This window comes from Notolepis coatsorum, assembly GCF_963971535.1.
Source record: "Notolepis coatsorum genome assembly, chromosome: 17".
Classification (NCBI taxonomy): domain Eukaryota; kingdom Metazoa; phylum Chordata; class Actinopteri; order Aulopiformes; family Paralepididae; genus Notolepis; species Notolepis coatsorum.
Genome location: NC_140181.1, coordinates 12429585 through 12494067, shown reverse-complemented (window position 1 = coordinate 12494067; position 64483 = coordinate 12429585). Strand labels below are relative to the sequence as shown.

General features: G+C 42.9%; 1 long non-coding RNA gene across 1 annotated transcript; it reads left to right on the top strand.

Moving 5' to 3' along the window:
- The first annotated feature begins 3947 nt into the window (after window positions 1-3947).
- On the top strand, window positions 3948-8520 carry LOC311243792. Its single transcript, XR_014620677.1, has 3 exons — window positions 3948-4077; window positions 6102-6269; window positions 7555-8520. It is a non-coding gene; the product is annotated as an uncharacterized lncRNA (long non-coding RNA).
- The last annotated feature ends 55963 nt before the right edge of the window (window positions 8521-64483 follow it).

Below are 64483 nucleotides of genomic sequence, written 5' to 3'. Positions count from 1 at the left end.
TTCAAATGACCTGAGCTGGCACTCCAATACCAGAACCATTGTTAAAAAGTCCCAGCAACGTATTTTCTTTCTCAGGAAACTGAAAGAGTTAACAAATAACAGGGTGATTCTACACAACTTCTATCGCTGTGTGATCGAGAGCGTTCTTACTTCCTCCTGTACTATATGGTTTGGTAACATCACAGACCAGGAGAAGAAATCTCTGAATAGAATTGTGCGTCTTGCACGCAAGACAATCGGGTCTAGCCTGCCAGCTCTAGAAGAGATCTATGGTGCCAGGCTGCTTTCTCGTGCCTCTGGCATTATCAACGACCCCTCTGGTCACCCAGCCGCAGGCCACTTTGTCCCCCTCCCCTCGGGCAGACGTTACCGCTCTATCACATGCTCTACCTCTCGGTTTACTAAGAGCTTTTTCCCCAGTGCTGTGCGGAGCCTGAATGACTCCAAAGGCTAGTTTTGTATTTTATCCTATTTTGTTTCAGTGTTTTTATTAGTGTTATTAGTCAGGTTTGTGGAAGTGCTGTTTTTGTGTGTCTGTGCATCATGCACTTTGATTATATGCACTTTTACTGTAATTTGTGCCACTATGCACTTAACTATGATATCGCTGCTAGGAAAATGTTAGTGATTTTTTGTGAATCACAAACAAACTAATAAGCCAACAACTGCTTAGTACAATCTACTGTTATAATAAACCTCAAATAAAACCAAAAGGAGGGACTAACATTGAACCAATATTTATTGAATAATAAATTAAAAAAATAACTACCTACATAAAAAATATAAAATGAGGTGTGGACTTCAGTTCATCAGTGGTGGTACAGGGTGTTGAATGAAGTGTACAGGTGTCAAAGTACAGTAAGTGTGTGAGATGCAAATAAACAAAAACAAATGAACATAACAGCTTAGCTGTAGGTACTGTTGCGTTTAGTTTAGTTCAATAGGATCCCCAATTAGATACAGCATTGCAGTAGCTATTCTTCCTTACATTGTGACTGTGCAACATAATACTTAGGCCTACATCATAACATGACATTACAAGTAAACAGGACAAAGGACTAGTATACACACACACAACTGGTAAATGGTGCATTTATATAGCAGCTTTTATCCAAAGCACTTTACAATTTGTTCCTCACATTTGACCCATTCATTCACACACTGACGGCGGAGACAATGCAAGGTGCCGACCTGCTCATCGGGAGCAATAGGAGTTAAGTGTCTTGCTCAAGGACACTTCGACATGCTGCCCGGGAGGGGCAGGAATGGAACCGGGAACCTCCGGATTACCAGACGACAGCTCTACCTCCCGAGCCACTGTCGCCCATAATATATATATGTTTTATAACGTTTACTTACAAGTAATCCGGACAAGGACTAGAGAAGACTTGGACTAGTACACACACACACACACACACACACACACACACACACACACACACACACACACACACACACACACACACACACACACACACACACACACACACACACACACACACACACACACACACACACACACACACACAATACAAACTCCAATATACAATAATCCAATATACAATAATCAACTATTTGAGATAGCTAAGAATACTTAACTGTACACACTATATGCCCACGCATATTTCCCTCTTTGCTCCAGGTCCCTGTCACTAGTAACTTGTCACGTGAGCTAGAGCAGTGGTTCTCAACTGGTCTAGCCTCGGGACCCAACATTTTCCTTAGTCATTAAGTCGCGACCCAACATTTTTAACCACTATGATTTATGTAAAAAAGTGCAACAAAAGTGCAACTATTGCTAAAACCCCAATGAAATAAAATAATAATAAATAATTATGCTTCTTAGCAGATTTCTTAACATAACAGACCTAAATTTGGGGGAACTAATGGGATAACTGGGGTTGCAACAAAAGTGCAACTATAGGGCTAAAAACCCAATGAAATCAAATAATAATAAATAATATGCTTAGCAGATTTCTTAGCTTAACATAACAGACCTAAGTTTGGGGGAACTAATGGGATAACTGGGGTTGCAACAAAAGTGCAACTAGGGCTAAAAACCCAATGAAATCAAATAATAATAATTATTACATGGCGTTTTAACATTCGCCGAAATGCTTGATTGTGATTGGTCAATAGCGCTCTGCAGAGGTCCGTTATTACTCGATAACGGACCTCTGCCGAGCAATAATGACCGCTGTGCGCAGCTGGAGCAATCAAGCCCACTGACACACTGCATCAGTGCAGCCAATCAGACACACCTGCCGGCTGCCGGCGAAGCTGCCGGCGATGACAGCGCGGAGCGAGAGAACAGAACTGCGTCTGCATTTGATCTCGTCTTGTCGATGGTGTAAAATGAATTAGGTATATTGTTAGTAAGTTAGCCATGTACTAAGCGGGATAATGTATAGCTATACTCGGTCATTGTCGCAAAATAATTGACGTTTAGAACACCTCTGCGAGGCCTCTGTGTTCTAAACTCCGTGTCGGTCAATTATTTTGCGACAATGACCTCATAGCTATACATTATCCCTTACATTATGCTTAGCACTGCTTAGCAGATTTCTTAGCTTAACATAACAGACCTAAGTTTGGGGGAACTAATGGGATAACTGGGGTTGCAACAAAAGTGCAACTAAGGGCTAAAAACACAATGAAATTAAATAATAATAATAATAAATAATTATGCTTCTTAGCAGACTTCTTAGCTTAACAACAGACCTACAGTATGTTTGGGGGAACTAATGGGATAACTGGGGTTGCAACAAAAGTGCAACTAAGGGCTAAAAACACAATGAAATAAAATAATAATAATAATAATAATAATAATAATAATAATAATAATAATAATAATAATAATAATAATAATAATAATAATAATAATAATAATAATAATAATAATAAATAATATATCCTTCTTAGCAGACTTCTTATGGAACTAATGTGATAACTGGGGATGTTGTCTGCTCCTGACAAGAGTCTCAAAGTCTGGGGTGATGAAGCAACTCTGACAAGAGTCTCAAAGTCTGGGGTGACAAAGCAACTCTGAGGTCATGCTCAATGTCCAATCTTGTTGTGAAGACGTGTTACATTCCATTCGTAGAGGCAATTAGGCACTGTCTTTAGTCTGTGCCCAAGCGAGGGGACATTAAATGCGCATTCGCGGGAGCGCGCGTGCACGTGGTGCGTGTCACCCCAGATGATTATTTCAATAACGCACAACTTATACATGTGTACATTACACAACACTTTACTGCCTCTTTGCACTCTGGTTAGATGCTAAACTGCATTTTGTTACACATTACATTAAAAGTACGTACTATAACATAACAAAAAATATTATACAACTACAATACGGCAACAGTTATTGAGTATATACAAGGGCAGGACATAAGAACAGGTAAAGACTGCATTCAGTCTCATTCAGGAGATAGTAGGCTATAGATGTATGTAATGTAAATGTCATGTATGTTGTGTTTGTCATAAATGTCTATATGAATTGAAAATGGGGGACCCTGATGGAAACAAGACAAACGTCTTTCTCAGGTCTGCATCCCCTTAACAATTGTATGTATTGAGCCGTACTGTATTGTACCCATTCTGCAATCTGTTAAATAAAGTTTTCATTCATTCATTCATAGAAAGACTGTTGGATCATTACATCCTCCAATGGCATATTTACATTGTTCAAGGCTCAAGAAAAACATCACATCGTAAAACATCACATCTTTAACCAGACAGACAGAGGGGGTACTAAGAGAGAAGTAAAGAAAATAATATAATTTTCTTTAGTGCCACAATCTTTAGTGGAGTTCAGCTGCGACTCGACCATGACAAATGTACTCCAAAGATCGCCAGAAGGGGGCATTGTTGTAACTCTGTGTAGATCATTCATTCCCTTCAAGATTTTAAGTTTCATTTCAACACTGAGCTGGAATGAAACGAAACTGAAATGAGCTCACGTTACAGAAGGGTAGCCTGGCTGCCCTATAAAAGCGTTTGGTTTGAATGGCAGTTTTTCAATGACAACCTGCAGACTGTAAACCATCGTCTCTCGATTCCTACATCATGAATAAGGTATTATTCTTTATGTTTGCTATTTCGTTTACTCAAGTCGGAGGCTATATTGTTCAAATAATATTCATATTATTTGATGAATAGTATTTTCTGTTGTATATAGACCAATTAATTTAAAATGCTGACATAAAATGTACACCTAGTTAACATATTTATTATATGACATTTGTTTGCATGATCTGGCTGGATTACATTTTTCAAAGTTGACTGGCTAGAAAGAGGGAGACTCACGTTAACTAACCTTACTGTCATGCACTTGTCCTAATAAACTAACCTACACTGTAGCACTCAACACTTTGATGAACATTGTTACTCAGCTGATAGAGTTGTATCCTTCCTGGTGATGACTTGTCGTACAGAACTTGTAAGTCGCTTTGGATCAAAGCGTTAGCTAAATTACTGAATGTAAATGTAAAATGAGCGGCGACCTGCACGCACTGTCAAGCTTTCTTGCCTGAATCTGTATATTTTAATTGTAATAAATAGAAACACTGCTGGCAGGAGAATCCTATCAGGGGCGCTGCTTTCATCATTCTAAAATGCATTCTAAAGTCTCTAATTATAATGAGATAATAATAACGGGTTGATTGATTGATTGATTGATTGATTGAAAACTTTATTAACAGATTGCAGAATCGGTACAGTACAGTACAGCTCAATACAATTGTTAAGGGGATGCAGACCAGATTTACATTCATTCATACATTGTTCAAGGCTCAAGAAAAACATCACATCGTAAAACATCACATCTTTAACCAGACAGACAGAGGGGGTACTAAGAGAGAAGTAAAGAAAATAATATAATTTTCTTTAGTGCCACAATCTTTAGTGGAGTTCAGCTGCGACTCCATGACAAATGTACTCCAAAGATCGCCAGAAGGGGGCATTGTTGTAACTCTGTGTAGATCATTCATTCCCTTCAAGATTTTAAGTTTGTACAATGATGAATTGAAAATGGGGGACCCTGGTGGAAACAAGACGAAAGTCTTTCTCTGGTCTGCATCCCCTTAACAATTGTGTGTATTGAGCTGTACTGTATTGTACCCATTCTGCAATCTGTTAATAAAGTTTTCAATCAATCAATCAAGAGAAAGACTTTCGTCTTGTTTACATCAGGGTCCTTATAATATTTTATTATTATTATTATTATTATTATCATTATTATTATTATTATTATTATAAAAAACAGCTGTGATGCGGTATTCAGCTTAACTCTGCGGTGGGCGTGATGTAACAGCGATACCGCGGTAATGCGGTAACCGCGGCAGCAGGCTGCGCACGCCCTTGGTGTGTTTGTTGATGGTGGCAAGCGCGAACTGCGGTCAAGTGAGCACTGGGGGTGCTGGAGACATGATCCAATATACTTTTATACGACTGAGTCTCCTGAACACGGAGAGACCAATCCCAAGTCGATCTGCACTTTCTCGGCCGCGCTATAGTAACTTTTTCGCACCTACTCCCCATCTCTGCATGCGCAGATTGATAAACCTAGATCTCTCTGGACAATCCAGAGGCTCTGACCGTGGGCAATCTGCACATATGCAGAGTTGGGGAGTAGGTGCGAAAAAGTGACTATAGCTCAGCCGAGAAAGTGCCAATGGACTTGGGATTGGTCTCTCCGTGCCAAAGTAACCAAATGTCAGCCCCTGTCCAAGAGAAAGGTTATGAGAAGCTAAAGCCCTTGCGTTTTACACACCGAGAATTGCCTCGTATATCACGGCTGACTGATATAGGCAAAGTTTGTAGCAGGCACGAAATAGATGCGATTACATTTACATTTAGTGTTTAGTGTAAAAGAAACATTTAGCGACTTGCAAGTTCTGTATAACAGGTCAGACGGGAAGGGTTCAACTCTGGCAGCTAAGTAACAATGTTCATCAAACCGTTGAACTTGGGTGCTACAGTCTTGTGTGCATAGTAGTAAAGATATTACTTAGCATAGTCATTTAGGCAAGGTAGTAATTTCAGATATTGATTGAAGATTAAGGTGCATGTGGTCAAGTCTAATGACTGTTGTTGTACAGACTCGGCCCAGCAGCGGTAAAGGTCTAACCCCGTACCAAGGGGAGGGGAGGTGTTTTGGTGAATACGAGTGTTCTCAGTGCCACCGGACATGGATGAGTGGGAACTCTTGGGCTGACATGGGACAAGAGTGTCAAGACTGCTGCATCAATATTTACCCTCACAAGCAGGTAATGACTTGGCATGCAGGGTCAGTGTTCACCCTATATGCCCTGCCTGCTTTTGTTGTTGGCTTTCGACTTCTGGAATAGATTTAATTTTGTGGCAAAGGTAGTGGTACTAAGAGACTTCTTTGAAAGTAGGAATATTCCCAAACCAAATAAATAATGCATCTGCTGTGTAATGTGTTTGCACAAAACTGCTTTACTCATTGGACCTCATTCTCGAATATTTTCTTAAGTGTCTTCTTAAATATCTTTCTTACGAACTAAGAAAGATCCCTGCCGGATTCATGAATGTGTGGAAATGTGTTCTTAAAACAGCCAAAGTGTTCTCAGCTGCGCTCCCCGAATGAGGAATGTGACTAAATTGAACGTGCGTTCTCGCACACCTGAATTTGCAAACATAAACACCCCGCCAGCTAAGGGCTTGCAACTGCAGGACTGTGTGCACACAGAATCCACAGGCAACGCGAAAGCAATTTGAGATGGATACAAATTTGATTAAAATCAAATGTATTGATATACAGCATTAGTAAAGTACAAGGAAAATAAGTTTGTCATCCGACCAGAGTGCAAATCTAACAGTACTCTTGAGTGATTGATTGATTGATTGATTGAAAACTTTATTAACAGATTGCAGAATGGGTACAATACAGTACGGCTCAATACACACAATTGTTAAGGGGATGCAGACCAGAGAAAGACTTTCGTCTTGTTTACATCAGGGTCCCCCATTTTCAATTCATCAGGACATATATGACATACATGACATACAGATAGACAGTACTGCTACATCTATACATTTATGACATATCAGATTTGCAAATACAGTACTGTTTGTGATACAAAAAGGGTCAAGAAAAGGGAGTATATACATTTGACGTAGAAACTGTACATTGGAGGAGGTTGGGTGGGGTTGTGTGGGGGGGGGTTGGGTACATTGGGATATTGACAACCATACTGGGTAATTTACATTAGAGGTGGTTGGGGGGGGGGGCACACTGTATAAACAAGCAAAACTGTACATTGGGGGGGGGGGGGGGGACACTGTACAAACAAGCAAAATTGTACATTGGAATATTGACAAAACCATACTAGGTAAATTACTGTACATTGGAGGGGGTTGGGTTAGGACATTTACAGGGGCCAGTTTTCGAATTGCAGTCTCCCGTAGGTGTCCCTTGAGAGAGGAATCCTTTACCCTGTACTTCTCCTGGAGCTTCATGTTTCCTGTATGCGGTGTGTGTGATAATTATAATAACAATAACTACAAACAATGTGTGTCCTCATTTAGAGCCCTCTGGAGAAACCTGACGGACTGGACCAGTCAGACCCGGAGAAAGAACATCTCCGGCACTTGTGTGAAAAATGCAAAACCCTTGGTGGCAACTGCCGTCGGGGTCAGGGGCGAGGGCGAGGGCGACGATACTAACTCTCGATCTTAACTCTCTTACTTGTGTGATTCGTATTGGTGCCCCCCCCCCCCACCTTCCTAGAAGTTATTCATGAGTTAAGAGTTTTGGACACTGAACATAATTATTATATTTGTATAGCTTCTTTCTAGGTTTCTTTCTTTCCTATTTATTGTTTTAGATAACGTTCAGCCACTAGATGTTGAGCACCAGCATGTAATTTATCCAATCGGGTGCATTCCACATGGGGGAAATGGGAAGTAGGGAGGGGATACATGCAACAACATGTAAACAACATTTTCGATCCACAAACATTTCTTAGATGATAAATTAATCAATTACATACCATTTGTATCTATAGCACCTTTCATTTGTTTTGTTTGATGGCTGTTTTATGTTTGTTAGGAAAAGGAAAAAGACCAATAGTAATATGTTTAAAAAACGTTGAGGTTCTTTGGGGTATTTCGTGATACTTTGTGGTATTTTAGGGTATACTTTGGGGTATTTTGGGGTATTTTCTGGTACTTTGGGGTGATTAGTAGAACCCGGAAGAAACTGTACATAGGAACAGCAGCATGTTAACCAATGTGTAAATATTACCACTACCTGTAAACCAAGTGTAAACAGTACACACACCAATCATTCGCTTATATGCAAAGAGGCCAACTAATAAACAGTAATCCCATACAGAAAATTATTATAAGAAGGATTTGCCTTGAGATGGAAATCTGGATAAATAAACTACATTTGTGAAGAAGTAATGAGACGGGACAATACTATTAATTATTACTGTTGGGAGTCAAGAGGGCAGCCTGTCCAATAAAACAATAAAAAAAAGTTTGTTTTGAGATGCAGTTTTTCAATGACTCAGGTGGACCTTGATTGATTGATTGAATTGATTGAAAACTTTATGAACAGATTGCAGAATGGGTACAATACAGTACAGCTCAATACACACAACTGTTAAGGGGATGCAGACCAGAAAAAGATTTTCGTCTTGTTTACATCAGGGTCCCCCATTTTCAATTCATCATAACATTTATGAATGAATGAAAACTTTATTTAACAGATTGCAGAATGGGTACAATACAGTATGGCTCAATACACACAATTGTTAAGGGGATGCAGACCAGAGAAAGACGTTTGTCTGGTTTACATCAGGGTCCCCCATTTTCAATTCATAGTGACATTTATGACATCACAACATTCATTACATTTATGGCATAGGGACATACATGACATACAGGTATATATAGTACTGTTACATTTATGACATACACACGACATACAGATAAACAGTACTGTTACATCCAGACATTTATGACATACAAATATACAGTACTGTTCAAGAGACAGAGTTTCTAAAAGAGAGTATATACATTTGAGGGGGAAGAAACTACATGGGGGGGAGGGGTTGGACATTTACAGGGGCCAGTTTCGAATTGCAGCCTCCCGTAGGTGCTCTTTGAGAGCGGTTTTGAATGTGGGTAGGGATTCACATTATTTTACAGCTGAGGGTAGTGCGTTCCACATTGATGTGGCATAATTGCGAAACGTGTTTAGTCCCTTGTTTCAGCCGAATCTGGGTTGAACAACATGATTTGTGGAACTCCCTCTGGTGTTGTGGTCATGGTATTCACTAACCTTTGGGAAGTATTTCGACATGGGTACCTTAGTGGTGTAGTGTATCTTGTAGACCAGGCCCATTGCAAGTTGCTGTACTCTGTCGTCTACTCTAAGCCATCCTAGGTTGTCAAAGTGGGCAGGGGTGAGGTGGGTTTTAGGAGTGAGGTTAAGCAGTAGTCTGACCAGTTTGTTTTGTGATGTTTGTAATCTTGTTTTTAGTGCCTTTGAGGTGCTTTGGTACCATGAGGTGCAAGCATAGTCGTAGTACCCTTGAATGAGTGCTCCTGCCAGAGTCTTCAGGGTATTCTTGTTTACCAGAGAGGAGATCCGGTACAAGAATCTTGTTCGTTGGTTGACTTTTTTGATTACATTGGTTGCCATTTTGTCACAGGAAAGATTTGCCTCCAGGATGGAACCCACCCAGGTATGTAACTTCATCTTTCCTTGTGACAATATTGTCACCCACTGTAACAGCCGTTGGTTTTGATTGAATGATTGATTGAAAACTTTATTAACAGATTGCAGAATGGGTACAATACAGTACGGCTCAATACACACATAATTGTTAAGAGGATGCAGACCACATCAGGGTCCCCCATTTTCAATTCATATATACAGATATCATGACATACAGGTACATACAGTACTGTTACATTTGTGACATACAAGATATGCAAATATACAGTACTGTTAAACAGAGATCCTAACAGAAAATATATACATACAGGGCGACTGAGTGGGCAAAGTGATCGCCACTAACGCAGGAGATGCTGGTATCGAGCCCAGCTCTCTGCATTGCTACCGGCTTGGCCAGTCGTCATACTAACACAATTGGCAGTGTTAGAGGGTGGGAAAGCCGGTGGGTGGGGATTGGACGTTGTGGACAGCGACTCCTACAGGTCGGTTGGTGCGCCTGTACAGCAGAATCAGGAAGCAACGGGGGCAGCGTGAGCCTCCCACGCGTTACTCCTCGCCACTGAGAGATCGCGCTGTTCAGGTGAAAAGATGCAACAGGCTGCCTCCTCGTGTACCGGAGGGGACACGTGATGCAAGGCTTGGTCCTCACTGCAGCCGACCAGTGGGAGGCATAGTCTAGCAACGTTCGAGACAGGGGAGGGAAGAATTGAAGGGAGAATTGGCGAGGCAAAATTGGGATGGGAGAAAAATAGAAAATAAGGAGGAAAAGTGGATACATATTTTTTTATATATATATACATACGAGGGGGAGGAAACTACATTTGGAGGGGGGGGGGGGGGGGCGGTACATGACATACATGACTTACAGGTATACAGTACTGTTACATTTGTGACATACAAGATATGCAAATATACAGTACAGTTAAACAGAGATCCTAACAGAAAATATATACATCAGAGGGGGAGGAAACTGTACATTGGGGGGGGGGGGGGGGTTGGACATTTACGGGGGCCAGTTTCGAGTTGAAGCCTGTTACCCGTAGGTGCTCTATCACATCAATGCACTAACTACTACCGCCGTGCATCGCTATACTGCTACCATATCAATCGACATCACATCAATATAAATAACGTATTGTTTTCATCTCTATATATCGTAACGCGCTATTCATATCAATCGACATCACATCAATAGTTAGTATATTGATGCACGGCGGTAGTAGTTAGTGCATTGATGTGCTAGTTAGTTAGTATATTGATGCACGGCGGTAGCGAGTTAGTTGATAGTTAGTAGTATATTGATGCAGGTAGGTAGCTGATGTGATGGACTTGTGGAACTGAGAGAAGTTCTGAAAGTTAGGAGCGAGCGTTAGGAGTAACGCGATTGGGCGTTGAGAGAAGCGTCAGTGGCCAATCAGGCCGCGTAAACCGAACGCGGAAGGACAACTGCCTTGGGGAAAGTATTCACGCAACCAGGCCACAGAGGTCATGACATTACTTTTTTCTTCTGTCTTTTTTTTTTTTTTTTTCTTAAATAAATTAAATATATATATTTCTTATTTGTTTTACATTATAGATAATGGGTCTGTGTGTGGTCTATAGCTGGGCTGTGTATGTCATTTTGGCAATATTGCTCAAAAGTACAGACACACACATTACACACAGAAAAATCCTAGTATATTGGTCTTGGTGCAAAACATAGTCGGTATGATTGGTAGGAATCTTGATCGTCCCAAAAAATAAATACGCCACACTCAATGAAGAGAAAAAAAGCTGTCACTCATTTTTAAACCCTGGTTATGGCTATGGCACTATGTGTGTGATATATGTAAGATGTTCTCAGACATGTATATATGTTATGTGTGTATAGACTATACACCCTAGAAAAAACGATGTAGGTATGCAAAGTATGTGTATGTGTGGGTGTAATCTGCCCAGCAGGGATGGGGAGTGTAATATTCTTGGTAAAGAATAGACGGACACCGGACTTAACGTAATAACACTTTACTGCTTGTTGACATGGTAACAGACCCCCGTCCAGGGACCCCAGTGCGCATGACACAGAATAGGCAATCTACTACACTCCTTCCCTTTTAGCAATAACCCTACCACAATAAAAAAATGCAGCAACAAATAAATATACTAAAATTAACCAATGACATAAAACATGTCAACTCTACTGGCAACAATAATAAAATGCAAACCGTTGGCATAAGAACATGTCAACTCTATTGGGTTGAGGTAGACTGCTCAACCCAGTAGCCTACAAATCCAGGGAGTTATACTGGATTATAAATGTTCGCTATATTTCTGCCAGGACAGCCCAATCTCTGTTACATCACTAAAAGTAAAGCCTTTCAGGTGGTCTTCGTTGGCGTACAGGATTGTGTCTCTCAACCTGGACCTCGGGTGGAGGGCCCGGTTGTACCGGTACGTCAGGCGCTTCCTCTTGACCACATCTCCAGTCTGGAGCGAAGTCCTCCGGGTTGATACTGCTCTCCTTGTCTGTTTCCGCAGCACTGTTAGACCGCAACAGATGATCGACGTGAACACTGACCTGGCGATGACCCACCTGTACTGTATAGGTTAAAGGGCCTTTGCGATGTAGGATAACCCCTGAGTTCCACAGGCGCTTAGGATGGCGGAAATCGCGCACTGTCACCTTCTCCCCCTCACCGAAGTGTCTGACAGGCTTTGAGTGCTTGGTCATAGGCCTTCTTCTGCTGCAGTTGATGCTTAATCACAGTGTTCGAGAGGTCTGGCAGCTCCGTTTGAGGCTGGATGATGTGGTGGTGACAGTGTGTGTCTCACCCATTGTTTCTCAGGAATGTCTCAAACAGTGCTGAAGTGAATGGAGGGCCATTATCTGAGACCAGTTCCTTGGGAAGGCCATAAGCTGCAAACAGGTGTCTCAGTAGGTCGATGGTCTTTTCAGCTGTCATCAGTTGAGTAGGAAACACCTCCATCCACTGAGTGACAGTCTGTGATCACTAGGAAATGCTGTCTGTTTATCTCAGCGTAATCTACATGAATACGCTCCCATGGTGCAGTAGCCCAGGACCACGGATGGAGGGGTGCAGCCACAGGCTTGTTGCGGACTGCTTCACAGGCCGAGCACTGACTTACATACTGTTGTATATCCTGGTCGAGCCCAGGCCACCACAGGTAACTCCTAGCAAGAGCTTTCATACGAGTGATTCCTGGATGACCCTCGTGTAGATCTGAGATCAATCTCTTTCTGAACTTGGGAGGCAGATCTAGATCCTGTTATGGAAAATATTAAAGGACAAAAGATGAGCCGTTGTATAAATCATTCTGACTGAGTCAAGTTATTAAAAAATAGAAAGCATACGTTTAATTATTTCCTCTGTGGCCACAGCAGAAAGGACAGTTTACAATCAGAGACATCAATGTTCACACACACAAGCGTCTGACCATAAAGTGACCCAGAGGTCTGGTCAGACCGTACATTATACACAGAAATAGACGTAACATTATACATCAGATATGATGATGAAAGTATAAACAAACGGGGTTCTCAGTAGGGGAAATAATAACACCAGCTTGCTTTGGCTGGCTAGGAAGGTAACGTTGGTACTTTGGGACCTTTTTAAAGAGACACACACACATTATACTAGCTGGCTATATTGAACCAGTCAAGCTGTACAAAGATAAAATGATATCTCAACACAGATCTATAATGACATGATAATATTTCCACGACAATCCCCAGAGTAAACATCCTTGATCAGTAGAGAGTTGATCTTTCTTATCTGTGTAGGGACGAAGGTTAGTGTCACTGACAGTGACATATGCTGGCCAGTCGGCCAGTGTCAGGTCCATCACTTTGGACACTAGTACCGGGTCCCGCCTGGTTTCCTCTGCTATAGGGCTGCACGATTAATCGTTTTTTAATCGAAATCGCGATTTGGAATGATGCAATTATCAAATCGCCAAGCCTGCAATAAAAAAAAAATATATATATATATATTTATTTTTTTTAACCAGGAAGTCCCATTGAGATACAAGATCTGAGACCTGGCCAAGATGACAGCAATAACATTTGCAATACATCACACAGCAATAAAATGTGCGATACATCACACAAGAACATAATAAATGTGCATGTATACAATATACAATACATCACATGTAAACACAAAAACACAAAGCAGAATAGTCTACATGATAGTAAAAGTGTATAATACAGGGTAATACAGTAATTTTTCAGTTGGGACCCGACTACAGAAAGCAGCAACATTCTTCTTGTAGGAAGTTATGTAATACAGATTTAAATTCACCAAGAGAGACCAGGGTGTCTATAAGTGGATAATGGTCCTGTAGCCCATTCCATGCCCAAGGTGCGAAGCTTGAGAAAGCTGTTCCTAGCTAACCCTGCTCAAGACAGAGAAAACAGCTGAGCTGAGTAAGGAAAGGGTGGGGGGGGGGGGGGGGGCATCTCTCTCTCTCTCTACTGGTTCAATTAATGTAGAAAAGTAGAAAAACGTTGCACTATAAAAACGAACTGGATAGACTTCCGGTTTGACAGCAATATGTAGCAGGCGCGTTTGGTTACAGCTCCGCTCCCGTCAACGTTAATTTCGTTTAAAAACCTTATTTTAACAACACTAATGAGATTAAACCACATCGTATATATTAAATAAGACCTTCTACTAACTATATCAAAAGACATAAAGATTCAACATGGAACCTACGGACAAGAAAAAGAGTGGAAAGAAACTCGGAGCCGACATTTCAACGGCGCAGGTTTTGACACGTTCGAAGAATACAGCTGGCGCCAGTACAACAGTACCGTTGTTGACTGGCCCCGTCGGGGAGACAATAGTGGAGAATATACCGGGACCAACGACGACTGGCTTCCTAGAATACGGTGCTAGGAATTACACTGGTAGTCCAAGAGAACGAGAAGACCGTTAACGATGGATTTACAGAGTTAACGAAGGAGATAAAACAGGTGGAAAAAGCGTTTCGGAAGAAAATACAAGACATCGAAGAGGAAGCAATGGAGAGGCGGCTCGAGATCCAACGTTACTACCGGAGAAATATTATCCGTATTGTGGGACTGGATGAATCAGTCAATTGCACAGACGACATGTTTCCAACTGTGTTAGCAGGTATTCTAGGTAACCACATCCTACCCACAGCGCCGATAGTGGACCAATGTTACAGAGTCGGTACACGAGACCAAAGAGGCAACGGGACGAGGCCGAGGGTTATCATTGCTACTCTGCGCAAGACCGAAATAAGAGACGCGATCATCAGAGGGGCGCGCAATCAAAGGGGGAAACTGAAATATGGTGATAATTCAGTATCTTTCTACGAAGATCTATGCAAGGAGGCCATCGCTCTGCGTGTCCCCTACAAGGATGTGCTGCAGAGATTGTACAAGAGAGGCCTTAAACCAAGCCTTAAGTACCCTGCACTACTATCCATCTTGGGGGAAGATGGTATTAGGTACGGATTACGCTCGCCTAAAGACGCCGATGAATACATGAAGCAACATGGATCTGGTCAACCGGGGCCGGTCGCAACATAGGCTCGAATCAGCAGATAAGCCTACTCATCTTTCTCTTTTTCTCAATTTTTTTCCTCTTTGTATTTTAGTACTTTTATTAGAATGACTTTACCACGGCTCAACAAAAGCAACAGATGATATGCATGCTGGCAACACTGAGGCACAAGGTGTTTAATACAGATCGTAAGGCATTATATTTATAGACTTCTGGTCTCTGAGGAGACAATAATCCAATATTGACATTGGGAACATTCTGGAATATTCTGGACTCTTCTCTCGACTGCTCAGGGGCACAATGGAATATTCCGGAAAATACTAGTAGGTCATGACTCCTGGGTAGGAAGATCATTCTGGAACATACAGCAGTGTTTACGAATTTACAAGGGTATTCTACAACCTTCTAGAATATAATGCACTCCTACAATGAAGGCCTGTAACTTTAACATTAACATCCGGTATGTATAAGCATATGATCCAATGACGGAAGTTTAATAAGGCTTTAAAAAAACATCAGCCACATCTAAAGGTATAAGCATGACAAGGTTATTCTAATATTTTAAATAATTACTCCACTGATTTAGAGATTTGCATAAGGTAGCTCTAAAAGTCTCAGTTTTTTTCTTTATTCATTTTTCTTTATATCTTTTTTCTCTAATGAGTTTTATTTTAATTCTCACTTTTTTTTTCTTTTTTTTATGGTGTTAGTATTTTTCTCCACTCTTTTCCTTTTTCTGATGGTTCCAACATAAGTTAGTAGAAGGTTAAAAATGAATATATCAATGAAGGTATATCTTTCATTTTTCACACTATTGTTATTACATTAATGGGAAGGCGCAAGACCAAAAAGCGACATTCTATTGAATTAGAATGAAAGTTTTAGATCCTATGGCAATTAGCATAGGAAGATTAAGGTTACAAAGCTCATTTTGGGCAACCCGGTGGCTTAAGGGAGGGAGTCATACGCGTAGGATGTGTCTATGGAACACAGTCCTGTACGACTCTTGTGGGAGGGGGGATTAGGGGATTTTATATGTATGTTTTTAAGCTCTCAACAGGACCTCAATAGTTGGATGTATATCTATTGTAGCTTCGCACTCCAGAAGCATTACCAACAACTACACAACAACATGTATAGATTATGGCTAGTTTGAATATAATGATCTGGAACACTGGGGGAATAAATAATCAACACAAACGCAAAAGCGTGCTCACATTGATGAAAAAAGAACAGGTTGACGTGGCTCTGCTAAGCGAAACTCACATTTTAGAGAAAGACATAGATACGTTAGCGGACAACACATATCATTAGGTTATGACTATAACCAAGTTCTGTTAACACTAGTGGACGCTCAGCGTCTCATTGCATATATCTCGCTTCAGCATATATACACTGAATACATTTCAAAATGTACCTTTAAATGCCAGCATTCATCTGGCCACACCCCCATCCGCTTACCTATATAAGCAGGGGTGGTGCCACACACTCATCTCCTTCCCAACAAATTTCACCACGATGAAAAATCAAGGGCCGCAGCGGCGTCTAGACGCTGAGCGTCCACTAGTGTTAACAGAACTTGGTTATAGTCATAACCTAACGTTCTGTATCACACTAGCTCCCACTCAGCGTCACATTGCATAATAGGAGCTGAGCGGGAGCTAGAAGCTCGACAAATACACCCCGCTGAAGGCCCCCCACAACCATCAGAACAGGGAGGGCCGAGCCCCCCCGACCCCCCCTAATGGAGGGCACCCCCCCTATTAGAGGTTTCCCGGGAGGGCGACGGACCCAACCGTGCGAAGAGGCACTCAAGCAACTCAACGCACAGGGCGAGCAGACCGTGGCCTGACCCCACGACTACACACACGCACAACCCGCATGCCACCCGGGAACGAACGGAGGGAACAACCTCGTTACTGCCCCCTAGAATCACGGGGTCAAGGGTAAACCCAACCCCGTGGCAAGGCCGTAGCAGCGGAGCGCGAAGGAAGACCCAGACCCACCAAAGGGACTGGACCCCCTGGAACGGGGGCCCGGAGAAGTCCATGATGCCAGCATCAAGACCCCACCAGGTGGGCACTTGGTGACCCCGCCCCCCACATCGCCAGCGTATTCGGACAAAGGCCCCTCAGCCGAGCGGGCCCTGTCCCACCAATAGTACACCGCCTGGCACACTGACCCTGCAGAACAGGCAGTCAGCATGGCCGTAAGCACACAAAAAAGGTTAACCAACAAAAGCAGGCAGCGCACCGGGGAAAAACCAGGCAACAGGCTGTTAACCCTAGCCTGGAGACTGCGGACGAGACAGGCGCCAGAGGGGACAGCTGAACACAGCCGCACCGGCGGAAGGGGCGTAAACTGGCGTTGTTGCATGACCAAGCCTCCATTTAAAAAAAAACCACCCAGAGGGGTTGAGGCAGAGAAGGCTGACACGATTGGCAGACGTCATGAACGTGCAGGGGCACCCTCAACCGGTGAACCCGGGAGTTGACACTGCTCCAACACACCAGGGAATCAACCACCTTGGTGTTACTCAATGCGGTGGTTGTTCCTATAACCCCTCAAGAAAAAACTCCAAAACACACCTGCGGGTATACACCGGCTATACCGCAGTACAAGTGTTTCAGTTTTTCAAAAAAGGGTTAACCCAGGCCTACGGGTCGACGAAACATTACTTCGGACCGGGCCCGGCGATACGGGAAGCACAGGGTCACCAGAGGAGGTCAAAGACCACCCCAACAGGCCCCTCTTCGCCATGCGTGAGAGAGGAGCGAAAAAGAATGGAGAACCAGCCCCAAGCACACCGTACTTGGTATTCCCAGGCGGTCTCCCAACCAAGTACTAACCAGGACCAACCTGTGTAGCGGCCGAGATCTGACGAGATCGAGCGTGTACAGGTTGGCATGGCCGTAAGCCATTACGACAGTGCTGAGTAAAAAACGTACCCAACCAGGGTCTCCATAGTGCTTAACCCTGTGACACCCGGACCGACCTGGCATTTTTCCCCCTGAAAAAAGCCCAAGTCCCTCAGGGTACCAGAACAGCAGATCTGCCACCCCGGCGGACAACGGGTTCAACTGATCCAGACCAGCGTGACCATGTTGATCTTAAACATGAAAAGAAGGCGCCACCCAGACGTTCGGGCAAACCGCGCCCGGTGGCCCACCCCCAGGGCGTGAGACCCCTCTACATATGTTCAGATCCATTCCGTCATCATCCCCCAGATATGACCGAGAATCCGTCGATAACCAAACCAGGTCTCGGAAGAGGAAAAACCTCCATCCCAGTTGCTTTATAAAAACGCCGTTTTAACCTCAAGCAACCAAGGCGTGCCAGTCAGTCGCCTGTTTACAGAACACCCCGAGCTAGCACTATACGTGCGTCGGGACACACCCACATCAATGAACAGGCTATTTAGACCTGTCATTGAATCCCCAAGGCGCCCAGGGGAACGACAAGAGGGGTGTGATACTTCCTAACTCCAACTCTTTTTAGTAGAAAAGAAGGAAGCACCAACAGTATGTATCCCAGTCTACACAGCCGGGGGTAAAAAAAAATTCATATTTTTACATCCCACCACCCTCCCATAGGAAGGAGACGGGAATCCCCAGAGAGACTTCCCACGCGAGCTGTACAGATTGAAAAGAATACATTGCACCTTGAGCCATGTAAAAAATTCGTTTTAGGGCCTCCGGGGAGGAGGCACTGAACCCATACACACTCAATAATCGAATTGAATCCAATACATACACAATAGAGTAGGACTCCTTCTTGAGGGTCCACTCACCTTGACAATCTGAGGAGGAGGCTCTGTACTCTGAAGGAGGCTCCCTCACATGGAAGGAGGAGTCCCAACTCACAGAAGGCCCGAATAGGAGCTTGGTGAGGAGGAGCCCTGACCACCCCCCCAAAACAGATCCATCACATGGACCTGAACAGCACACGGAAGTCCTACCAACAGAGACGCGCACGGTGACGTACTCTATGGCGGGGGAATTTCTGCGGTGCACACGCCCAATATTCCAGGCCGTGGGACCAGGAAACTCCCCCCCCCCCCTCACCCTGTAACGTGCCGAACCGCAACGTGACAGGAACCTTGAAGGACAGGGGGTTTACCCCTGACCAACAGAAAAAAGGGGGGAGGAAAGGTTACCAGTTCACCCCTTTACGACCCCACACCCATGATACGATGTAATGACAAAAAGAGAGTATGACACAGTCATAGTCAGCTCCATGAAGCGTCTGACAGCTTAGAGAATAGAGAGGGCTCTCCAAGAGCCCCGGTATCAAACTTACACATGTGCTTCTGTGGCCAGTCCAACCCAGTTGTAGGTCACATGACACACACAACCCATCATCACCTACAAAAAAAATGGCAAAAACACTCTACAGAGGAAACGCCGTTTTTCATAATGAGAGAATACATAATTCTCGATTAGTATCGGCCACAGGCCTTGCTAAGCACACACGAAAGCGACCAAACAATCTTTTCTTTTAGGAAAATAAAGTTTCTCCAGCAGTTGTAGCACAACCTCAGCAATCAAGCTAAGGGTTACATCGCATCCCTACCACACAGTGACACAATGTAGTGCAACAACATGTCTGATAGGAGGATGAAGAAGTCCCCAGGGAACCGGGGGGAAACACAATCCTCCTACTTTACCCTTAATACGGCCAGTTAAAACAGGAAAACCTGTTAATATGTGAACACACTGTTCATTGTCATTACAGGCTGAGAAAAGAATCATTCTTTACTCATTTGTCACTAAGCATAGCTTTATAGGTTAGTTAACCCCCTTAGTTGTGAGTACACGGTACATATAAACACACATGATGTTTCTCAACACAACAAACCAGATCATTTTCACATCTGTAACAACAACCCGATTTGCATGGAGAAGCTAAATACCAGTGACAAGACAATTCACACATAACTTGCGTCGTATCCTAAATGTAGTGCAGCAACACTCGTTTTGGAAAACATCGTTATTTACAAAACATTTAGAAGGGAAAGCCAGAAGAAGTGTATAAGGTCTGGCCAAACCTTGCCTACCCGGAGCGTAGATCAACGAAGTGCAGTCTCAAGGCACCGTAGTAAACACAGCCATTCTGTGTTGCCGACCCGGCCAGCGTCGCCGCTCCAACCCGTCGCTACGGTCCCCTTTGTTGACGCAATCCTTGCCGTCCTGGCTCAGGGCAGGGTCGACGAACATCCTCTGTCAAAGATGACGTCGTAGTCAAGAGTGTTAAAACATGTTATAATCAAAGCACGTTCAACAGAGTAGCATTAAGCTAACGGCCGCTCCAACCGTCGGTCGCTACGCTACGGCGCACGCGACCAGAGGGGAGCTTCGAATGCCCCCCGCCTCTCCCCGTGAGGGAGAGGGGAGTTGGGAACCGCGGCGGCGCGCGAGGGGCCGGAGCCACCCCGCGCTGGGCCTCGGCCGATAGCAGCAAGCTAACGTTTCCTAGCCTAGCCAGGTAGGCCACCTACTCACCTAGTGATCACAGCAGGCTAGCGCCGCAGCTAACAGCTGACTGGCTAACAGTAGGCCACCACTAGCACGTAAGCTAAGCAGCGATAGCAGCAAGCTAACGTTTCCTAGCCAACCTAGATAGGCCACCTAGTGATCACAGCAGGCTAGCGCCGCAGCTCACAGCTGACTGGCTAACAGTAGGCCACCACTAGCACGTAAGCTAAGCAGCTATCACCTGAACTTGTACACAATGATATAACACTCACCCAGACAGGCCGCCGTTCTGAAACCCTCCTCACTTTTTAAGAGAAAAGAGAAACAAGATGTTAACACAGTTTTACAACGGTGATTTTACCAACACCCGACGGAGCCAGCACAATACCCAACTGGCCTGTGTAGCTGACTTTGAACACAGATCTTCCGCTAATGAACATCTATGCCCATATCTCCTCGTGAGGGAATACTCTCATTTGGATATGAAAGATGGGGCCTAACACGGTGACAGAGAGACATCCACTCGTCCAGAAAACACAGGGATCACCAGTGTTAATGGTCGTGGCCCACTAGTTAAACTATAATGGGTTTCAGATCAAGGTCTTCCGCTGCTGCCTAAGAGGCTGAACAAAAGACCTTAATCTGGGGCCGGTGTTCGTAAACATTGTCAGTTAGCCCCCATAGCACTAACAGACAAGTGGAGCCGCAAGCAAACAGTACTCACCCAACCTGAAACCCACCGCTTCTCACAACAGCGGCGCGTCCTACAGTTCAGCTGTGTCCTGAAAGGTTTCTGTTGAATGTCGGATATTGCGTATTGTCTAGACATCATAACCTGGACTATACAGTATATAGAGAGAAGGAATAAAACGCTGTGAGACAGGATTCGTGTATCAAGGAAGCAACATTTTTATTTGTGAAGGTCGCTCTTATATACACACACTCAGCTGGTCGTAATGAGTCAATCACTCAGCTGGTGTCAATCAGTCAATCACTCTGAATGGATGACGGGAGAGCACACTCATTATTGTCAACACCCCCACTTGCTATCCTACTGACCTATCTAAACTGGAGAAGGAAAATAATAACAAAAACAATTTAATAACAATCAGTTATTGTAACACTTTTACATTCCATTAAACAAACGAAGGCCGTCATTGATATGGTTCCTCTCCTGAGTGAAACAAAAACATAAATCATTAGATTTCATTATTTACACAGTCCGTTTTTTCACTGGCACTCTTTTATAACTTTTGAAATAAACAAGAAAAACAAAAACATGTGACCACTTGGTCACTACTCACACTGATGTGGTTTCTCTCCCAAACATAACCTTTGTGAACCTATTTAGTTTGTCCTTAGTTGCTGGTTTGGTAAATACATCAGCCACCATTTGATCTGTGGGACAGTATCGCAAACAGATCTGTCCATTTAGTACTGTAGATCTGATAAAATGGTACTTTATGTCTATGTGTTTGCATCTTTGTCTGCGGACTGGGTTCTTAGCTAATGCTATGGTTCCCTGATTGTCCTCATGGACAATGGGTGGTGCATACTTACATGCATCCATATGTGTCAGCAGTTGTACCAGGTGTAAACACTCTTGGGTGGTTGCAGCTAGTGCCATGTACTCTGCTTCACATGTGGACAATGCCACCGTCTGTTGCTTTTTGGTCTTCCATGAGACGAATGGACCAGTCTCATGTAGACTAACACAGTACCCTGTTGTGCTGCGTCGGTCTGTGACATCTGCTGCCCAGTCCGCATCACTGTAAGCCTGTAACCTCAAATCAGAATTACACTTCTTGTAACACAACATTTTATCACTGGTGCCCTTTAAGAACCTCAATACATGTTTGACAGTAGCCCAATGTTCCTCAGTTGGTTTGTTAAAATACTGAGACAGTTTACTCACTATGAAACACAGATCTGGCGTAGTACACATAGTAAGATAGATTAGGCTACCGACCACCTCTCTGTACCGGGTGACATTGTTCATTATTCCTGCCCCTTCAGTGTAATCGAGTGCCCGCTCACATGGTGTTGATCTGGGTTTACAGTCCTGCATGTCAAACCTCTCTAGCATGTTCTTTACACACTGCTTCTGTGACATTGTCACACATCCATCGCACTGTTCAAAGTCGATTCCTAGGAAGTGTGTCAATCTGCCCATATCCTTCATCTGAAATTTCTTTGTGAGCATCTCTTTTACAGCCTTCATTGCATTCTCATTACTGGCTGCAAGAACCAAATCATCAACCCATATAATCATGATTACCTTCTCATGCTCAGTTTCTCTTGTATATACACAGTGATCAGCAGGGTTTTGCACAAATTCATTCACAATTAGATAGTCATGTAACATGTTGTTCCAATTCCGGCCAGACTGTTTTAGACCATACAGTGACTTCTCTAGTTTACACACCAATGTCTCTGTGCCAGATGTCTGTTCATAACCCTCTGGCTGTTCCATGTATATCTCATAATCTATCGGTGCATGTAGGTAGGCAGTTTTAACATCCATCTGATTTAAAATCAAATTTTCTTGTGCAGCTTTCTGCATCAATACTCTGACACTTGTCAGGTCGGCTGTGGGAGAAAAAGTCTCTCCATAGTCAACACCCCTTTTCTGACTGTAGCCTTTAGCAACATATCGTGCCTTGTATTTATCTGTACCATCTGCATTTTTCTTGATAGCATACACCCATCGACCCCCCACTGCAACTTTGCCCTGTGGCAAGTTGGTCAAAGTAAATGTACCGTTCTCTCTCAGTGATTGCATTTCATCCTCCATGGCACTGACCCATTCCTTTGATTCGGGTGACTTCACTGCATCACTGTAAGTTAAAGGTATGTTACACAACATTTTGTAACAATAATCAACATTAACCTGTGTCTGGGCTTGACTTACTTCATATACACTATCACCAAAATAATCGGGCTTCTTCCGGTCCCTAGAAGGATAGCGTGGAGACTCCTGTTTGACCTCCTGTTCCTCTCTAGCCTGATCCTGGCTGTTCTCTGGCCTGGTCACAGGAATCTGCTGTTTAGCAGTCTCTGGACTAGCATCCATTTGTTTGCTTGTGCTAGCCCTAAGTGGCCCACCAAAATCCTCATCATCTATGGATCTCTCAGTCTGTGTCTGCTGCTCACCTACTGTTTTTGGCATAAATCTGACCAGCCTGTGCTTCCTCACCTTTCCACTGTCGGGGTAGAAAACCAGGTAAGCTGGGCTCTTCTTGTCATGCCCGACAAAGAAGCCCTTCTCACTCCTAGGGTCTAACTTTTTCTTGTGCTGTCTGTAGGCATAACACAGAGTTCCAAACTTCTGCATCCTAGACATATTAGGACGTTTCCCTGTCAGCAGCATGTGAGGTGTCTGTTTAGTGCGATTGTTAAAACATCTATTCCTTACTTGAGCTGCAGTCTGTACTGCATAAGGCCATAATGCTTTTGGGAGCTTGCTCTCTAATAGCATGCATCTAGCCATGTCGAAAAGAGTCCTAAACTGGCGTTCTGCAGTACCATTCTGATGTGGCGAATATGGTGATGACGTCTCATGCTTTATACCATTTTTCCTCAGTAGCCCTTGGTACTCTTTACCAGTGTATTCTGTACCATTATCAGACCGGATGCGTCTGATCCTCCCATATGAGGCGGTGTCAGCTATGAACTGCTCTGTTGCTTGCACAGTATCACTCTTATGCTTCAGATGATAGATAAACACAGTACTTGAGTAGTCGTCAGTAAACGAAAGTGTAAATCTATGCCCATCTATGGACACTGGGTCAATAGGACCTGCTAGGTCTGTGTGTACCAACTCTAGAACCTTTTTGGCACTCACATCAGGCTTCCTGTTGAAGCTTTGTACAAACTTTCCCTGAGTGCACACTTCACAGTTCAGTTTAGACTTGTCAATTTTCCCTTTAATAACAATAGGCTGGAGTTTCTCAACATCAGAATAATTGCAGTGTCCTAGAATTTCATGCCATGTCTGTATATCAAAACAGCCCTTGCTCTGATCACATTGGTCATCCACCATGGGCAAATAATACAGCCTATTATGCTCATGGATGTGAAATTCAGTACCGTCTCTGTGCTGTAGGACGTCTTCTCCTTGTCTGAAGATCACAGTGGCTCCAGTACCAGTGGTGGCTGCTCTCACAGAGAAGATGTCCTGCGGGAATGAGGGGATGTACAGCGCCCCTCTCAGTGTTGTAGTCAGTCGCCTGCCTCTGCTGTCAATCAAGCACACCTCCGCGTCCCCTCTGCGCTCTGCGACCCCGTTGCTCCTCGTGTCGTCAGCCAACTCCATGCAGTGAGACTCGGCCTGGAATCCGTCATCGAATACCTTGAACTTGGCCAGGTCGGTGATTATATGCGCAGTCGCACCGGTGTCCACCATCAGGCCCTTCTTCTTAACACCGCGTCCTGGATCGCCTTCCCTCGTCAGAAACGCATATGTGTTGTTGTCATGACAACTCACTTGCACAGACACGCCTCGCGCATCGTTCTGCTCCGGTCTCCGTCTGCAGGTCGCCCCTTGATGTGTGGAGCTTTTACATTGGTGACACCACAGCTTGCTTCGACAGGTCCTTCTCATATGCCCACTTTGGCCACATCTGTAGCATATAATGTCTGTACGCTGTGCGCTCTGAATGCGCGCGCTCTGGGCATTCTGTGCACCCCGGTCAGACAGGGCTTGGGCTCGCATAACATTGTCATCCGATGTGGTAACCCGCATTTTCTCAGTGTCCTCAAAACTCCTGAGCTTAGTTTTAAACTCAGAAAACACTATAGTCTCATCACTCTGTGTGACATGTATCGCAAAGGGTTTAAATGCCTCGGGCAGTCCTTTTAATACCATAGCCACGAGTAGACTATCACTCAAAATCTCATTTGCGTTTCTCAGTGCAGTTATTGCCCTTTCTGCCCGAATTACATAGTCAGTCACCGTTTCACTGCTAGACTTGTGCAGTGTAGTCAGCTCTATATAGAGACTGATAATCCTTGGCTTCCCTGAACCCGCATAATAATTGCGCAATATTCCGATGGCTTTCCGTCCATCATCAGACGCTTCTCGCATTACCAGCGATAAACTCTTATCGTCCAGAAACTGGATGAGCTCTGCGTATATCAATGCGTTTTTCTCACCATCTTCTCTCAACTCGACAGCAGACGCCTCGTCAGGGAGATCCGTTTCGAGAGTGTCCTTCAGTCTCTGTAGCCGGAGATGGCCCATGAACTTAGTCTCCCACAGTTCATACTTTTGTTCATCTCCGTCAAACGCTAGACGAGACCAACGCGAATTCCCTTCCGATTGTCTGGTCGTCATGATTCTAGCGCTCTGGGCCCATAACCTGTTGAATGTCGGATATTGCGTATTGGCTAGACATCATAACCTGGACTATACAGTATATAGAGAGAAGGAATAAAACGCTGTGAGACAGGATTAGTGTATCAAGGAAGCAACATTTTTATTTGTGAAGGTCGCTCTTATATACACACACTCAGCTGGTCGTAATGAGTCAATCACTCAGCTGGTGTCAATCAGTCAATCACTCTGAATGGATGACGGGAGAGCACACTCATTATTGTCAACAGTTTCACCCCAACCAACACAGCAAGGAACTGCAGTTGAGAGGCATGCAGCGGCGTGCTCCCAATACGAAAACCAGTGGATGATTTTAGAATGATCACCATCTTCCAAACACTCCAGTGACGAAGACAATATCGCCGTATTTTCTCGAAAATAGTGAGAGAGAAAATAAAGATATGATGTCAACGTATCTCCTTGTTCTTCCTTTCCTCGTAAACATTGCTCTTCCAGCCAATATTTTTCTCCACGTCAAGTGGGCATATGAGCAACACGTTGCTTGTGATGAAATTTGAGAAGGAGATGAGTGTGTGGCACCACCCCTGCTTATATAGGTAAGCGGATGGGGGTGTGGCCAGATGAATGCTGGCATTTAAAGGTACATTTTGAAATTTATTCAGTGTATATATGCTGAAGCGAGATATATGCAATGAGACGCTGAGCGGGAGCTAGTGTGATACAGAACATAACATTAGTCACTCTTCCTTTGGAACGAGAACTCGGGGAGTTGCCATAGTCGTTAGACGGAAGTTGAATATTGAATTGAAGGGAGTATGGTCTGATGCAGATGGTCAGATAACTATAGCTAAGATTGTACACAAGAACAGGAAAATAGCGTTGGTAGCGGTATACGCCCCAAATTTGTACGAAGTTGGTTTCTTCACTACACTTACCAAAGCAATGTTAGACCTTCCCGATTACTCATTTATAATTGGTGCAGATTTTAATGCCATTTGGAATCCAAGGATGGACAAATCTTACCCCTCCTTTTCCAACGAACAAAAAAATTCATCTAATGCATTAAAGGATTGGTCGAAGATTACAGGTGTAAATGACTTATGGCGATCACTTAACCCCACAACCCGGAAGTACTCTTGTCGATCTGCGAGACATAACACATTATCCAGAATAGATTATGTTTTTGCATCCCCGAGACTATTTGATAACTATGATGTGGAAATGATACCCAATGCATTATCAGATCACTGTTATTTACTCCTAAAAGGAACATTTGGTATACTATCTTCCCGAGCCCCAAGATGGCGATTTAACTCGATGCTGCTTAATAACAAGGAATTCATTACACAACTCAAAGAAGCTCTTACAGTATTCCTACGGAGGAATGCAAACTCGGTGCAGGACCCCAGAATATTATGGATGTCGGTAAAGGGAATGATCAAGGATTTCACTGATAGCTTTTCCTCCAAAATGCGCAAGAATCGATGCTCAAAACTGGCTGAACTGGAAACGCTTTACTCAACGTTATTTAATTATTTACAATACAACAACTCGATTCGACTGGAAAATCAAGTTAATGTACTAAAAAAAGAGATTAACGCCATATACAGACAACAATATGAAATACAAATACGTAGCACAAGACAACAGCAGTACTCTCAAGGTTCCAAACCAAGTCACCTATTAGCTATGCGATTAAGAGTTAATGCAAAATTTGCAGATATAACTACCATTAGAGCACAACAAGTACTTGTTACAGACCAGTGGCGACGTTAGCCCTGGGCTTCCGGGGCTTTAGCCCCGGATGTTTTTCTCCTAGCCCCGGATCTAAAAAAAAAAAAAAAAATTACATTTTTTTTTTTTACTTTTTTTTTTTACCTTTTTTTTTTTTTTTATGTCAGCATACCCATTGTCTGTGCTGAATGTTTGTTAGTGTTTGGTATTTTTTGTTGGTTTTTAGTACTTTTAAACATTTTTAGTAAGTAGTTTTCATTTGATCCTATAATTCTTTCATTCACCGATTTGTGGACTTTTTTTTTAGTGTCCTGAAAGGCGCCTTATAAATCAAATGCATTATTATTATTATTATTATTATTATTATTATTATTATTATTATTATTATTATTATTATTATTATTATTATTATTATTATTATTATTATTATTATTATTATTATTATTATTATTATTATTATTATTATTATTATTATTATCCAGGAGGGAAAAGACACTTTGGATAGTAGGAACTGCATCTCTGCCTGTCCTGACCAGGAAACACTTTGCAACTGTGATCTCCTCTGGCAATAGTTGGATATTGTAATGTGTGGCGAGGGGTTGCAGCAATTCCACTGAGAGAAACTGGTCTGAGGCTGGATAACATGCCTGTATGCCTCTCATAAGTTGTTATCCAACTCATGAGAACCTGCTCTCAAGCTCTTGCAGCATTCTGTCGACGACTGGATAGAACAGTCTCTGTCTCAGCTGATCTCCTGAGCTGAGGCCTGAGCTTGTGCCACAAGATGACTCAACTACATACTCGTCCATCCTTTTCTGCTTCCTCCTTTGGCTGGTAGTATGTTCCTCAATCCAAAGGCCATTACATATGGCCTTTGTCCTGTCATACATGTCCACTGCCATCTCTGATGTGCGATAACCTTTGAGTGTGTCCTGCACTGTGCTTTTAAATAGTACAGATATTGAAGATGTGCACTTTAACGCAGCAGCACCTGGAGCCATCCATACCCATGTCCAGTGTCCTATAATAAGCTTTAATCGAACCTCGGATAGTCCGGTTGGTTTGGGGTGGTGTGAAAGCTCATTCACTCTTGCAAGTGAACCCTGCTGCGGTTCATTTGAGATGTGAATGCAAAGCGGACCAAAGGCAGGAAAAGACCCAAAAATCGAATCTTTTTTTTATGAGAAGACTGAAACATATGTATATAATGAAACACACAATCGTTTTTTTTCGATTGCCTAAGCATGATTTTGAAAACGGGGCCCGGTGTTTCAAAACACACAATTAGCACAACCACACACACAATTATCAGAACACCTCAGATCCTTTGCTAAATTAAACACTTGTCCAACATACGTTACATAATGACTTAATTCTGTTTGAACCAGTTACACACACTGCTGTGCTTAACCTAAAACACATTTAGCAATTCTACTTCTCAGTGATTAGAGTACTGTAAGTGAAGTACGCAGATAATGTGCAAATATACAATAAATTCACCAAACACTACACAAGACCAATGATGCAGACTGATGAAAAAAATTACATTTTCTCTCCATATACCCAAATCAATGATGCAGACTGATGAAAATATAAATGTTCTCTCCATATAACCAAATCAGTCAACATTTCAATACATGTCCCAGTTTTCATGCTACTATGTGCATAACACTGTAAGCTCAGCAAATATCAGACAAACATAAAATACTGTATCCAGTACAGGTTAAAATTACAGTAACACAATTTTTTTTTGAAAAAATGTAAACAGAAAGTACTAGACATTAGTATAAGACATTGGTACAATTGGTAATTTCGTTGGATATACACTGTATACAGTAAAATATTATTATATACTTTTTTTTGTTTTCTGTTACTGTACTTGCATGTCATTTTAGCCACCTTAATTGTTAGTTTCATTATGCATTGTGTGTTGAGTACTGACTTTTAACAATTTTGTTTTGCAATAAAAAAAAAAAAAAAAAAAAAGTACTAGACATTATCTCTTTGCCTAGCTGGATCTAGCAAGATAATTTTTTGTTGTGATTCTCCATGTTGACATGTTGACTGATTTGGGAAAATGGGAGAAAATGTATATTTTCATCAGTCTGCATCATTGGTTGTCTTGTGTAGTGTTTGGTGAATGTATTGTATATTTTCACGTTCTCTGTGTACAGTACTTCACTCTCCTTCCATTTTGGTTGAAGACAGGTGAACTCACCTGCTGCATTTTTATAGTGCTTAAACCTGATTGTGTATCTACAATTAAGCAATGGTGTGTTTGTGCATCTGATGGCTGTGTTTAACCAATTGGCTCATATGTGTGGTAATTTGACATTCTGTGTCTAATGTAATGCAAGTGTGTTTAGTGTTTTGCAAATCACTGTGTGTATTGTTTTGCAAAAAGTGAGGCTGACATTGTAGGGGTGCAAATCTGGGCCTATATTTTGCTCCTTGAGTGTAAGGTTTTGATAATTGTGTAATACTTTTGATTTGAGTGTTTATGCAATTGAAGAAAACTGTAAAGACTAGAGATGAACTGTTTATTTATTTTGTACATAGGCTGTGCATATGTTTGTTTGTTTGTTTATTTGCTTATGTGTATGATTCTTAACTGTGTTTTTATTTTGTTATTGGTGTATATGTGTATGTATGTACAGTATATGTATATATATTATATATACATATATATATATATATATATATATATATATATATATATATATATATATATATATATATATATATATATATATATATATATATATATATGTATATATATATATGTATATTTGTACTCCTGTTGGGGCTTCTTGGACCAGATCAATGTTTTATCTGGCTAAATAAATAAATAAATAAGAAACTGATGATTTGGTCCTGTTAACTTTGAATTTTCTATGGGGACTGCCCAGATCCCTCTCATGGACCTGGACCTCACTTTGAGAACCTCTAATGATTCTAGTTATTCAGTATTCATCTCTAATTACTCAAAAATTGCGTATTTCTGTGCTTAAAAAAAGAAAAAAAAGGGGAAAAAATAAACGCGACATTCAAAGAATTCTACTCCAACTTGTATAAATCAGAAACGACCTTCGATCAAAACAAAATGAACACATATCTTAATCAAATTAACCTCCCTAAACTTTCAGAGGATGACGTTAAACAGTTAGAAACACTGATCACACTAGAGGAACTCAAGAAGGCCATATCCGAAATGCAAAGTGGTAAGGCTCCTGGAAGAGACGGTATCCCACCAGAAATGTACCTCTCTTGTTGGGACATAATTGGACCCTTATTACTAAATATGATTTTATACTCAGTCAAGGAGGGGAACTTCCATAAGAACGACAATATTGCACTCATAACAGTCCTCCTTAAAAAAGACAAAGACCCCACCGAGTGCGGTAGTTATAGACCCTTAAGCCTCCTCGGAACCGATATCAAACTGTACTCTAAGGTATTAGCCAGCCCATCAGATTACAAAAGCATATGACGTCTTTAGTTCATCCGGACCAAACTGGCTTCATAAGAGGCCGCTTGATCACTGATAACATAAGACGATTACTGCACGTACTAGATGCTGACAAGGACGACACCACACCTAAGGCGATGCTGTCCCTGGATGCAATGAAAGCTTTTGACAGGTTGGAATGGTCGTATCTATGGGCAGTATTAGAAAGGATGGGGTTAGGTAAAGGTTTCATTGATATGATTAAAGTATTATACAAAGACCCATCGGCCATGATTACAACAGGTATAATCACCTCCGGAATCTTTCCGGTATCACGCTCATCTAGACAGGGTTGCCCTCTTAGTCCCGGACTATTCGATCTATCATTAGAGCCTTTAGCACAATATATAAGACAATCCCAATCCATAGAACCAATCGTAATCAAGGGCACACAACATAAAATTTGTTTATATGCGGACAACGTAATACTGTTCATGCAAAACCCCAACACCACATTGCCTCATCTGCTCAAGTTGATTGAGGACTTTGGAGATTTATCGGGATTTAAGATAAATTGGCCAAAGTCGGCTTTCCTTCCACTTAACACCCCTGCAAAAAAAATATAACCCTCCCAGAAGAGATACCTATGGTAAAACACTTTAGATGTTTGGGAGTGGAAATATTCCCCACCATAAGACAAACGGTGAAGCACAATTACATAAAAATCCAAAACAAAATCAAAGACGACCTTGACAGGTGGTCAAAACTTAAAAACTCAGTACAGGCACGGATATCAATAGTTAAGATGGACGTACTACCTAGAATCAACTTCTTCAGCTCAATGCTACCGTTACCCCCTCCAGAGGGTAACTGGAAAAAATTACACTCCTCCACATACAAATTTATTTGGAATAACAAACCACCATGTATAAAAAGATCCACCGCACAGAGAAACAAAGCAGATGGTGGTATGGCATTTCCAGATTTTTTCCACTATTTTAAGGCGTACACTTTAAGACCATTGACAACATGGTTTGATCCCCAAGCATTAGTATCCTGGAGAAATTTAGAAGAAAATATAGTAGCTCCACATAGACTGAAGGACATAGCATACACTAAAATATCAATTAAGCAATGCGAACGGAAATATGGCCCCATAATTACTCATAAGATCCGGATATGGCGTGAAACACAAACAAAATATTCTAACCCACATAAATGGCATAATCATACTCCCTTATTCAATAACAATGCACTCTTGATTGGAAAACGACCTATAAGATTCCCTATATGGGAAAAGCAAGGCATACACTCATTAGGTGATGTTTTTAACAAACAGGGTTTTTGTAGTTATGAAGAAATACGCAAAAAAAATTATCTCACAGAGTCCACACATTATTTTTACGCACAGTTATTGTTATGTTTGAAGTCTCACAGTGTTCCATTAAAGATACCAATTGAACACCACAGATACCACAAATTCTTCTATGAAAGAGAGACATCGAGAGGTTTTGTTTCAGATTTTTATCATCAATTACTAACGTCCTCGTATGAAACCCTCCACCTAGACTCTGTCTGGAGGAGGGATATACCAGACCTGGAAAGTGATTTTGATTGGCAAGAAGCCTGGGCAAATGTTCGATTTACATCAAGGAACCCGGACCATCAACAAATCAATCTTAACTATATTCACAGGACATACTTGACTCCTATAAGACTGAACAGAATGGGTCTTAAACAAGACTCCAAATGCTCCTTATGTACAAATGGGGACGAGGGGACATTTATGCACATGTACTGGGACTGCCCACCAGTTAAGATATTCTGGAAAGAGGTGACCCAGCAATTATCAAATCTCTTAACTCTGAATATACCTGTACACCCCTCTGTATTACTGCTGAATGATGTTTTTGAGTGTGCAGTACATCCACAGCTAAAGAGATTGGTTTTATCGGGTATCACAGTAGCTAAAAAACTGATAGCATCACAATGGTTCCAACCGGAAAAAATGTGCCGAAAGGTCTGGATTATTACATATCTCGATGTGATTTATCAAGAAATATCTACAGCAAAAATGTTGGGTCTCAATGAATCCAAAATGACAATGTGGTTAGAAGTGGTGGAGAGAATAAAAGCTAGCATATAATGGTAGTGTCTGGTTAGGAGCGAGGGATAATGGACGGATTATCCAATGGGGGGTCCGGGAGGGGGGGGTTCGAGCTGGAGCATATGTGTGTAGGGTATTAGATAGCAGGTATTAGGGGTATATCCTGTATAAGACATTTAACTAAATGGTGATTTCATTGGATGTGCACTGTTAATAATGCTTGTATATCTTATCGTGTGTTGTCATGTTTGTTTATATGTTTGTTTAAAAAATAATAAAGAAAAAAAATACAAAAAAAAACGAACTGGATAGCTAACTTCATTAGCTGAAGTATTCTAAAATCATTTAAGCCATTCTCCTTTTCTGTGTGTGTGTGTGTGTATGCGTCTCATATCTGGTCTGACATCAGAGGAGTTTGATAGTATTTACTGTAGGCCGGGAGCCAGGTCCACCGCTCAGGATGTTTTTTGCTACCTTTTTTTCATTATTATTTCCTGTTATCCCATACCATGGGTCATCACAAGTTGATAATGACCACCCCCAACTCAGCCCCGTTTGGCCTCAGGGGTCAAAAAACATATTTTTGGGAAAGGTTTCTGGCGAAATTATGTAATTGCAAATATGAGGGTACTGCAACTGCATAAATTGTCAGATTAGTCTGAAACTTTGCATGGTGTATCCTGACACATAGGGGAAAGTATCAGAATAATACTCTGGGGCTTACTACCTTTCTATTGTCAAATATCACACTCAGAATACCCCAAAAGACTAAACAATTTCTGTCCGCCTGACAAATTGTTATCAAAAGTGATCATTTTCAAGTATTTTATTATACATGTTGCTGCCTCACATATGAAAAACTTCCCACATCTATAAGCTTCAATTTAAGTCCAAGATTACCTTTCCATCTAGAAGATTACACCTGATATGACCAAAGTTCTCCATTGTACCTCAAATATATCTAAAAAATATATTAAACAAGAGTTGAGACTTAAGTAATGTACTGCTATCTATACTATCTGAAGTGAATTACATGAAAAGTTAACAATGTTACGCCCCCTGGTGGAACAGGGTATCACAGTGCAACATAAAGCAGTGCTGACCCGGTTACACACACCAACCAACCAAAGCCGTAACCCTGTTTCATGTCACATCCCACCTGAAGTTATTGAGCAAAGACAATTTTGGGTAAGTTGATCTATTTTTCTGGCTGTGGGAAGAGATTGAGTCTATTACGAGATTGGTATTTTTCTATATGAAAGGTGGCAACTCAGACCAATGTAGCTAGCCAGTGAGAGCAGGAGCGGCAGACTAGCTAGTGAGAGTAGAAGTGGGAGAAAGATTATGAAATTATAATTATTAAGAAATTATAATTATTAGCAACTCTACTTCTAGAGTGATAACATTAGCTAGTTAGTTTGTAGATTGTTAGCTGCCAGCCCAATGTAGCTAGCTAGTGGGAGTGGGCGACTAGTGAGAGCAGAAGTGGGATATAAATTATGGTGTGTGTGTGTACACATGTGTGTACAATGGTTGCAATGCTACGCTATTGTCAAGGTGCCAAAGAGACGACAAGATGCCTGGATACCTTGCCAGAGTGCTTCCATGCTGGAAGCTCTTGAGACTCCTCGATGACAAGTATCTGGAAACTTATGAACCACTCTCTGCAGAATGGGCTGCATTTCTGGAAAATCTCACTCTGAATGAATCTACTCTCACTGAAGTGCTCTTATCAGAAGATGTATCTCACCACATGGCAGAATATCATGCATTTAGAGAAGCAGTGAGAAATGGGGAGCTGGGAGAAACTGTACAGTTTTAGATGGAATACATGGACTGCACCTGGCTCGTCCTGTCAATGAATAAGGCAATCAAAATGAATGACTATGAAGGATACAAAGCCATCCTAAACAACATGCCAGACCTCTTCTTCTGCTCAGACCAGCAGAACTATGCTAGATTCCTCACATACTTGGGATAATTTCTTGAACACATTGAGGAAACACATCCAGGATCTGATAAACATTTGCAAAACAATAGAAGAGACGTGATAGATATCAGTGTTTTCAGCCGTCATCTGCCGTTCCAGGAAGTCTCTGCGTTGTGTTTGTTGTTTGTTTGTTGATGGCAATCTGTCACACTGTCTCACCCCGTTGATGCATCCGTAACAGAAGAATTAGTACTGGAAACGTGATCTCTTTCTCAGTAGGATGTTTATTTTCATAAACGTAGCATCTCGTAAAAAAAATTTAAGTCTTTGATGGTCTAATCAATGAACCTAGATTTTTTTGTATCCTCTTTTTCTTTGCCTGATTTTTCAATTTTTCTCCCCATCCCAATTTAGTCGTTATGCCAATTCCCCCCCTCCCCTACCTGGTTGTTGTGCGCATGTTCCTCCTACTGGTCGGTACAAGGGAACCCTGAAGTCCACCACATGCTTCCTCCGACACATGTGGAGACAGCCAGTGGCTCTCTTTCCACCTGGCAGCGAGGACTCTCATTGGTGAAGCGTAACGTGTGGGAGGTCACGCTGCCTTCACCATTTCCTGCCTTTCGCTGAGCAGGCGCCCAGACCTGACCTGTAGGCGTCGCTGTCCACAACACCAGATTACCACCCACGACTTCCCTCCCCCTAACTCAGCCAAACGAATTAGTATGATGACCGGCCCAAGCCGCAGGGCAATGCTGACTCCGGGAGTCGAGACCGCAGCCTCTTGCATTGGTGACGAGCGCAATCTCCGCTACGCCACCCGACCGCCCCCAATGAACCTAGATTAATAGATTAATCTCTCTGACACCCGCTTGGTGGTTGCGGCCTATCTGTTAGCCTGTAGCTATCGGTTCTGTTAGCCAGTAGCTAGCTCTGTCCTCGTGGCCATTTCCCTTCCCCCTCCCAACGCTCGTCAGAGAGCTGGGAGCTCTATTGGTGTGATTCATCTCGCCGTCGCCACCACGTCTGACTCAAACCGGAACTCACAGCTATAAAGTTTTTTCCCTAGCAACGGCTGCCAGCCCATACAAACGCCACCCCTATCATACTAAATGTTTACATTCCCGCGACTGTGCGGGTGACCTTGCCTCTCTCTATCTGACTTCTCTATCTTTCCCACTCCCTGTCTGTCTGTCTCTTACAGTTTACAGTTCAACACATACACAGGGGATCCATTACTGAATATCTACCTTACATACACATATGAAAACCAGATGAAACCCAGTGATTTCCTTCAGACGTGAAATCACTCCAGCAAACAGTAGAAGCATTTCAGTGTTTTATCAACCCATTTCAGCTTGAGACTTCTCAGCCCTTGACAAGTTTGACTTCAGGAGCAGCTATGTCAGAAGAGGTGCGCTATGATGTGCTGAATGCCCTGAAAATGGCAAAACTCAAAAAGAGGAGTTCATCTGTGATCGACTTCAAACAAAAAAAGTAATTTTCTTTGAACCTATCAAGAGGAACAGATTCAAGACAATGTCATCTACCATACCTAAAAGGAAGCTTGTGGCATCAAACCAGAAAGTGATCCAGTACAAGGCCACAAGTGGGTTCATCTTTCAGATCTTCGTCAAATCACAACAACTCAAGTTGACTCCTTGACTCTGACGCCATACTCCATCTCAACAATCTATGGCTTTTTCACAAAAACCAACAAAGCAAACGGAATAAACTTCCTTCTCCAAGCCAATGGGCTCTCATTCAAGATGGAAACTCCTCATTCTACATGCATGATGTGCCAGTGCCACGAACAATGAAGAATATATCAGAGTACACCACTGCACCTTCAAAAGTCTACCGGCTACAGCTGAAACAATATTCAGCACAGACACTTACCTTGACCATTGAAGGAGAATGGAGCTTCTTTAAGGAAAGTAGACTAGGCTGGACTGAAGTTTAAACAGGTGTGTCCTCCCTCATATCATGCAATCTTACATCATCTGACAAAGATCCCAGGCTTTGACGAATCCCCCCTTAATCCTGAACCAAGATCCTGGTGACCTGGCTTCAACATTCTGGGTTATGTTATCTTGACCTGCTTTGTACACATTCTACTTCTTGAATATTGTTTGGTGAAGACAAACACAACCCTTCCCACAGAGGTCTGTCAACGTCAGTGTTTACAGAGCTCGAGGGGAGGATAGTGTCTTTACATGACTTCAATATCACTGAATTGTAGATTAATAGTAATTATGATTTTATGGTAGTAACCATACATTTTCCACTACAACCTCTTCATTCACCAAAATCAGCTGAGAGTAATCACAGAGGTTGTGGTGAACGTTTTATGGTGAATGGGCTAAATGTTCATCGACAAGCGGTTTGGTTTATTACATATGAAAGTCCATTATGTAGTATGATAACTACATCTCTGATGTTTATAACAAAACAAACCGTTTGGAAATCGGTTGAAAATTCCACAACGACGCAGCTGCTTTCCAAATCTAGCAAGCTATGGTTATTTCAATAGTACATGCACCATAGACATTGTTATGTGTGGGCATGCTGCCTGTTCCAAGATGGCCGCCATGTGGCAACATCGGTCTCCATTGGCCAGCAGCACAGGTGAGTCATCGAGCCTTATATATGTCTATGGTCGGGGGACTGTAAGCTGTAAGTATGGTCGCCCCCGGTGATGATGTCACTCAGTCCTCCTAATCTACCCCACAATGCAAAGCGTCCGGGAAGAAATAAGGGTAATGCTTTAATGTTCTATTTTCTCGATTTGAGGTACAGTGGATAATTTTGGTCATGGCAGGTGTAATCATTTAGATAGAAAGGTCATCTTGGACTTAAATTGAAGCGTATACATGTGGGAAGTTTTTCATATCCATGTGAGGCAGTGACATGTTTAATAAAATACTTGGAAATTATCACTTTTGATGACAATTTGTAAGGCGGACAGACAGGGTTTTTTGGCCCCTCAGGCCAAACGGGGATGAGTTGGGGGTGGTCATTATCAACTGGTTATGGCCCAAGGTATGGGATAACAGGAAATAATAGTGAAAAAAAAGGTAGCAAAAAACATCCTGAGGGGTGGACCTGGCTGGCTCCCGGCCTAAAAGTAATTTTATTTTATTATAAGCGAAATGAGGAACTTATGAGCAGATACTGAGTTTGGCCACAGGAGGTCACTGTTGTGTAGGAGGTGAAGGAGAAAATTTAAACCAGAACCAAGCAGTGAATTGTCACATTCAATTTCACGTTATCCTCTCTACCTTTGTTAGGGATGAGGGGTTTTCTCCATTTTCATTCCCTTCATTCACATTTTCTATGGGCTGGTAGTTTCATTAAGATAACTATTTGATGTTATGCTGTTGATAAATGTGTGAGAATGAGTGCGTTTGTGCAGGGACGCGGGAAGTCAGTCAGCAGTGGGGGTGCTGATATAAGTGATATAATAATAACATCATAGGTTTACCACTCTGGTAAACCAACACTCTCGTTCACTAGAGGAGACCACTGCCCAAATCCGCGCTCTCACGCTCAGCTCTGCGGAGCGTGCGAGACAAACAATGTAACCGTTTTGATGCATACATCTCTGCCCAGCCTACCCCACCTGTTGTGCGCCCCCGCACAGAGAGCCCCATGTCCCCGCACTAGAACGCTACGACAGGGACGTCTCTAAATGTCGTGCCTTTATTTTTCAATGTTCACTAGTATTCGGACAACAACCGCACACTTCCAAAGTGATACATCTAAAATCGCTTACCTTACCTGTCGGGTCTGCTCAAGGGTCCAGGACTCCTGCGTTAGAATGGGCGACAGGCAGCTCTCCACTTCAGTCAGTCCTCCCTCTGCAATTCGTTCCCTGCATACAACATCGCCGACATGCAAAAGGTCTTCGACCACCCTCCCGGGGGCTCGGATAGTTCTGCTGGCTTGTTCGCCATCCGCCAGGGAAACCGCAGATATATTCCTTTACTGCGAATTGTCTGAGCGTCCCAAAAACTATTCCAGGCCGCTATTTTTTTACCAACGGATTTCCAGTTCCTTGTTGACGCTTCCAGGCCGCGTCTATTCGAATCCCAACTGGTTCATGCGTTGGTTACACGCTGCTTTAATAACACTGCATTATCGAGACAGCGCCCCTATGAGGATCTGGCAATGAATTCCAAGAGTAGGGTAAATCTGCAGTGCCACTCCGCTCTGTGACATTGAGTAGCCTCTGTATTACAATGGAATAAAAGCCAAAACAACCTTGCAGTTGCAGTTACACTCCCCGCCAGCAGGGGGTGCTGGCGCACCCGCCGCACCCCCACTTCCCGCGTCCTTGCGTTTGTGTACACTGAACGCGTCTCTACTTTCCGTAGCTCCATTTCTGCAGACCCCTCTCTGATTGGTTGAGCCCATTTCTGCAGACCCCTCTCTGATTGGTTGAGCGAAGCCCCTCTCTGATTGGTTGACCGAAGCCCCTCTCTGATTGGTTTAGCTCATCACGCGGCAAAAGGCGGATGTAATGTTATCATATCAAGAAGATAAAAAGAAATGTACTACCAGATTCGCGTATAACGTTATTTCGCGTGACTTCGCGGTTTATTCATAACGTTATGCACATTTCACAACACAGCCAGCTGTCAGAAACTGTACATTGTAATGTTATATAACATAACGTTATGTTATTTCGCGGTTTATTCACATAACGTTATTTCACGTGACAAGTTCAACACAGCCCAGCTGTCAGAAACTGTACATTGAGGGGGTTTGAATCACTGTTTAGTGTTTACACTCCCCACTTACTGTAACTGTACCATGACGCACTCCCCACTTACTGTAACTGTACCATGTTCTACATATAACCTCATCTCATGCACCTTGTTGTGTATCCTGTTTCTTTTTCCTCATTATTATATTCAGAGTTAATTATATTGTTTACACTGTCTTTCTTCTATTATAACCCTGCCCATTTGATGTTCCCAAATCATATTCAGAAAGTATCACAGAGACTTCTATTGACCATCTGTTGAAAATCTGGTATGTCATAAATGTATAGATGTAGCAGTACTGTCTATCTGTATGTCATGTGTGTCATATGATGAATTGAAAATGGGGGACCCTGATGGAAACAAGACGAAAGTCTTTCTCAGGTCTGCATCCTCTTAACAATTGTATGTATTGAGCTGTACTGTACTGTACCCATTCTGCAATCTGTTAATAAACTTTTCAATCAATCAATTCAATCAAACCAAGGAACTAGTTATTATTAGTAAGACACAACATTTCCGTAGCAATCCGAAGTGACATTGACCACCAGACTCTTTCTCTTAAGGCATTAACTGGGTTAATTAATATAAATGTTATATTGTAACTGTCTAGTTACACATTGGTTCCGAAACATGTATGTTCCAGGCTTTGCAATTAAAACTTTGAATCTGAGAGAGCTCTGGTCAGCGAAGCCGGCGATGCAAGCGATTATTATTGGTTTTTAATGACAAACCAATTACATAATCCAACATATGTGTAAAGGCACACACAACATATTCCAGTTAACGGTATATTTTTTTAATGATTTGTTATGGCGTAATCAATACTTCCATGCGTATAAATTGCGTTTGCGACCTCCATGTTTTGGGGGTATTCATCAGAAAACTCGGATCCGGGATTCGGCTCCCATCCGTCGGGCAAGAACTGTGGGTTTTCAGCCTCTCTCTCTGGAGCTTAACGGAGTTTCGATTCCTGGCTAGAGGAGCTTGTCGCGGCTCATGCGCATGCACACGCTCGGCCAATCAGAGAGGGGTCTGCAGAAATGGGCTCAACCAATCAGAGAGCGGTCTGCAGAAATGGAGCTACGGAAAGTAGAGACGCACACTGAACTCGCTAATCGATAAAAGTCCAGGTGGGGTTTCCCCAGAGTGTGGAACGTGGGAGTGGAACACGAGGGAGTGAGATGTTGCTGGTGTGCTACAGAGATCTACTCATCGTTAACAGCCCATGGAGTGTTTTTGTCACCAAACCAACCAACTAAAACTACAATTACAAAACCTTGAACTAGATTAAAGTGGGATGGACTGCCGCCAGGAGCCGCCGCTCCAGTGAGCTCAGCCGGAGCTCTCCAGGCTGTGATCTTGTGAACTGGTTTGGTGAGAAAATAACCCCTACTGGTTCTTCTCTTTCTTCTTTGAAAACCAGACCATCCTTCCCTCGTCTTCCCTCTACCTCTACAGCACTACTACACCCCAGTTTGGATAACTAACCCCTAGACTGCCCTAGTTCCTAACACCTTTCTATACTGTTCTAAAAAGGTATCGTTGGAATGGGAACTGACTGTTAAACCAAGCCAAGAGGCTAAAGAGTTAATCGTCGCTCATCGATTCCTTTCCTCCGAATGCAATGTAGTGAGAAGCTGCAATCCTTATCCTAACAGTAGGGTGACCAGATCCCAATAAACCAAATGTGGGACAAAGGGTATGTTTGTGAGGGACAATGTGGGACAATGTGGGACAATGTGGGACAATGTGGGACACCCCCCCCCCCCCCCCCCCCCCAGTGCAGCCCCCTCCCCTTTTTTTGGTGGACTGTCCCTGTCGCGTCTATGCTTTTACCAACGCGTTCGTGTTTCCGGGTTCCCGTTTCCGGGTTCCCGTTTTGCGCTCTGATTGGCCACTGACCTACGCTAGTACGCCCCCATCCTAGCTGCTAGGGTGAAGGGACTTGGCGGTGGTGGAGGGAGAGGGAGGAGGCGTGGGGTGGGCTGTCATCTTTCAAATATATTTCCGCCATGGTAATAATAATAATAATAATAATAATAATAATAATAATAATGAGCGCAGAGCTCGGTCTGTGTCCTCAGCGCTTGAAGCGCTTGAAACGCTGAGGACACAGACCGAGCTCTGCGCTCATTGTTCTCTCCGCCATGATAATAATAATAATAATAATAATAATAATAATAATAATAATAATAATAATAATAATAATAATAATAATAATAATAATAATAATAATAATAATAATAATAATAATAATAATAATAATAATAATAATAATAATAATAATAATGAGCGCAGAGCTCGGTCTGTGTCCTCAGCGCTTGAAGCACTTGAAACGCTGAGGACACAGACCGAGCTATGCGCTCATTATTATTAATATTATTATCATGGCGGAGAGAACAAAACGAAGACAACGCACGTTGCCACAAGTGCAATAAAACATTTGCAAGTATGGGTGGCAATACAAGCAATTTGTCAAAACATCTGTTGTCAAAACATAACATTAGTCTCCAGAAATGCGCTGTTGGGACTTGTCATGTCGCCTGGATGCCCAGGATGCGGTGTCACTTGCGGTCAGATACTAGTAACGTTACGCGACGCATAGAGGTTCTTTCACATTGGCTGGAGGGGGGGGGGGGGGGGGGGCGTTAGCGCGGATGACAACCAATCATGCGGGACATGGTCTCAATATGCGTGACGCGTGAAAGGAGACAGGAATGCTGTACAATCACGCGCAATGCGTGACGTCTGGTCACCCTAGTCACCACTCGTCCGGGTGACAAGATGGCGTCGGCGATCCCGCGAGCACAGCCAGCAGGCTGGGCGAACAGCAGGCAGTGGTTAGCTGGAGGAGCGTGCTGTATGGCGTCCTCTGCTGGTGGGAAGAGGCGTCCTCTGTACCGTCTGGGAAACGTCCACCGCTGCTGTTGCTGGCTTGCTTCTGTCGCGCGAGCTAATACTGTTGCTACCCTAAACACAGCTAAGCTTTGGGTCTCGACGCACCCTCCTGCTATATCGGTTACACTGCTAACGCAACGTGGCTGGCTATACCACCGGTCTCTTCAGCGCCGCGCGCCCGGTAGTCTACTCAAGTCAGACGGAGCCGCTAGCAGCATACTACTATACCGCACACAGTAACTACTATAACCCGATAACGTTAGACGTTAGTCTCGTTAACTCTAGACGTTAGTCCTTTGGTTCGGTTTCTCTTACTCACACACTATCGCTGATACTTCTAGGATAACCCGTCACTAGCAAGTATTTCTCATCACCCGCCACTCGTTTTTTAGCCACTGTGATACCAGATAAAACCAATCTCTTTCGCTGTGGATGTTCTGCATATTCAAAAACATCATTCAGCAGTAATACAGAGGGGTGTACAGGTATATTCAGAATTAAGAGATTTGATAATTGCTGGGTCACTTCTTTCCAGAATATCTTAACTGGTGGGCAGTCCCAGTACATGTGCATAAATGTCCCCTCGTCCCCATTTGTACATAAGGATCATTTGGAGTCTTGTTTAAGACCCATTCTGTTCAGTCTTATAGGAGTCAAATATGTCCTATGGATATAGTTAAGATTGATTTGTTGATGGTCCGGGTTCCTTGATGCAAGTCGAACATTTGCCCAGGCTTCTTGCCACTCAAAGTCTATTTCCAGGTCTGGTATATCCCTCCTCCAAATAGAGTCTAGGTGGAGGGTTTCATACGAGGCCGTTAGTAATTGATGATAAAAATCTGATACAAAACCTCTCGATGTCTCTCTTTCATAGAAAATGTTGTGGTATCTGTGGTGTGCAATTGGTATCGTTATTGGAACACCGTGAGCCTTCAAACATGCCAATAACTGCGCGTAAAAATAATATGTGGACTTGGTGAGATTACATTAGTGTATGCCTTGCTTTTCCCATCTAGGGAATCTTATAGGTTGTTTTCCAATCAAGAGTGCATTGTTATTGAATAAGGGAGTATGATTATGCCATTTATGTGGGATAGAATCTTTTTTTTGTGTTTCACGCCATATCCGGATCGCATGAGTGATTATGGGGCCAAATTTCCGTTCGCATTGCTTAATTGATAATTTGGTGTATACTATGTCCTTCAGCCTATATGGAGCTACTATATTTTCTTCTAAATTTCTCCAGGATACTGATGCTTGGGGATCAAACCATGTTGTTAGTGGTCTTAAAGTGTACGCCTTAAAATAGTGGTAGAAATCTGGAAATGCCATCCCACCATCTGCTTTGTTTTTGGTTATATGTAAATCTTAGGGAGGTGTTCATTCTAGAGGTTGGTTGTACTTTCGACTACAGCCTAGAGGAAGCCTTTCTAACCAAGATGATGTACAGTGACATCTCCTTAGCAAATGACCTCAATACCTTCTATGCGAGGTTTGATGCTGGTAATAACAACACCAGCCCACAAGCCACGGCAATGGGGGGGGGGGGGGGTCTGCTGCTGATGGAGACTCAGTGTTCAGGGTAACAGAGCATGAGGTGAGGCGGACCTTTAAAAAAGTGAATATCAGGAAGGCAGCAGGACCGGACGGCATCCCCGGCCGCGTCCTAAAAGTCTGTGCCGACCAACTGGCCCCGGTATTCACTGACATATTTAACCTGTCCTTAGAACAGGCTGTCATCCCCACCTGCCTGAAGAAGTCCACTATTATCCCTGTACCCAAAAAATACAAGCCTGCTTGCCTCAACGACTACCGCCCTGTAGCTCTCACCTCCATAGCCATGAAGTGCTTTGAGAAGCTAGTAAAGGGCTACATCTGCTCCTCCCTCCCCATCAACATGGACCCCCTGCAATTTGCATACCGCCCCAACAGGTCCACGGAGGACGCCATAGCCCATGTGCTGCACACAGCAGCATCACACCTGGACAAGAGGAAGGGGAACTATGTGAGAATGCTATTCATCGACTACAGCTCGGCATTCAATACCATAGTCCCCTCCATACTCATAGCCAAGCTCAGGGACCTGGGCTTGAACTATGACCTCTGCCAGTGGGTCTTGGACTTCCTGACGGGCAGACCCCAGGTGGTGAGAGCAGGCAACTGCACCTCCTCATCCATCACCCTCAACATAGGGGCCCCCCAGGGCTGTGTTCTGAGTCCCCTCCTCTACTCCCTGTACACACACGACTGTGTGGCTCAGCGGAGTAGCAACACAATCATCAAATTTGCTGACGACACAGTGGTGGTGGGCCTGATCTCTGCCAACGACGAGAGGGCCTACCTGGAAGAGGTCAAGGTCCTGGCGGGATGGTGCCAGGAAAACAGCCTCTCCCTGAACGTCAGCAAAACAAAGGAGATGATTGTGGACTTCAGGAGGTCGAGGGGTCTACAGCCCCCTCAGCATCGACGGGGCACCGGTTGAGAGAGTCAACAGCTTTAAGTACCTCGGAGCCTACATATCCGAGGACTTGACATGGACCACACACATTGACAGTGTTGTGAAGAAGGCACGACAACGCCTCTACTTCCTCAGGCGCCTAAGGAAGTTCCAAGTCAGTCAGAAGATCCTTAAGAACTTCTACTCATGTACAATAGAGAGCATCCTGACTGGCAACATCACCTCCTGGTTTGGGAATAGCACTGCACAAGACCGAAGCAGACTACAAAGAGTGACACGTTCAGCCGAACGCACAATTGGAGGGGGGCTCCCCACCCTCCAGAACATTTACAACAAGCGGTGCAGGGGCAAGGCTAAGAGAATCATTAAAGACTCCAGTCACCCGAACAACTGCCTCTTTGAACTGCTGCGGTCAGGCAAGCGATACCGGAGTCTCAAGGCGAGCACAGAAAGACTCAGAAGAAGCTTCTATCCCCAGGCCATCAGGCTGCTCAACGAACAATGAACACTACACAACAACAACCATCAAACGCACATAGCACACACATCCACACGCACACACTCACTTTAAACAAACACACTGTAGCACCCACTCCACACACTTTATAGCACACACTCACTTTAAACAAACACACTGTAGCACCCACTCCCCACACTTTATATTTATTGATGAAGGATTGCACTACAACCCGTACACCTTACTGTAAATTGTACCTAAATTGTACCTCATCCCATTTCTGCTTTGCACTATATAGTATTGTACATTAGTACACTGCATATGTGACGGATCATACTGGTCTGCGTTGTGTTGATGTTAAATGTTAATGTCCCGAGGGGGAGTCGAACAGGGGGCTCCCGCGTCCGCGGGCGACGACACAGGCCGCTGCACTAAGAAGTGAATTCACTCCTAACTACCGTACCTATGCGTCTATTAACCCTGTTATGAGGAAGTGAGTTTAACTTACCAGCCCGCACTGCCACAGTCACTCGTCAACACACCTGTTTCCGTGACTGTGGACATACCCACAGGCTTCGCCGTTACACTCACCTCCCTAAACTCACGCCCCTCAGGACATCCGGGTCACGGCACCACTGTGACGGATCATACTGGTCTGCGTTGTGTTTGATGTTAAATGTTAATGTCCCGAGGGGGAGTCGAACAGGGGGCTCCCGCGTCCGCGGGCGACGACACAGGCCGCTGCACTAAGAAGTGAATTCACTCCTAACTACCGTACCTATGCGTCTATTAACCCTGTTATGAGGAAGTGAGTTTAACTTACCAGCCCGCACTGCCACAGTCACTCGTCAACACACCTGTTTCCGTGACTGTGGACATACCCACAGGCTTCGCCGTTACACATAGTATTGTATATTATATGGTAACTCAGTTACGTCTATTCTGCATCGAACATTGTACATATGTCTATACTGAACACTGTGACCTCATTTTCTACTTCTAATTTACATGCTATACTATGTTATTTGATACTATCTTGTCTAGCACAGTCTCTGGAGCGAAACAGTAAGCATTTTGTATGAAAGTATTCTGTACTTCTGTATGACAACTATTAAAGAAACTTGTACACAACAACAACAGACCATTTCACAGTGTAAACTCTTAGATTTGGTAGCTGCTCATATTTAGCAAGGAAGGTGTTGTTCAGTATCTGCTGTTATTCACAGTAAATTTCGCTGAGTAAATTTTACTCAAACTGAGTAAAATATTACTTACTTGGGCTCAAATGGACTCAGTTTGAGTAAAATTTACTCTGCGAAATTTACGGTAGCTGCTCAGGTAGCAAGGTGTTGTTCAGTATTCAACATACAACAATGACCAAAAATAATAGAGATTTCATGCCTGAGATGGGAAAATATATTTTTTCTGGAAGTTTTTTGTATTTTATTTTTTTATTATTTTTTAAACAGACATATAAACAAACATGACAACACACGATAAGATATACAAGCATTAATTCACAGTGCATATCCAATGAAATTACCATTTAGTCAAATGTCTTATACAGGATATCATATACCCCTAATACCTGTTATCTAAAAACCTACATACATATGCTCCAGCTCGAACCCCCCCCCCCCCTCCCGGATAATCCAACCATTATAATCCAACCATTATAATTATAATTTTTTCTGGAAGTTAAATATATCATTCATCTTGAGGGGTGTTCAGAAAAGTAATACCTCTTGGTAAATAAAATAGAATCCCAAAGTCCAAATCGGACTGGATTGGTGGAATGACCCATCTGCTGTTGTTGGTAGCTGCTCAGTTAGCAGGGTATATTGTTCAGTATCTGTTGTCATAGCATCTCAGTATTGAGGATATGCTGCTTATATCCATGAGTTACTGTTTCACCTGTACTGTTATTTTCATCATGTGTTATTATCCTGTTTGTGTTGCAACAATGTGGCCAATCAGCTGTCTCTGAAATGAACTGTCTCTCAATATCTGATTGCATAATTAGTGTTTATGTCCTTGACAGGCGTGTATTTATGTGGACATAAATAAATCATTCAAATGTGTGTGTGTGTGTGTGTGTGTGTGTGTGTGTGTGTGTGTGTGTGTGTGTGTGTGTGTGTGTGTGTGTGTGTGTGTGTGTGTGTGTGTGTGTGTGTGTGTGTGTGTGTGTGTGTGTGTGCGTGCGTGGGAGAGAGTAGCCTACACATAGTATCCCAAAATGACTCTTCTGTCGCCGTGACGCCCAGGTCTCGCGAGAACGAGAGTCTATAGTGTAACATGTCCATTGATGTTGAGATGGCTTTGGCAGTCAGATATATATATATTAAAAAAAAACAATATGTCTTGTTGGTTGTTGTACAAAATGGGGGCCTTCTCCCCACTGACAGCAGCTGAGCTGTAGAAGAACACTGCCATCTGCTGGACCGTCTGGGATCTGCACGTCATTCAGCCTCCAATAGTTGCATCACACAACAAAACAGAGGAAAGGTCAGACGCGCGCGGGAGGTATCAGGGAATGTACATCCAGCACTTTCTAAACGCACTGTGGGTCAGAATAGACGCTGACAACTGTGCCCTTTTTACGGGGCTTCTTTCTGCTGACAGGGTTCGGGCTGCCCACCTCTTTCTCTGGCCATTTAAAGTACATGTGTACAGTTGTACAGTGTCCTCCCCCTCAAATGTATATATTCCCTTATAGAAACTGTCTGTGAATAAACAGTACTGTATGTGTATATCTTGTATGTCATAAATGTCTGGATGTAACAGTACTGTATATCTGTATATGTTATGAATTGAAAATGGGGGACCCTGAGGTCTGATGTATTGATTGATTGATTGATTGATTGATTGATTGATTGATTGATTGAAAACTTTATTAACAGATTGCAGAATGGGTACAGTACAGTACAGCTCAATACGTACAATTGTTAAGGGGATGCAGACCAGAGAAAGACTTTCGTCTTGTTTACATCAGGGTCCCCCATTTTCAATTAATCATAACATATATGACACACACGACATACAGATAGACAGTACACATTTATGACATACCAGATTTGCAAATACAGTACTGTTTGTGATACAAAACGAGTCCAGAAAAGAGAGTATATACATTATTTGACGTAGAAACTGTACATTGGAGGAAGTTGGGTAGGTGGGTGGGGGGGGGGGGGGGGGTTGGGTGGGGGGACACTGTACAAGCAAAACTGTACATTGTAATATTGACAAAGCCATACTTGGTAATTTACTGTACATTGGAGGGGGTTGGGTTAGGACATTTGCAGGGGCCAGTTTCGAATTGCAGTCTCCCATAGGTGTTCTTTGAGAGTGGTTTTGAAAGTGGGTAGTGATTCACATTCCTTTACAGCTTTGGGTAGGGCGTTCCACATTGATGTGGCATAATTGTGAAACGTGTTTAGTCCCTTGTTTGAGCCGAAACTGGGTTTAACATGATTTGTGGAGCTCCCTCTGGTGTTCACTGACCTTTGGGAAGTATTTTGACATACATGGGAAAATGGGGGACCCTGATGTAAACAAGACGAAAGTCTTTCTCTGGTCTGCATCCCCTTAACAATTGTGTGTATTGAGCTGTACTGTATTGTACCCATTCTGCAATCTGTTAATAAAGTTTTCAATCAATCAATCAAACCATAGCTGTCAACATTGGGATTTGAAAAAACGGGAGAACTCAGCTGCTCTCTGCTGAGCTGCCTCGTCGCTGCCATCTGCTGGTCAAAACCTGTATGTACCCAAGGACTGGGTGAACTACTAATTGCTACATTAAATTAATCAGATACCTGGTTGAAAGTGAAATGCTGTGTACATCCCTGCATTAAATGAATGGAAGTGTCAGAGTTTCTGTAGAGGAGATGGAACGCCTGTTCTTGTCGCACTGCGCAGCCGTGGAATCACAAGGCCATAGATTTAGAATAGATAGAAAGGGCACATTGTGGTGTATCATAATTAATTTGTTGAATACAATAGGATTTTTATAACTTTGACACAAATTAAGGAATATTTATACTAAGTTATCTTTTACCTCTTATTTAATTCATTCATTAATTTAATTGTAGGTACTGTTTATATTGTACATAGTCCTGTGTGGTGTATATTGTGTCCTATGTTAATTTTGTGTTTATTGTCTCTTTCTATATACACCGTGGGAAGGGGGGCACGTAATTTTTTTTTTTTGAATTTTTCTGTATGTCTTGCACAAATTGGAAAATGACAAAGTTGACTTTGACTTTTAAACATGTGTATAGTGTCAGACACTAATTGTAATGTTAAAAACGGATACTGCTGTAATATAAAGTGAAATTCTACCATGCCTCAATGTATCAACTTTAAACATACACTAAATGTTAATGTTAGAAATGTTAATTTCCATTATTTCCACCATGTGCAACATTTCCTAAGAACAGGAATGTCCATCCTATCAACTCCAAATCTGTGCTATGAGCTCAATTCTCCCGGTGCATGCAGAAGTAGAATTGCTGTCTTGTTTTGGATGAATGAGTAGAAATGAAAAACGGAAATCTTGTTTTATTAAAGTAGTTTTGACATGTGATATAGATAAAGATATTGTTTCATTGTGTATTGATTAACTTTACATTTGCGCTTCATTACTTTACAAAAGTTATACTGGCACATGGGTCTAATACAGCAATGGATTATGGGTAAATGCAACGTTAAAGCAGTGCCAATGTAAGACTGACTTTACATTAAACGAATGACAATAATATAGTATAAAGTAGGGTATTATTTGGACTAAAGAATGGTGTTGTCTCACCCTACTCACATGTTGAGGGAGAGCACCATATATTATACACTGAGAAACCACGCCGAGAGTGAGCAAACAAGCCGCATTTCTCGGAGACGCTCTCTGATTGGCACTGACTGACGCTCTCTGATTGGCCACTGATGCGTTTGGCCAATCCGTGACGAGCTGTGTCTTTGCACATTTCCTCGTCAAACAGCCTGCAAACTACCTGGCGTTATATCGCCATGCTCTAAGACAAACTCTAACCTTAACCAACTTCGAAAGAGTGCCTAAGCTTAACCGTCGAAAGAACTTGCCGTCACGCTCTAAGACAAACTCTAACCTTAACCTACTTCGAAGAGTGCCTAAGCATAACCAGTGTAGAAACAGGCGTCGGCCAATCAGAGAGCGTCTCCGAGAAATGCGGCTTGTTTGTGTAATCACGCCTCCGGGAACAACCCCACTTTGCCCGACAGTTTGTCGTGAATGCAGAATGGACATTGTAGGAGGTAAAGGGTTCCAGAAGATGCCGGTATTGCAACGTTAAGACCACATCAAGCTAGAGGAGGTGGCGGTAATGCACCAAGAAGGCTGTGCCAACCGGCAATAAAAATCAAAAGAAGAAGAAGAAGTTTGTTGGCAACCGTCTTCCGGTCTGACTTCCTGTGTTAACGTTATAATCTACACTGCTGCCACCTGTCGTCACGGAGGCGAATTGCAGCCATTTTGTATAAATGAAAAAATGCGGGAAAATATTTTAACGGGAGGACGGCGGGAGAGAAGGTTGAAATACGGGAGAATCCTGACAGCAGGGGCGGAGCTAGGGGGTGGCTACCTGGGCTCAAGCCCCGGATGTATTCTGAAAAGCCCCGAATCTATTTAAATTTTTTTTTTTTTTTTTTTTTTTTTATACAATTCATCATTGTTACATGAAAATATGTTTGCACCAGATTTAGAAGAAGCTAATTTCCATCTGTGGTCTATCCAGCTGCTAACTGTATTTGAGTGAGTTAAGTCTTGGTGTTATGGTAGACTCAGACCTAAGCTTTAAATCACAATCAACAAGTTGACAAAAACTTAATTCTTCCACCTTAGAAACATAGCTAAAGTACGGCCATTTATAAATCAAAAGGACGCTGAAAACCAGATCCATGCCTTTATCTCAAGCCAACTCAACTACTGTAATGCACTCCTTACCGGCCTCCCGAAAAAATACGATGATAACTATTTTATTGCAATGCACTATTGCATTATTTTATTCTATTTTACTAACTATTTTATTGCACTGCACTATTTTACTTTGTATCAGTGAATCATAGACGCCTGGCCATAAGAGCATTCGGAGCATCTCTGCTCTCCCACTATTGAACTTGGGGGAGCAAAGGTATGATCTTGCTCCACCACTTTTTGATTATATGAAAAATATGATATATCCCCCCCAATATATAAATCTAACCATAACTACGTTATGGTTAACTGAGTTTTATAGTGAAAAGAGCATCTTTATTGGTCAAGATTGAAGGCTCTATATTGCAGGAAATTGCACGTACAGGTTCATTAAATTAAAAAAAAATCTTGCCTGCCCATTTTTTTTTTAATAAAAAAAAATAAATAAAAAAAAAAAAATATATATATATATATATATATTACAAAAAAAAAAAAAAAAAAAAAAAAAAGGGGCCCATTGGGCTAAGCCCCGGATCTCCTACAATCCTAAATCCGCCCCTGATTGACAGGCATGATGGGTACCTTGGTCGTGTAGTGTATCTTGTAGACCAGGCCCATTGCAAGTTGCTGTACTCTGTCGTCTACTCTAAGCCATCCTAGGTTGTCAAAGTGGGCAGGGGTGAGGTGGGTTCTAGGAGTAAGGTCAAGCAGTAGTTTTGATTGATTGATTGAAAACTTTATTAACAGATTGCAGAATGGGTACAATACAGTACAGCTCAATACACACAATTGTTAAGGGGATGCAGACCAGAGAAAGACTTTCGTCTTGTTTACACCAGGGTCCCCCATTTTCAATTCATCAGGACATATATGACATACATGACATACAGATAGTCAGTACTGCTACATCTATACATTTATGACATACCAGATTTGCAAATACAGTACTGTTTGTGATACAGAAGGAGTCAAGAAAAGGGAGTATATACATTTGACGTAGAAACTGTACATTGGAGGAGGTTGGGTGGGGGGGGTTGGGTACACTGGGATATTGACAACCATACTGGGTAATTTACATTGGAGGTGGTTGGGGGGGGGGGGGGGCACACTGTATAAGCAAGCAAAACTGTACATTGAGGGGGGGGAGACTCTGTACAAACAAACAAAATTGTACATTGGACTATTGACAAAACCATACTAGGTAAATGACTGTACATTGGAGGGGGTTGGGTTAGGATATTTACAGGGGCCAGTGTTGAATTGCAGTCTCCCGTAGGTGTCTCTTGAGAGAGGTTTTGAAAGTGGGTAGTGATCCACATTCCTTTACAGCTTTGGGTAGGGCGTTCCACATTGATGTGGCATAATTGCGAAACGTGTTTAGTCCCTTATTTGAGCCGAATCTGGGTTTAACATGATTTGTGGAGCTCCCTCTGGTGTTGTGATCGTGGTATTCACTGACCTTTGGGAAGTATTTTGCCATGTACATGGGTACCTTGGTCGTGTAGTGTATCTTGTAGACCAGGCCCATTGCAAGTTGCTGTACTCTGTCATCTACTCTAAGCCATCCTAGGTTGTCAAAGTGGGCAGGGGTGAGGTGGGTTCTAGGAGTAAGGTCAAGCAGTAGTCTGACCAGTTTGTTTTGAGATGTTTGTAATTTTGTTTTTAGCGCCTTTGAGGTGCTTTGGTACCATGAGGTGCAAGCATAGTCGTAGTACCCCTGAATGAGTGCTCCTGCCAGAGTCTTCAGGGTATTCTTGTTTACCAGAGAGGAGATCCGGTACAAGAATCGAGTTCGTTGGTTGACTTTTTTTATTACATTGGATGCCATTTTGTCTGACCAGTTTGTTTTGAGATGTTGCGATGTAAACAAGACGAAAGTCTTTCTCTGGTCTGCATCCCCTTAACAATTGTGTGTATTGAGCCGTACTGTATTGTACCCATTCTGCAATCTGTTAATAAAATGTTCAATCAATCAATCAATCAATGTATACCCAGTGAAGCTGACTATTTATAACTACAGAGGTGCGCTTGGTAGAGCGTATATCTCCACCAGGGGGCAGCCACCAATCATAGACCAATGAAAGCAGCTCTCCCTGCATTATTCCTATTACACTATTGCAATACTACACTAACACACTAATACACCATTACACTATTTAACTATTACACACAATTACACGATTACAAACTATTACACTATTATACTATTACATACAATTACACTATTACACTATTACACACAATTACACTATCACACGCTATTACATTATTGGGTGGAATAACTTTTAAACTATTTGGGTGGAACAAACCATTAAAACTCTTTGGGTGGAACACACCATTACACACTACTATTACACACTTAAACATGGCAGTGTGGTTAAAGGGGCACTTCACCGAAAAACAATGCCACACATAATCCTATTTTGCACATAATCTCACACATATCCCAAGGCTCTAATCTGTTGCACACATTCATTTATTTGGACAGTTGTTGAGAGTTAATGAGAGTTTGAATATGGCCACCAGTGATGTCATCAGAGAGATGATGAAAAAGATGAAGAAATAGAGATAAGGATTAGGAGATAAGGATTGCAATAGGGATTGCAATTTTTTTTCATCTACATAATTCCATTGCGCTGTAATTAACATAACACAAGGATCCAGTGTCCGTCTGATGACATCATCACTGGTGGCCATATTCAAATGAATTAACTGTCAAAATAAATGAATGTGTGCAAAACAGATTAGAGCACTTGGGATATGTGTGAGATTATATTATGAAATAAATCAGTGTTGTTTTTTGGTGAAGTGCCCCTTTAACCTAGAAGACCAATGAGTTTAGACCAACAGTTTTAAACCAACCTACAACAATTATCATTACCGCCTCCTACCTGTCACTCTTCCTGCTGCTACGGCACTTGTATTTCCCCAAGGCGGTCAATAAAGGACCACTTGACTTGACTCAACATCACACAGTACGTTGCTTTTAAGAAGGTAAAACGGCGCCCCCTGGGCTAAACTATTAGGGATGGCAGCTTGCTTGCTAGGCTACTGGTTGCAGTGGTAACTAGGCGAGATGCCTACCTTACCTCCTCCTGGGACTCGGAGACAGATTACTTCATCATTTGCAGGTACAGTACGTTAACTAGTGATTTCAGTGACTTTAAGAACCTCTAATGTAATCGATTGCGTCTGTCCGTTTGTCTGTGCGTGACTGTCCTCAGCTAATCTTGCAAACGACAGGGCAGATTTGGACGCATTTTAATTAACACTTTGACTGCCTAAAAACGCTTTACAGCGTCATTGCTGGCCATGCTAAAGTTGCCGGGGGACGCTGTACAGCGTCCTTATATCAATATTTCAAAAATCTGGAATCGGATTCATATTCCCCCTCCGCTGGCCTGAGATTCACCAGCAGGACCCACTGAGCTCTCTGGCGGTTCAGGAGCGCCATCTGGTGGCCGATCGGCGCAAGCGCTTAACAGGAAGCGCAGTAGAGGTTGTGCTAGATGTCCGTATTGCTTCCGGCCACTCGGGATAGGTTCCGGCACTCTAGCTCGTCACTCTACATAGCGATCGATTGCCAATAACTCGATAAACAACATGATTTGGACGTATATACCATTATACAAGCTGGAGATGGACCGGGTAATAATATATCCCATAATGATAAAATTTCTACTCGACGATGATCGCCCAACGGCGCGCGGAGACTGGGGTGAGTTTCAGCGTGTAACGTTACCATCTTCGATACTAACTGCTTTTATCAACATTTGACCCACATTAGATGATTGGTATAACGCTGCCCACGGAATTATAAACGCCCCCTCGCCCATCCGGTCAACATCAGATGACGTGTAGTAACTTCTAGAAGTACGTCTAGTTGGAATTTTTTATATCGCGCTGATTGCCATCAAACTGTATTTCATCATCAATATAATGCATTTGGGGCTATATATCACGTTCTGGAGAAAGTTGCAGAAAGAGATGAAAACATACTTATACATTAGACCATACTTTACTATGAATATGTGAATGAAAAAGTTTAACGTTGCTACACAATGAACAATACATATAGGACTTTGAATGGGCCCTAATAATGGCAATGTAGCAATAGAATTTAAAAAGTTATAGCCCTGCAAAGAAGGGGACTTTCTCCATAGACAAATAGCGCTGGCAATCTATGGTATATCATTAATTTAACCCAAGGCAACCAAAGTGTTAATCATTGTCCATTGAAACACATATTCAGTATGAAGTTACAGCTTTTGACCACAAGAGGGCGATACTACACACATGTTAGCTGGTCATCAGCTCTCTGGCACCTGTTTACAACATGCCATAGTGAACCTATTGTCGTAGATTTACCTAGGCATTAAAAACATGTATTCATTCATTCATTTTGTCCATAAAAAATAAGCCCCGCCCCTTTCATATCTCATAAACTGTTTGTCGTAGAGACTTATGGGAGGTGTCATTGAACTCAGTACAGACTACTACTGTCATTGGTCTAGGTTAACCACGCCCCCATGCTTAAGTGTGTAGTAGTGTAATTGTGTGTGTAACGGTTTATTCTACCCAAATAGTTTTAAAGGTAAATGGATGGACTGCGTTTTAGAGTCAAAAAACATCTCCTGCTCTGTTTCTACCAGGCCATTATACAAAGCATCCTCACCTTCTCCATAACTGTTTGGTACAGCAATCTGGACACTCACTCGAAAAACAAACTACAAAGAATCATCAATAAATCCTCAAAAATAATCCGCACCCCCCTCCCTTCTCTCGAATCACTCCACCGCCAAATCACAATCAGGAGAGCCAGAAAAATCATCTCTGACCCCACTCACCCAGCACACCACATCTTCCAGCTGCTGCCCTCCGGGAGGCGCTACAGATCCCTGACCACCAAAACATCCCGGTTCAAAAACAGCTTCTTCCCCACTGCCATACGGACACTGAACTCCCTGGGAGGACCGTTTCGTGGAGTGTTCATCATAGGCCATTTCAATATTAATAACACTATATTAATATTACGCTAGTTACCCTCCGGCTCGAAGGACCAATTGTAACTGAGGGGTACAATTCCCTGACTGTATTGATAAGTATGGTATCATTAAACCACTACCGCTTGATGTACTTTAACTTCTGGCCATCCAGTACACGATATCTAAGTATGATGAACACTTTCCCACATATGAAACCAGGTCCACACAAATATAACAGTCGAAGGTTTAATATAGCAAAAGGTATATACAACATTCACTTAATTACATTTATGATTTGAATGCACTTGTAAGGCAAATGAGTATTCGTAGGCAAATCAACACTGAATGTCCAATCTCTGGTTACGCAGGAAGCAAGTATACAACCTGGTTCTTTAGGGAAACTATAGCGATGGTACTTAAGGATTATAGCGGGATACTAAAGGGGTCCTGCTGGTTGTAAGTCAGTAAGGGGGGGGGGGTTTGGAGAGCCGTCAGCTGCATCCCATCTGGCCAACGATTCCTGGGGAGAATTCAGGTACAGAAAACAGTGCCCGCAGGATCTTGATCCACAGATGAATACACTTGGGCCCTCTTGTAGACGGTAGCTGTAGGTCCACAACGAAGGAGAAGCGAGGCGGCCTCGGTCTGGGTTGAGCGCCGTCTCACTGGGCTCCTCTCTGGGTAATTCCAACACTCACTGGCGTTGGCTGTTATCCGCTCCATAAATCAAAGCACCCAAAGCAAATAGATATTCCAAGCCGTATAGGCTCAGCAGTCGTCCGGGTAGGTAATCCAATGTGCAGGTCCACTCGTCCTCGCCCAGAACTCCTCGGATGAAAGCACCACGCGTGGTCTGCTCAGCCTGGTTAAGACTCTAGATAACGCGAGGAACGATGGGGGTGCTGCTCACTTTAGAACTTTAACCGAACGATGCACCATACATAATAGACTATTATTACTTAATAGAAATACGTCCCACTCGACGGTACAGTGCCAAACTATGACAATTCAGCTATGAATTTACACGAGGTCTCAATGCCTATTCTGGGGCCAAAATAGGCCATACTGCACCACACGTGGGTCGTGGGTGAGGCTTCACGTCTGTTACTAGGTTGGAGGGTAAAGGACTAATGGACTAAAAGAAGGTTCTACTTTACTTGCGCCCTATTTATATGCACGGTGAACAAATAGTACCATTCGTATTTCGGTAGCCGTATTCCTACGCGGAACCGGGGCTAGTTGGGACATGTTCGTCGGCACTATTGAACTTGACTCAAGGGGCCTGTCTGCTGGCGCCAGGTTCTTGTCCAATGAGAGAATGAACTATTATGGGCTGTAGTAGACTAAAGGGATATTCAGTGTATATGTACAAAGAATATACAAGGGATATCAAACGATATACAAATACTATTAAATATATATCCATAAATAAATATATATATTCGGTTTAATCTGATCCTTCACAACAGACTCTGTTTTACCCAGGTGTAATGATAGTTTGTTATCAGCGAGCCAGGTGCAGATTCTGCCTACACCACACAGGTACCCATGTACATATCGAAATACTTCCCAAAGGTCAGTGAATACCACGCCCACAACACCAGAGGGAGTTCCACAAATCATGTGCAACCCAGATTCGGCACAAACAAGGGACTAAACACATTTCGCAATTATGCCACAACAATGTGGAACGCCCTACCGACAGCACCTACGGGAGGCTGCAATTCGAAACTGGCCACCGTAAATGTCAACCCCCCCCCCCCACCCCCTCCTAATAGACAGTCTCCTCCCCACTGTATGTATATTTTCTTTTGCTTGGAATTTTGACAATTCCATAATACAAAAATAAAAACACAAAAATCAGTATAACACTGACACAGCCCTGCCAAAATCAGTATAACACTGACACAGCCCTGCCAAAATCAGTATAACACTGACACAGCCCTGCCAAAATCAGTATAACACTGACACAGCCCTGCCAAAGGTCAGTATAACACTGACACAGCCCTGCCAAAGGTCAGTATAACACTGACACAGCCCTGCCAAAGGTCAGTATAACACTGACACAGCCCTGCCAAAATCAGTATAACACTGACACAGCCCTGCCAAAATCAGTATAACACTGACACAGCCCTGCCAAAGGTCAGTATAACACTGACACAGCCCTGCCAAAGGTCAGTATAACACTGACACAGCCCAATAAAGTGACTGACACAGTAAAGCCAAGGATTATTTCCACAGCAGTCCCTTAGGTAGGCTCGTCCCAATTAAATAATTTGCATGGAGCCAGTAAAACACTGTTTTACGAACATTGTTACTCAGCTGCCAGAGGTGTGCCCTTCCTGCTGACCTGTTGTACAGAACTTGTAAGTCGCTTTGGATCAAAGCGTCAGCTAAATGACCAAATGTAAATTTAAATGTGTGTAAATACATACTTCTTTACATCACGCTGTTAAAGGACCATTTTTTTCCACTTGACTTCCAAGTCATTCTTCAAATGAGGAGGAATACTGCACATTCAGCATAGCTCACTCTTTAATTACCAATGTTTACACTGTACAGTTAATGAGGAGAGGTTGGTGATTAAAGGACTATAATGGAGGTACATTGAGTGAAGGTATTCCTTCTTATTAGAATCTTGCTGCCAGCACCAGAACCGTATAAAAAAAGACTATAGTGTGTGTATACCACCAGTGTTGTAGTCGAGTCACTAAATCTCGATTCCGAGTCGAGTCTCGAGTCCCCAGTGTTCGAGTCCGAGTCCAAATCCGAGTCACCAAAGAAGAACCCGAGTCGAGTCCGAGTCGAGTCCCCATCACCCTAGAGTCCGAGTCATCGAGGTCGAGTCCACTCCACTCTGGCAGTCAAAGAGCTGACGTACAAATAAAAAAAGGCACACACATACAAATACATTAAACATAAATGACACAGCGGTCACCGTTTCAAAGGGAGTTTATTTACTTTGTGACACAATAGCCAAACAAATGGACTAGCCATCAATATCTTATGCCAAATGATTAGGGCCTATTACAAAATAATAAAAAATTTAAATAACTGAATTGATCAATTAACAAGTCCGAGTCCTCGTCTGCACCTTCTGAGTCCGAATGCAGTCAATGCTCGAGTCCAAGTCTGAGTCATCAGTGCTCAAATCCAAATGGAGTCACGAGTCCTGAAAATCTTAAGATAAGATTAGATATTCCTTTATTGATCCCCTTGGGGACCTGATTCACCACTGTCTAGTCTGCCTCTAGTCTAGTGTATCTTGACATGTGTCTTAACACTTTGAGCGCCACTCACGGCTAATCTCGGGTTTACGATTGTGACGTTGAAAGCCACGTCACAGCTTTTCTCTGGATTTTTATTTTAAATCATATTGCATCACGCGAGCCTACCGTTGGAGATCCAGGGGCCGCCGGCGATCAGATGTGAAAAAAGCACCCCCTATCGTCTCCCAAATGGTAAATCACCCTTTTGGAATGGACCCAATGAAAATGGATGGGGGAAAAAAATATTCCAGTCCACATTTTCCAGTCCACTGATGCAGCCGGAGTTACCAGAGTTCATTCTGGAGCCTCTGAGCCGCGGCGATCATGGGTTATACTGTACACACATTGGATCAATATACTTATCGATTTTTTCGAATGGTGATCAGGAATTGGAATATACCATTTGGATACCATCTGATGTCAGGTAAGGAATCTATGTTATCAGTGTTAGGATAATAAGACTCGTTTTCATGGAGATATAAGCGTTTCCACTATGTGATATGGCTGTTTCACTGTAAAAGCCATGAGGAAATAATAGCAGCGATTATCAGCGCACGGCACGAGCGTGCGTGCGCACACATATACTATCGACCATCTAGCTTTTATTTGAAAACTATTCATAAATAGACCGACAAACAGTGGCGGACTGGCCACCGGGACGTTTGGGACGAATCCCGATGGGCCGGAACCAAAGTGGGCTGGTCCAAAAAAAAAAAAAAAATCGACTTTTTTTTGGGCCAGTGTGTGGGCCAGTATGTGGGCCAGTGTGTGGGCCGGTGTGTGAGCCAGTGTGTGAGTCGGTGTGTGGGCCACTAATGTGGGCCGGTGTGTGGGCCGGTGTGTGGGCCGGTGTAGTGTGTGGGCTGGTGTGAATGAATGAAATGAATGAAAACTTTATTTAACAGATTGCAGAATGGGTACAATACAGTACGGCTCAAAACACACAATTGTTAAGGGGATGCAGACCTGAGAAAGTCGTTTGTCTTGTTTACATCAGGGTCCCCCATTTTCAATTCATATAGACATTTATGACATACACAACATACATGACATTTATGGCATAGGGACATATAGGTATTTAGTACTGATACATTTGTGACATAAACGGTATTCAAATATACAGTACTGTTACCCCTAGATCCTGACAGAGTATATACATATGATGGGGAGGGGACTGTACATTAGGAGGGGGTGGGTGGGTGGGAGAGAAATATACATACGGCGGGGAGGGAATATATACATGCGGTGGGGAGGAGACTGTCTATTAGGAGGTGGTGGGGGTTTTGGGCATTTACGGTGGCCAGTTTCTAATTGCAGCCTCCCGTAGGTGCTCTTTAAGAGCGGTTTTGAATGTGGGTAGGGATTCATGTAGTGTGTGGGCCAGTGTGTGGGCCGTATGTGGGCCCGTGTGTGGGCCATTATGTGGGCCGGTGTGTGGGCCAGTGTGTGGGCCGGCAATAAAACAATAAACAAGTTGCATAAACTAAATCAGATTAAAAATGATCACAGTTCTGGTTTGCCTTAAGATGCAGTTTAAGATGGGTCTTGAACATGGAGTATGTAGGGCACTCTCTAATCACAACTGGTAGGCTATTCCAGTAGTTACCACCTTTTGATTTGAAATCTTTATTTCGAACATGCAATGAATACAAACAAACAATAACAAAAGCAAAACACAACTCAATCTACATGTTCGAAAAGGAGTAGGAAGAAGTATACACTTATTTAATCCTACCCCTTTTCCACTACTCAAATGAGAGAGAGAGAGAGAGAGAGAGAGAGAGAGAGAGAGAGAGAGAGAGAGAGAGAGAGAGAGAGAGAGAGAGAGAGAGAGAGAGAGAGAGAGAGAGAGAGAGAGAGAGAGAGAGACAGAGAGAGAGACACAGAGAGAGACACACAGAGAGAGGGAGAGACACAGAGAGAGAGAGACACACACACACAGAGAGACACATACACAGAGAGAGAGAGAGAGAGAGAGAGAGAGAGAGAGAGAGAGAGAGAGAGAGAGAGAGAGAGAGAGAGAGAGAGAGAGAGAGAGAGAGAGAGAGAGAGAGAGAGAGAGAGAGAGAGAGAGAGAGAGAGAACAGGCTCTTGGAATGGGTGTCTGGGAGGAAGTGGGGGGTCTTTCGATGTTGATTAAACGGCAAGCAACTAATGTCATGAGTGCCAAATTAAAGGACAATAAATCCAATCTAACTGAAATTGTGTAGCACAGACCTTTCTATGGATCAAAACCTCAATATTATTATGGTGTAGTTAATTCTTCATGTATCCTTAATCCCTAGGCTAATGAGGCACTAAGATGTTAGTTAAAAAAAAAACATATGCCAATGACAGGAAGTAACGGTATGTATGTGTGTGTGTGTGTGTGTGTGTGTGTGTGTGTGTGTGTGTGTGTGTGTGTGTGTGTGTGTGTGTGTGTGTGTGTGTGTGTGTGTGTGTGCACTGTGCACGAGTGCACATCTAGGGGCGGGGTGTAGATTTGGTCTCCCTGTTGTTGACTCCTTAGCCACAGCCTTGGGTTGTTTAATACTGTACAAGTGTTTCATAACGGCCGTTGTGTGGGCCGGTTTCGGGGCCGGTGTGTGGGCTGGTGCGTCTGAATGTCCCGGGCTGAATTTGTGTCCCAGTCCGCCACTGCCGACAAATGATAACGTTCTGGAATATTCCAGTAAAAGGCGATTATCACGGAATGTGTTGTTTTTTCTTCGAAACCGAGTGGTTTTCAAAATGCTATAAAAAGGAAATGAAGCGATAAAAACACAATCTGCTTTGCCAATGTTGACTGGAAAATGATTCTTTGATAAGCGATGGGCAGATTAGACACATAGCATAATTTAAAACATAGATTAGGCGATATTAACGTTACATGGGCCGTGGACCGTGGCATCAACGGGGTAAAAAGGAAAACACGGCCCGGCACTGAAAGTGTTAAAGGAACACACTAACATTAATTATGTGAAATGTGCTTACTATCTTCTCCAGAGTCAGACAAGAAGATAGATACTAATTTCCTCTCTGCGCGTTCAGTAGAAACCTACCTGGCTGCAAGCTAGCCTAGCTTAGCACAAATTATATGAATGAATGGATGAAAATTGTATTAACAGATTGCAGGATGGGTACAATACAGTACGGCTCAATACACACAATTGTTAAGGGGATGCAGACCAGAGAAAGACGTTTGTCTTGCTTACATCAGGGTCCCCCATTTTCAATTCATAGTGACATTTATGACATACACAACATATCATGACATTTATGGCATAGGGACATACATGACATACAGGTATATTATAGTACTGTTACAAAGCGGATAAAGACCACTAGCCTACCTTAAAACTCAAGGAGAGGTGTTTTTGACCAACAGCTGGGCTAGCTGGTCCTTATCTGCTTCCATAAATTTGTATGGTCCTTTAAGTTTAAGCCATTAACAATCTGCTAAAGATCTTTGGGGAGTAAGAGAAGCTTTTGCATATTAATCCTCCTAGTGATAAGTATAATGTAGCAGGGTGGATTATCCCTTCTTGGTGGGAACGGTTGCTGGCAGTCACAAGGTAGCAGGACGCAGCAGAGCTCCGTCTGACTGCACCCTCGTCTTTGGGCCTGGAGCGTCAAACTGGGGCCCGGCAGTGGGAGTGAATGGGGCCCGGGATTTACCAACCTGGTTTGGTACTCTGGTCTTCCTCGCCTCTCCGGGGCGGTCAGCAGTACTCCCCAACTCGCTCTCACTTCCCTGATTACCTCCGTTAACCCTCCCACACCTAGTGACTGATATGCATAAATAGATTCGTTCCTCCCGCAAGCAATACCCTCCCTTGATGACCACTAGAAACCTTATAATGAAAAGGGAAGAGTTGGGTAGGAAGGGGTTAATCATATATACGTTACCCACACCAAAAGAGTTAATACTGGGCACAGGAATGGACACGCACACAGAACCCCATTTAAGTCTTTATATTAATTGTACTGTTCAGTTACAATGATTTAATAGGAGTGGTCGGATGGACTGAAGTCCTACTATGGCTCCGTATGTAACTCAATACCTTATAGACACGTATATTATACACCCACCTCTGGGTTAGTATCAGGGATAATATACTTCAATGTGTTTGACTCATCGCCCACGTCTGGGTCAGTACCATGTGTAATACCTCTATCAGGCTTTAATTATATGGCAAGACTAATACCTCTCCAAGGCTTTACTTATGATGCAACAGGTCTGTAACCTCCCCACAGGGAAAGGGTTACTTAAATGGGAATTATTATTAAAGAACCAACACGTTATCACACTCAAAGGAAATAAAAAATGTGGGCCCACTGTACCAGAACAAAAGTCCTATGCTAATGCCGGCATGTAATGTTGATGGGGTACCCCTATGAACTGTAGTTAGCAACCATTAGCTTCGCCCGTAGGCCGCACCACACTGTG